The sequence below is a fragment of the Aquarana catesbeiana genome, linkage group LG03 (assembly GCF_042186555.1).
Source record: "Aquarana catesbeiana isolate 2022-GZ linkage group LG03, ASM4218655v1, whole genome shotgun sequence".
Classification (NCBI taxonomy): domain Eukaryota; kingdom Metazoa; phylum Chordata; class Amphibia; order Anura; family Ranidae; genus Aquarana; species Aquarana catesbeiana.
This window is the reverse complement of record NC_133326.1, coordinates 520,874,923-520,935,870: the sequence shown is the minus strand read 5'-3', so window position 1 is coordinate 520,935,870 and position 60,948 is coordinate 520,874,923. Positions and strand designations below refer to the sequence as shown.

Genomic DNA, 60,948 nt, shown 5'->3' with positions numbered 1-60,948 from the left:
TTTTTGGTCCCTTTCACATGGGCGCCTTCCGTTCTGATCAGCAGAGGATCTGTGAGCTGATCCCCTGCTGATCAGAGATGAGCAGGGAGGATGACAGGTCAGTGTCCACTAAGCAGACATGGACAAAACCTCTCTCATGCTCTATGGGCAGTAGGGAGTAAACAGACCCCACTGTTAGTTTACACCCGGCTGGCTCAGATTCAGTCTGTCCAAATGGAAGAGAAATGTCTTTTTTTTTTTTTTATGGATCTGATCGGACACAGACTTGTATCCATTTACACCTTCCAGTCCATAAAAAATAAATGAATAAATGGACCCAATCAATCAGGTCTGCCAGAAAACTGACAGGCAGACCTGATGAGAGCCCCCTGTGAAAAGGCCCATAATGTAGATTTTTCACATTCGGGATTGTACATTTTGGCCTTAATTTACGAAGATAGTTTCTTTTTTAAATTTGACAAATTAAGAAAAATGTGGGTTTTATTTAAAAATTTTAAGAAGAAAAAAAAAAAAAAAAGGTGGTGATTAAATACTACCAAACAAAAGCTCTTTTTGTCTCAAAAGGTGATAAAAATGTAATTTGGGTACAGTGTTGCATGACTGCATACTTGTCATAAGTTTAAGTGTGATCGTGCTGAAATCTGAAAAATGGCCTGGGCAGCAAGGGGGTCTTGAGGTGGCTAAAGTCTATGGTTGCAAAACCAAAGCAAAGACTCCTGAACCTGTTGCCAAGTCACATGGAAGCACATTTCATAGGCATGAGCTCACCCCATAGATAATGGGATTCCTATTGTTGTACATTGTCACGCAACAAATTGTACTGGCGTGAACCAAGACTTTCAAGCTGAAAATGATGCTTTGAAGCGATTGTAAATGCTTGGCCCTGCCCCTTCCTCATTGGATTTGATGGACAGCAGCAGGAGTCAATGAATTTCAGGCCCATTGCTGTATCCAGTTTGGGCTCCGGTAAGTATTTGGGGGGGGGAGAATCCAAGGTGTTTTTTTTTTTTTTAACTAAATGCAGAGAATGCACTAGACCCCTTACACACTGGGGCCACGGGTGTGTTAGCGCTGCTCATTTTAGCGGCGCTTTAATGCTGTTTAAACTGTGCTTTTCGCCCGCTAGCGGGGTGCTTTTAACCCCAAAGAAGGGGTTTAAAACGGCCATGTTGCGGCGCTTCCAAATCACTTTTCATTTCAATGGGCAGGGCGTTTTGGGAGCGCTGTATACAGCGCTCCCAAAATACCCCAAAAATGCTGCTTGCACGACTTTTCCAAATCTCCAGCAAGCGCACCGCCCCAGAGTGAAAAGACACACTGAAATTAATAGGAGGCGGTTTTCAGGTACTATTTAGAGGCTATTTCTAGTGCTAAAACGTCTCAGTGTAAAAGGGGTCTTAAGGTAACAAACCTTAAGCCTCTACAACCACTTTAAGACAAAAGTTAAAGTCCCAGTAATAGCATAGGGTCCGAGTCCATAGCCAATATCCCTCATTTACCTGTTACAGCAGTTGCACAGTGTGTCGAAATATGACGACTGTACAGTCAAAAAGGAATGAAGGTTTGACCACACTGCCCAGCAAACTATAATCTGACAGACCTGGTCAGACATGACCCATTGCTTTTCACTGTTAGGGCTATCAACAGTGCTAACATCTAAAACAGTTTCAGCAGCAAGGGTGAAAATGCTGCAGTTATTTCACTGCAGAAGGAAGTGCCTATCCAACAGTTATACTGGTAGGATCAACAGGTATTTACAAAATATTCCAGAGGTACTGCTTGTATGCACATCCTTCATCACTCATATTTTTTTTTTTAGATCCACTTGCAATGAAAGACTAAAAAATAAATAAATAAATAAATAAATAAATAGTGCTGTGCAGTAACAGACCGTTTTGATCGAGCTTCAGTAATCAGTGTATACATTTTGAAATGCTTAGAAACATCCCAATACAAATGCATATAGGCACAACGTTTATTTCTTTACCTCACCACAATTCACAGTTCAAGTGGGCGACTACTTCAGTACATATCTGAAAAGGTATATTAAAAATACAAAGGGTGGGAGTCCGAAGATAAAAGCCAGTCATTGAGTTTAGTACAACAATTTTGCACAGAGGCCCTGCATAGCATGCCCTAATAAACACAGCAAATAATTATTAATATATGAGAGAGAGAGAGAAAATAAGCATCTTGCAATGTATAAAAATATGGCCACTAACACTTTTCGGACCTTCAAAAAGGAAAAAAAACAAAAACAAAAAACAAAAAACAAAAACTTGCAAACCAATTCTGTTCAACTGCACCTAATTCAGCAGAACAGTGGGAGTGTCAGTCATTTACCAATACAAGGTCCAAAGGTAGAAGATGGAGAAGGATCAGCCCTCCAAAAACTGGTATTTCAGAATAGGGTGCATTCTGCGGATCTAAATTTTACATCTCCCAAGAGTTCTCGGAAAGAAAAACAGGGTGCCATTGTTAAATTCCTTCTAAAAGTGCTAGTTGCTGAAAACAAGCATGCAGAGCCAGAACACTTAAAAAGTATATGTCCAGCCAAAAAAGCGTTTGTTTTTTTTCCATAAGCGTTTTGTTTATTTTTTTTTTATTTGCTGTTGGATTTTCCCCCCTCACTCCCCGTATAATGAAACCTTTGTCGATGTGGTAGGAAACAAGGGGGAAGCTCTCTAATGGAGCCCCAAATTCCAGCAAGACCCAACAGAAGTTCTAACTCCACCCCTCCCCCCAAAAAAAGTTTTAGCTGGACATACACTAATACTTATTCTGGGTCAATGACCAAAAGCCATTGGATCATCATGTCAGACTAGCAACTAATATTTTTAGAAAAAGGTTGGTAAGAGAAGCCTCAAAATCTCCTCAGCATAGGTTTCCCTTGATAGTCCATTCACACTTGTGTGTTGTGGCAACATACACCATAATGAACGCAATACCATATATCACCACAACGTATGGAAACGCACCTGCTCTATGTGCAATGCATTGGCATTATGAATGGTCCCCCAATGCACTGTACAGTAGAGGTGTGTGTGTTGTGGTGTCCTGCGGTTTACTGTGTTGCCAAAAAAGTCATCAGTGTTGGCAAAAAATATTTACGATGAATGGGCTACCAAATGTTAACCCAGCGCAACAGATCACTTAATTTTAAATGGGCTCAAAATGGCCCCAATAAGGGGGTAGACCTGTTACAAAGACTCTACCTAGAGGGTTGAAGGAACTGGCTGGTTGATTGCACCTGCCGTCAATACACCAAAAAATGAAATACTGTACCTGGTTTGGCTGACTGACCCTTTAAAAATAACAGAAAAACAAAAAAACACAGCTTTATACAGCATGCTGCACTTAATGCAGACGGTAGTGTAATTAGCATTTGTGCAGTGTACCTGAGGGTTTCTATAAGGCACTAACAAGATGAAGATAAGGGAGCGGACTTGAGATCTATTTGGTTTCTATTTTTCCCACCAATAACAATAAATTAAGGTAAAACTCCAGACAAGTGGGAAAAAAAAAAACTATAAAATCTGCAACAAGGGCACAGACTAAAATACAAATGTGACAGGAGATCTAGCCTTCCCCCTACTCTACTAAAGAAAAGCATTTTTTTGTGTTTTTTTAGAATTTCACTTGATTCTCATCTGTTGAAACAGCTGTCAGCAGAAGCAGATGTGAGGGGAAAGACCTCTAGGTTTCCAGGAGTCCAGACAGCAGTAACATCTGACAGGAGGCATTGCACCGATACCGGTGCCAATGCTAAGCATTTGCACGAGTACTTGTGTAAATGCTCAGATACTAAAAATCAATACCTTCAAGTCCATAGACTGTAACCGGCGCCTAATCCTGGGTTCACATACACTATATTACCAAAAGTATTGGGACGGCTGCCTTTACATGCATATGCACCTTAATGTTTAACCTTGCTTTGTGCACTGGTCCAAATCATTTGGTGGGGTGATTATGGTGTGGGGTTGTTCTTCAGGGGTTGGGATTGGCCCCTTAGTTCTAGTGAAGGAAACTACTAAGGCGTCAGCATACAAAGACATTTTGGACAATTTCATGCTCCTAATTTTGTGGGAACAGTTTGGGGATGGCCCCTTCCTGTTCCAACATGATTGTGCACCAGGGCACAAAGCAAGGTCCATAAAGAGATAGAAGACTGAGTTTGGGGTCAAGGAACTTGACTGGCCTGCACAGAGTCCTGATTTTAACCCGATAGAACACCTTTGGAATGAATAAGAACGGAGACTGTGAGCCAGGCCTTCTCGTCCAACATCAGTGCCTGACCTCACAACTGCACTTCTGAAATAATGGTCAAACATCTCCATAGACACACTCCTAAACCTTGTGGACAGCCTTCCCAGAAGAGTTGAACAGCTCTTATAGCTGCAAAGGGTGGACCAACTCAATATTGAACCCTATGGACTAAGATTGGGATGCCATTAAAGGTTATGTGTGTGTGTGTAAAGGCAGGCGTCACAATACTTTTGACAATATAGTGTATGTGCGGGGATGGTTTGCAGTGCGATTTGTAAAAGATTCAGGTGCAGGTTCGCTCAGTGGTTCAGGTGTGATTCCAGTGCAAATTGTTATAGTGTATGACGTTGGAAATCGCACCTGAATCTGGCTGAAAAACGTAGAGGATTTTTTTTTTTTTTTAAATTTCAAATGGGAGTGGTTACACAGGCTGGTAAACTGAGGAATAGGGAAAATCAGGTGAAAAGCACTGTCACCTGGCTGACAATGCATCATGGCATTCAAGAAGGTGAAAAGGGTTTAGCTACAACCCAATTCAGGCATACATCAAAGAGCAGAGATTTGACACAAATTAAAGGCTAGATACAAATCACAAAAAAAAAAAAAAAAAGTTTAAAACATGGAGGATACACAAACTTGCTGCATGGAGATATAGAAATTTTTTTTTTTTTTTTTTGGTAGAGTAGGGAAGGGTTAATTTTCACCTCTGTTTGTGCTGATGGCCACAGAGACAGAAAGTAAGAGGAAAGACAACTTTTTTGAGTTGTCACCAGAGCAAGAGAGAGGTAAACCTTTCAATGGGGACTAATGTTCTGGTGATAAGTGTCTTAGATGGGAATTTTTCTCATTTGAACAGGTTTCCTCTCACTTGTATCTTTAGTACAGTGAAGGGAACTCTCCCCAGTTGGACAAAACAATAATTACTGGTCAAGTGTTTTTAAGAAGTAGCTTTTTTTTTTATTATTATTTTTTTAACAGTATTTAGTTCCCAGAAAATACATTGCACACTTTGCCCCATCTTGCTAGATGCCCTGTGAAGCGAGCTGTAATCGCCCAATCTTTCTTGGGACACAGCTGCCTTGTTAGCGAGTTCCTGTCTCTGGTTCCCGACACTTGTGTAAGGCAAGCATCACCATGGGGAATGTAGAGGGATGGGAAATGGACATGTTTCACCGGCCCCTGCATTCCTTGTGGTGGTGTGCCAAGGGGGGCTCCCTGTCTGGCACAGCAGCTAGTGTTACAAGGCACCAAGGAAGATGAGAAAAAGTTCTACATGTCCCACCAAGAACTGAATACTGTCAAAATAAACAAAAAGTGATACTTCTGCAACCCTTCTATATACTGCCCAAAAAAAAAAAAAAAAAGAAGAGAAGAAGAAGAAAGGGGGGAGTTTGGCAATACATACACATTAGGTAAGCAAAATTTAGCTAGTAGTGGCCCTTATAACAGTCTAACACAGGTTTTATATTTAACCTGAATTACAGATTGAAGTGAGAGCGTGTCAGGATAGAAATATGGAAGCTGCCAATGAAGATTCATTTTTGTAGGTGCAAATTCTAAAGCTGGCATTCTGATCCTTGCTTAGCGAGTCACTGATCGAGCTCCCGCATTTGTCATGACATGTCTCATTGAAAGACTTCATCCGTGGATGTGATGCAAGCCAATAATGGAGAGATACGCAAAACACTGGCACGGATCTAGCGCAAAATATTACATATATTGTGAAACAAACATATGAGGGAGAACAGCATTTTGAAATTCTCGGACATAAAACAAAGAGGGCTCCTATAAAGAGTTTCACCTCTATTGTTACCATAACAAATCTTCTATTCCACCATCTACCAATACAATTGCACTGAACTTGGTAAACCATGTAGGATATTCCCAATGGATCGATACATTACGGTATTGCTCCATCAGCCTAGCCAAACAAAAAACGAAAGAAAAAAAATAATAAAATACTAACAGCTAACTAGAATAAACACAATTATGTGCTGTGGCTTTTCATAACATAAGCAAAAAACGCACACAAAAAAAATAAGGAAAAAAAATAACTAAACGTAAAGTCCTTTAAACAAATGGCTTTGTGAATTTCAATGTTTCCAGAAAAAAAAAAAAAAATTCAAAATATTTTTGTGAACGAAACAAACATGATTTGGTGTAATATAAATGTAACATTTGAAACGCAGTGTCAGTGAACGGGGTTATAGTCTGTGTTCACTACAATATGACTGCTGCGCTCCCTTCCACTTGCTTGATTAACCGCACCGGTGCTACAATAACAAGTGTCTTATATGGAGTGGTGTTGGCTTAACTCTTCGGTAGACACCAAAATCGCGGCTGGGACAGTCCTCTAGAAATAAGATGATTGGCTCAGTCAGATTTGTCCTTCTTTTTTCCAGAGACTTTATTGGAGACTGCTGATCCCACGGCAGCCACACCACCAGTGACCACCGACACGCTGCCTTTCACAATGCCAACTCCTATACTAGGTACCGATGTGACAGCTGTTTTGGTAACCTCATAGCTTTTGCCTCCGATCCAAGCCACTCCACCGATGGTGGCGCCAACAGCTCCTTTGGTTATGCTGAAGATGCCCCCTGTTACACGAGAGATCATGCCAGGTTGTTGCTGAGGGTGGTCCTTAACGGTTTCTAGAAGAAATTTAAAAAAAATGTTATTACCATGTGTTCAATTTCTCTGCTGCTCAGCTGAAGATTTTTTAAACATATGACTAAAACCAATGCAAGTTTAAAGAGAATCTGCCATGAATATCTGATGGTGGTTGCCATTGCCAGCTTCTTTTGAGAAAGCAGATTCCCCAACTGTCATTCTGATGCTTTGACTTTAATGATATCCAAGTTGCTGACCCTAAACAAGTAGAGATAATTAGCACTGAGGGTTTGAATTTAATCAGAAATTCTGCATTTGCAGAAGGCTTGCAATCGCAGTACCCATATTCCTAACAGTCAGTTACTGTGCAAATATACAGCTTTATTGTCGTGACACCTTCAAATAATAACTGTCTCTTCTAAAGAGGAAGTGAACATTGGAAGCTGTGTGATCAGCTGTGACTTTTTCCCCATTACTGACTTTCCATACTCTTCTGCAGTAGCTGTTCCTATTGACCACCAGAGGGAGCTAAAGAGAAGACAATCTATGTGAAGGAATAAATAAGCAGTATGTGTCTTGTCTCCCTCTAGTGGTGGCTATGAAGGCTGCTGCAATAAGAGGAAATGTAATAGTTTCAGGCAAAACAGGCATCCTCTGCAAATTACTAAGCATGCAACAAGGATCAAAACCAAGTAAAGAAAACGCACGTATTCAATAATCCCTAAATCTGACCTTCATCCTGCTTTAACACTACTGCTCCTCCCCCAACCCTCTTCTCAAATTCTACACTTGTGCCATGGATTCCAGACTTTAGGGCAATCTATATCACATTAACACACACTTTTCTTGGTTTGACTCTGCGGTGTTACTGAAAGACAAAACCAGAAAAGACGTTAAGTGAACTAAAAACGTGCATGTGAACACACACACACTAAAAATTCCCTTAAAGGGGTTGTAAAGTCTCCAGGTTTTTCACCTTAATGCATTCTATACATTAAGGTGAAAATCCTTCTGTGCTGCAGCTGCCCCCAGAGTCCCCCTTTTTCTTACCTGAGCCTGTCCGTTCCAGTGATGTGCACAAGCCCAGCAACTCCAGCCGCTGTCTCCGTCCTCATTGGATAGATCGATAGCAGCAGGAATCATTGGTTTCTGCTGCTGTCATATAAAACTAGCAAGGCACGAGGGGGGGGGGGCTGAGTCCTGCTGTCTGCGTCAATAGACGCAGCGAAACTCGTGAGGGTGCCCCCATGCAAAGAGGCTCTCCATGGGGGCACCCGATGAAGAGGAGGTGACAGGAGCGCCGCCGCGGCACCCTAGAAGAAGAGGATCAGGGCTGCTCTGTGCAAAACCAATGCACAGAGCAGGTAAGTATAGGCATTTTTTTTTTATTAAAAAAAACAAAACAAAAAAACAAACCTTTACAAACACTTTGAGGGTGTGCTTTGTCCACTCCTCGAAGGGGTAGGACCTCTCTCTGATCCCCCGGGTCACAAGGCCCCTGACAGGGACAAAGGGAACGACATGGTCCATCTAGCCAGAAGGCCTGGTAGACCTCTCTCCTTGTGACCACCAAAGTACTAGGTCGAAGAGACAGGACCCCCCCAGGTTCAGGGGAGGAGGGAACCCAAGGGCCACACATCCTCCCCCTAGACGTCAGGGCAAGCCTGAGGACTCATGCCCTCCATCCTAGCACAAAAACAAACACACACATAAGTGAAAGGTGACAAAACATGGAGGAGCAAATACAAAATAAGTAGCCGTACAATGTGCACTAGCCGGGCCCTGAGGCCTGGTAACAAAAATTGCCCCAGCCCTAAAAGGTGCAGTGACCATGTGTCATTTTATACTGTGGGGTTCCACACCCAAGTGTTACTAAGGCCCCCCCCCCAGAACGACCACTCCCAGGGGGCACAGACACCGCAGACTCTCTGCCTTCCCAGCCCATGGCCACGCACTGTGCCACAACATCAGGGGGCCAGCTGCAAAAAGAAAGATGGTGGCACAGGACCAGATGTGCGGCAACAGAGTGTTGGATTCACTGGGTGCGAGTATGTTTAAGGATAACCAAGCTAAAAGAAGGATACAAAGGAAGAGCTTTTAAAAATTATATAAAAAGGAACATTATCATCATTTAAATGAATATGTAAAAAGGAAATCAAGGCCTCAAAAATTCAAAAACAGATTGCAAAAGATGGGACAAACCCCCAAAAATTCTTCAAATATATTAATAGTAAAATGGTCAGGTTTGAGCATGTAGGCCCTTTACAAAATATTCTAGAGTGAGTGACTGGGGACTAAGACAAACTTATTAAATACTTTCTTCAGCTCTGTGTATACAAAAAGGAGCTCATTTCCATAATGGGGGTTATATTGACACAGCCCTAAATGATCCACAATGGCTAAATCTGGTATAGTCCAGAAATATTTAGACTGAATAAAAGGTGGAAAAAGCACCTGGGCCTGATGCCTTACACCCACAGATCCTAAAGAATTGAGCTCTGTCATTTCAAAGCCATTGTTTCTAATCTTTAGGGACTCTAATGACTGAAACAGGAGAATTTAATTAAAGACCACACAGATGAGTTCTGAGGTTTTTTTGCTTTCCTCTGGATCAACTGTGGGTATAGGATTGTAGATCTCCCCCTCCACCCTCTTCTATTTATTGGTTGAACTAGATTAATTTGTGTCTTTTTTCAACTGCACTATGTCAGATAGCTGTGCAAAATACCAAGCCATTGACTCTGATTTAAAGCACATGTGCAAGATAAAGGAAAACCTTCAAACATGGCCTGTTGGGGGTACATGAGGATAGGGTTGAGAACCACTGCACTATGTAACTATGAAGGGAAAAAGGGGGGGGGGGGTGAAGTTCTTCTATAATTTCTCTCCCTTGAATTCTGCATTCAAGATAAACAGGGTGTATGGGCTTTCTAGCAAATACAACTGGTAAAACACTCTTGGTGGGGCAAATGGTATGGTTTGCTGAGACAATCTGGCTAAAAGCTGCACAGCTCCCATCCTGGAGGGCCACGTATAGGCCAGGATTTTGGGACAGACGTAAAACGTTTTATTATTGCGCAATCACCTGCTTTCTTGAGGACTGGACACTAAATAGATACATCTATGAGTGGAGGAACCACTAAGAAAATCACCATTGTACTACTATATTAAAAAAAAAAAAAAAATTAAACAAACAAAAAAAAAAAAAAATCTGAAAAAAGATACTAAAACCTTGTAAACAAATTAGTTAGATGGGCAGACAGTTTGTTCACTGGGCTGAATGTGTCTGCACAGTAGCACCAAATGGATCGTGTGCACATCGCTGGCTCAGGTAAGTATGGGGAGGGGGGGTGGCTGGGCATCTGAACATAAGTTTGTTTTTTTGTTTTTTACCTTAATGTAGAGAATTAAAAAAAAAAAAAAAAAAAAAAGGGGGGAAGCTATTCTGCCTCTACTACCACTTTAAAAAAAAAAAAATCCAGGTAAAAGTACAGAATAAAGCATTTAGGCATGCAATACCAAAACTGCAGCAAGCAAGGCTAGCAGACTATTAGCATGCATTAAAAAGGGTATTTACTCAAGAGATAAAACTACAACTCTACCACTTTCCAAAACTCTGCTTTGGCCACACCTCAAGTACGCCGTCCAGTTCTGGTCACCAGTTCTCAGAAAGGATGTGCTAGAACTGGAGAGTCCAGAGAAGGGAAACAAAAAGAATAAGGGGGCTGGAGAATCTCAGTTATGAGAAATGATTACCATCATTAAACGTATTCTCCCTTAAGAGGAGACGCTTAAGAGGAGATACGATAGCAATACAGTACTGTATACAAATATCTTAACGGTGATTCTAGCATAGGGAGGAAACTATTCAGTCTCGGTTCACTCAAGAAGACAGGCCACTCAAAGTTGGACAAGCTTCACCCTTAAACTGCAAAAGGGATTTTTCATTGTTTGAGCGGCAAGGATATGGAACGCCCTTCCACAATTGGTAGTTTCAGCGGCTAATGTCGCCAATTTAAAAAAATTCTTAGGAGGGCCATCTTATTGAGCACAATATACAGGGATTTAGAAGTGGTAGATACAGAGACACACACGTTGAACTGGATGGACTGGTGTCTTTATTCAATCTTCCCAATTCGAACTATGCACTTTAAAAAGCTTACTTGCTGTGTTTTCCATAAATGCTTTTTATTCACAACGTTGAACTTGCTAGAAAATGTGACTACTCTAGGAAGAGTTAGTTCTGTAGCACAGTCCCCTCTTTCCTTGCACAAAATAGCCCCCCCCCCCCCCCCTTTACCCTATAAAACCTTATATGTAGCTGACAGGGGGAGGAGTGAAAGGAAATACTATGGAGCGTCATCTGAACAACAACTCTGAGTCTGCCGATATCACATCCAAGAAGGCAGCACCTAGCAGCAGTCTCAGGGCTTCTGGATGTCCACACAAGGAAGAATTTTACAGACAAAGAAAATGAATACAATAAGGTTAAAAATAAAATTTTATTAGCAGAATTTTTGTGTAAATGAATGGTCGCTTTGAACTTTAAAAGAGATAATGCTGATCTGATTCCCCCGTTTGCATAGTTTGTCTCCTGCTGTGAGCTGTACTGTGTATGACCTACAAGTTACGGCATTAGTCCAGGGTCAGCTGTAATATACAAAAATGGGCAGGGCCAGGACTGCAAACACCACAATACATGTGTAACAGATGGAAACTGAGAAACATGAATTTCACTTTCCAATTGTGTATGAACGGAAAGTGGACTCTTTGAAAGGCATTTGCCGTGACGTCATACAACACTTGTTCCTTTTATTTAGACACCCTCATGCAAGCCTGTTCATCACAAGCTCAAACGGCAAAAAATATACGTTCATCCTCTGTGCACTTCTCACCTCTCCGCTGCCTGGCTTAACATCTGTGGCAAACCCCAGCTTCCCTCAAAGTAGGTCTTCACCTGTCACATCAATGAAGCAAACTCAGCACTGTTTACTGCACGGAGCTGTGATATGGAGAATGTGTGAAAGAAGTGTCTGCATCACCAGCTACTTCAACTTCCGGAGAATGGCTTTAAATATTGAGAGCTAGATGTATGGAAGTCACCATCTTTATAAAATAGTAATGTCACAATGTATTCATGAATATATCTATACACACTATGTATGAAAGCATCTCCTCAAAAGACAGTAGGTACATAAGTGCACTATATCTTATGCACATTATTTTATCTCTGTATGTAGCCATCTACTAATCTAGGTATATTACTTTTAAACCCTGGCAGCCTAGGGGTGCAGACCTTTTCAGTTTAATCTTTCAGTATTGGATACAGTAGGTTTCAGATAAAACGGATTCCCTTTTTTTTTCCCTTGTGGCCTATGTCTTGTTGTGGATGTATCCCTTCACTTTCAAGTAGAAAGCAGAAAGGAAGTGGGGCCCATTCACACCATATGCACCTGTCTCTCTCTGCTGGACATTCATGCTCAACGCAGTCCTAACACATAGATAAGGCAAACTGCCTTGTGTCCTATGTGTTCAGTTCATGGATGTGCAAAAACACACACAGACACACACAGCATTATGCATTATAATTAAAACATTGGCACAGTCCAATTCCAAGCGCACACCAGCAGCCATGGTAGGAGGTGGCCATTGTTGTGAATGTGCCTTTAGACAGTTGAACAGATTGGAAGGCTTCCCAACCCCCCAGATGTACAGGTGTGAATCTTAAAAGCAGAATTTCACCAAAAAGAAGTCCACCTCCCCCCCTCCTCTACCCCATTTGACACGTCATTCTTTTTTTTTTTGAAGGGGGGGGGGGGGCTCACGGGTACCTCGTTTTGACAGGTACCTGCTCTCACTTCTGCTCAGATTGCCTGGATGAACCGAGCAGAACTTCGGTCTCCTCTCTCTTCAACCACAGTTTTTACATCATAATAAAAAAGATGTAATACTCAGCCATGTGCCCCCCCACCTCACAAGTTTTTACCAAACGCAGCAGGAGCCTATAGCTTAGTCTCTTGTGAGAAGAGGAAGAGAAAGCAGTGCCGCTGCAGACAGGACATCGCTGGATCCATGAAGGACTCAGGTAAGTGTTTGCATTAAGTTAGATGCTTAGACTTTAGATCCATTTTAAATCAGAAATGAGAAAAAAAAGTTCAAATGGAGAATGACCCTATGCAACACTGAGGAAAAAAGTCTTTTGTCATTCATTTTGGACACAGCTTCCACAGTACAAGTCCTTTTTAATTGTACCAATGGTAACAGTCCTGTATAAAGTGTAAATGGCAAATCAGGGAAGCCAAAATATTAGGATCAGTATTCCATTTACCAATCTTCACCCTCTCCCCATAAATACCCACTTCCCAGTATTCATGACACCAGTTAGATCTACACTCCAACACACCCCTTTCTCCAGGATCCATGGCACCAGGGTGATCTGGCCCCAGGAAGACGTCACGTATGACAAAACATGTCGGGCAAGGCTAAGCGCTGACATCGCGTGCCCCTGGAAATGTGGGAAATTCCGTTTTCAGTTTGCCGCTGAACGCTTTTGATTCTTTTAACATTTGTAAGTAGTTTTTTGTTTTTACTAATAAATGAGTATATATATATATATATATATATATATATATATATATATATATATATATATATATATATATATATACACACACACATATATACATATATACATATATACACACACACACACATATAATACATATACACACACACATACATACATATCAAGATGTCCCGATCAGCCAAAGTGGTGTGAGTTGGACACCTTTGAAGGAATTTCCCAATCATTAGCGGGTTCTAGAGGCTTGACTGCTTATGTTACCCTGCAGAGGTTTATCTGTATGCCCATCTGACTACTCTAGAAATAGATGGTCCACACCATCCGGTAAGCATCCCCATTAATAGGGTGATTGGTGTCACAGTAGGATCTGCATTTTTTTTGGTGGTGGAACCTAGAGCTGCACGATTCTGGCTAAAATGAGAATCACGATTTTTTTGCTTAGAGGATAGATCACGATTCTCTCACGATTCTCGCGGCGTAACATCATCTTTCACATTAAAACAAAAAAAATTACGCTAACTTTACGGTTTCTTTTTTTTTATTTATTGAAGTGTATTTTTTCCCAAAAAATTGCATTTGAAAGACCACTGGGCAAATACAGTGCGACATAAAATATTGCAGCAATTGCCATTTTATTCCATATTATAAAATATTATAATATATATATATATATATATATATATATATATATATATATATTTTATCTCTAATGTTTGGGGGTTCCAAGTAATTTTTTTTAGCAAAAAATATTGATTTTAACTTAAGAAAGAAGTGTCAGAAAAAGATTTAGACTTTAAGTGGTTAAACTTCCTGCATTTACACGTTGTTTAAAGCTTGGCAGATTGCCCAGGTTATTTGTTTACACAGAGAAGTTTATCCCTTTGATCTAAGAAGGAAGTTAGATACAATGTTTCAAGTTCTAAACTTGGCAGAATGCCCGGATGTTTTCTTTTGACAGCTGAGTGAGCAGATAATCTCTCCACTTGTTTATATGAAAGAATCGTCAAACTCAGCAGGAGAGATCGTCAGGGGAGGTGAATCGAGATCACGATTTTTTAACGATTAATTGTGCAGCTCTAGTGGAACCCCCCCACCCCCCGAAGGAATTTCCCGTTTGGAGTCTTCTATATACATATCACGTGGACTAACTTCCTATATATTTTTCAGAACTGTGCATTTTTCTTTCAAATAACTTCCAATTATATATTTAAATTAGTGTGTACGTTCACAGACATTGATTTAAACTACAATATTTAAATTTTTTAATTGTTTTGTTTTCCTCATGTTTTTCACATTAATTAGTGCGACTTTGTTTGTCCACCAGTGTGATCTGGACTGCGCAAAAAAAAAAACAAAAAAAAAAAAAAACCAAAAAAAACACACACACACACGTCATCAGCGAGATCTGCACTCTTGCACCCAGAGCTCATGTCACCAGTGAGATCCACACGCACCTCTCCAAATTGCTTATGCTCCTAATTATTCAATTAATGTTTTATACAACCTCAGATATTATGTATGTATTAGATCTTATGTGAGACATATACACAACTTTATATTTCTGTACAATTCTTTGCAATTCTACCATAAACTTTGCAAGCAGATTCTAATGTGTGGAAAATTCCAATCTTCATGCCAACTACTAATCTTAAAAGTCCAAAGGAATTTAATTCCAAAATTCTAAATAACCCAGTCAGGGAATAGGGCACATTATGAGGTGAACAATGGAAGAGTGAATAAGTCAAAAGGCTCACACACACACACACACACACACACACACACACACACACACACACACAACTGTACATTCCAGCACCCAAAATAGCTTGGTCATCACACCTGATATGATATCTTCTCCTGCCACAAACTGGTTAACAGGACAATATTGTTAACACAGACTATATTCATCTTCCAGACTTGTGACACTGGGTCAGACATGCAGTCAAGATTCCCTGATGGAGAAAGCTTCATCATCACTCCATGCAGACTTAAAAGGACCTGGTCAGAAAAGAAATATGGGAACCGCCTGTTGCTAAAGCACTTGGAGACTAAAAAAATCAGTTGCAGGTCTGTCAACTGCCTGACCACATGGCCCCCCATCTTCAAAGAGTGCAGGGTGTAAGATCAGGTAATTGACAAGCAGCACTAGCCAACACTTCAGCTAAAATGGCAAGTTGGGAAAAAAGTAAATTTACTGTGCACCAAAAAAAAAAAAAAAAAAAAAAAAAAAAAAAAAAAAAAAAAACCATTTTTGCTTTTTTTAATTATTGGGGGGATGGGATAATTATATAGAGCAGGCAAGCAAACATTTCCCAAACATTCACTGCAGGTGAATTTCCAAGGTGCATGCGTTTTACATTGAATTAAAGTGATTGATCCACCACCAGGGTTGTGCATGGTAAAAGTCACATTCACTGCTAAAGGCTGGGTTCACACTGCAGACGGACGCGGCTCACAGCAGGGGTGCGGGGCGTCCCCGTTCTCCGTTTCAGGGACGAATCAGGGGGAAATTTTTGCCTGAATTCGGCCCTGAAACGGATCCAAAGACACACAGGACTCACATGCAAGCCACTCCGCAGCCGACACAGATGTCAGAACTGGCTCCATAGAGAGCCGGTCACAGTCTCATGTCATGCAAACTGGATATGGGGAAACCCACATCCAATTTGCTCTACTGTGAACCCAGTCTCACACATATGCCCCAAAGTGTCAGGTTGCTGTGTCCTGCTGGGGAAATTCACCCGCTTTCTCCTGGAGACCATTGTCACAAGCACTGCAGGTTAAAAAAAAAAAAAAAAAAAAAAAAAAAAAAAAAAGCACATTTGTTTTTTTAGGAGCCAGCAGATCATTGCACCTGTGCAATGTCAGGCTCCTGTAAACTCTCAATACAGCTGTCTGCCCATACCTCTTTCACACATGATGTCCGTTTTTCATCCATCAACTGCATCTCTATGGAAAAACGGATGTAAATGGTTGATCATCCATTTACATCAGTTTACATCCACATCCGTAAACATCTGTTTTTTTAAAACAAATCAAAGCTCTATTTTTCGGGTGAAAAACAGATGTAAACTGACAAACGCATCATTTTTCATCTGTCTTTGCATTGGTGGTGAATGTAAAACTGACGAGCAGCTGAGGAAAAGGTCATCAATTTTTTTTTTTTTTCTTTGAAAAGACGTGACTGAACTGAAATTAACAGTCCGTACATGTTAAAGGGGCCCTACTGACCGGAAAAAAACTAAAAAAAACACAAAAACAAATGAGGTCACTCATCAGAAAACTACAAGCCATCTGTAGCGGTGGAAGATGGGACTTGTAGTTCATTCATTCACAGATGAATGATGCAGCTGTGTTGTTAGAGCCCCGCTATTTTTAAATGTGACAGCAGGTGCAAAGAGGATCCCCTGCTCAAGGACAATCAGCACAGACCCCCCCCTACCCACCCCCCCGTCAGGAGAGCAGCCGATCGGCTCGCGTCTGTTAGACGCGAGTGAGGAAAAGCCACTGCACGGCTCTTCCCGTTTACATCATGATCAGCTGCGATTGGACACAGCTGATCACGTGGAAAAAAAGAGTCTGACGGAGACTCTTTACCTAAATTGGAGTTGCGGTGTGTCAGACTGACACACCACAACAGCGATCGCTACGCTGCAGCTTGTTATCCTGCTCACATCATATTGCCAACATCATATTGGTATAAGGCGGGCGGCAAGTGGTTATTATTGCTGTAGGCCTCTTGGCCGCTTTCCTGAGCAGTTTTCTTCTCATCAATTTTGGAGGGACGTCCAGTTCTGTTGTGCCATATTTTCTCCACTTCATGTCTGACACTGTGTTCCATGGTATATTTAATGGCTTGGAAATTATTTTGTACCCTTTTCCAGACTGATGCCTTTTAACAATGAGATCCCTCTGATGCTTTGGAAGCTCTCTGTGGACCATGGCTTTTGCTGTAAGATGCGGCTAAGAAAAAAAAGACCTACCAGAACAGCTACCCCCCCCTCCCCCACCAAAAAAAAAAAGAAAAATATATCAGTTTGTTTTTCAATTGAGTTGTACAGTTTATAGGTCACAGGTGGAAAAAGTTCTGAAATAATTTTTTTATCTTTTTTTTTTTTTTCCTCATCACAGAAACCTGACATTTTAACAGGGAAGTGTAGATGATAGATATATCTATACACACATATATACACACAATTAAAAAAAAATATATATATAAATATTAATTTTTATTCTGTATTCCAGGGTTTTGTTTTTGGTTTTTTTTTTTTTTAACATGTGACCAGCAGCAGAGGACTGAAAGCTCCTCTTGCTTAGGTTTCCCTGCAGACAGGCTGGGAAAGAGCTGGGTCATGTGACAGCTGTATACATATTAGGAAAAGGGCACTTAGATTTTTTTATTAAAATAATTAGTGCCATCATCCACGTACAAAAGGAGATGGGACAATGTAATCGAAGCAGTGTGTGTTTAGTATCACTTAAAGTCCCATTGTGATAACAGAGGCCAATTTAGAAAAGGCCAATCCCTAGCTTAGAGTATAAGAACTGCAATTACCCTCTGGTGCCTCCTCCCGTAGATAAGCAGGAACCTCTTCTTCTGATTGCTGCGTCTGATTCATGGTGCCTGCAACACAAATGCAGTTAAATAAATCATATGGCAGAAGTATAATATATATATAGAATTGTTTCTGTACTCCGACCATTGTAGGCCACAGAGCAACATTATGCAAAATGTTGCAAAGATGTATCTTAACATCTGCTAGCACAGAGATGACCCCAGAGACTCAGAAGACTGTTTTCTTCTGTTGCACAGTCTGGAGAAAACACCACAAAATAACCTTTTACTGCAAACTAGGTTTCAGCAAATCATATATTCTTATTAAGAGCCCATTCACACCTGAGCGTTTTGTAGCTTGAAGCCTGAAGCTACAAGCCGCTTGAGGGGAAAAAATCCATTATTCTCTATGGAGATGGTTCACATCTCCACTCCAAGTCGCCTGAAGCTCAAACAAGTTCTGGACCCTTTTTTGTCACACAAATCGGGCAGATTTGGGCGTTTTTGGAGCACAAAGCAGATGACAAAATCTAACAACATAGCAACAAATGATGAAACAGATGATCATTTTTCCTATTGGCTAATTAAAAAAAATGCCAAAGCTCAAAAACGCCGGACAACGCTGCATGGAAACGCGCAAATATGCCTGAAAAAACACGCAACAAAACGCCGGAAGAAACGCTCAAAAACGCTACGCTCAGGTGTGAATGCAGCCTGAATCTAAACCCTTGTCCAAGGCCTGGTTCACATCTACGCATTTTTTAGTGCGTTTTCAGTTTTGCCGAAACACGCGACAGTCAATTTCACATGGTTTCCTATGAGTCATGTTCACATTTGTGCATTTTATGGAAAGGGGCAGGGACTTTTCTCTGGTTCTTGGTTCCAGACTTCAATGGATCAAAAACATGTATTGAAAAACACAAAATGCACCAGGAATATGCAAATTGCAACCTGCATAGGTGTGAACCAGGCCTAAATGTAATGTTTGCCTTTCACATAGTATATGATACTGTTCTATTTTCTGATTACCGTATTTCATTTACACATGTATTATGTGATATCATTATCTTGGTCCATGTTTCACTTGGATTAAGGACCTCAGTGCTGGAAAAAACAATTTAGAGAGGAACTTCTCTCCCCATGATTTTTAAATCCACTCCTATCTTAAGCTGGCCTCCAGATGAAGCTCCACCAGATCTGCCTTCTGTATTGAAGCTGATGCCCTCCTCAGATACGTGACATTTAGGCTACTTTCACACTGAGCCAGTTTTCAGGCGTTTTAGCGCTAGAAATAGCCTAACACCTGAAAACCGCCTCCCATTCATTTCAGTGTGACTTTTCACACTGGGGCGGTGCGCGCTTGTGGGACATTAGGAAAAGTTCTGCAAGCAACATCTTTGGTGCAGTTTGGGAGTATTGTATACAGCACTTCCGGATCGCCTGAAAAACGGTTCGGAAGCGCCGCAACACAGGCGCTTTTAACCCCTTCGGCCGCTAGCAGGGGTTAAAAGTGCTAACGGCCGGGCACTGCAGTGTGTAACTGGCTTGCAGTGCATCCGGAAAGTATTGAATTTAGTATTGAAAGCACTTGACTTTTTCCACATTTTGTTATACTACTGCCTTATTCCAAAATGGATTAAATTCATTATCCTCAAAATTCTACAAACAATACCCCAGAATGAACGTGAAAAGATGTTTTATTAAAAAAAAAAAAAAAAAAAAAAATTGGAAAAATTTTAAACAAACGAAAAACAATCCCATGTACATAGCACTACTTTCACCCTGGGGTGGGAGGGCGTCAGCGGTAAAGCACCACTAATTTTAGCAGTGCTTTTCGGCCACTAGTGGGGCGTTTTAACCCCCACTAGCGGCCAAAGGGTTAAAAGCGCCGGCGCCGAAGCGTTCTGCAGGCACCTTGGCAGCGGTGCCCATTGATTTCAATGGCAGGGGTGGTGGAGGAGCGGTGTATACACCTCTCCTCCACCGCCCGAAAGATGCTGCTTGCAGGACTTTTTCTAACGTCCTGCAAGCGCACCACCCCAATCTGAAAGCACTCGGACTCTCACACTGGGGCTGCAGGGGAGGCATTTTTCTGGTGCTTTTTTTTTTTATATATATATATATATATATATATATATATATATATATATATATATATATATATATATATATATATATATATATATATATATATATATATATATATATATATATATATATATATAGACCAAAAGCGCCTGAGAAACGCCCCAGTGTGAAAGGGATCTAAGTATTCACAGCCTTTGCCATGATGCTCAAAATTGAGCTCAGGTATATCCTGTTTCCACTGATCACCCTTGAGATGTTTCTACAACTTGATTGGAGCCCACCTGTGGTAAATTCAGTTGATTGGACATGATTTGGAAAGGCACACGTCTATATAAGGACCCACAGTTACAAGTGCATGTCAGAGCACAAACCAAGCCATGAAGTCCAAGGAATTGTCTGTAGACCTCCAAGACAGGATTGTATCGAGGCACAGAAAAATATCTGCAGCATTAAAAGTTCCCAATGAGCACAGTGGCCTCCATCATCCATAAATGGAAGAAGCTTAGAACCACCAGGACTCTTCCTAGAGCAGCCTGCCTGGCCAAACTGAGCGATAAGGCTGTCTGCACTTGTGAACCTGAATGATGCATTCATGAACACACCATAGAAACGGAGTCCGGATGTTTTCCAGATGCCTTTTCTGCATGCGTGTTTTTGATGCATTCCAGTGCATTTTTCCCCCCCTCTTGTGTTCGTGGAGGAAAAATGCAGCATATTCTACTTTTTTTTTCTGGAACTGGAACGCACTTTAACTGCAAGCACTGGTGTAAACTATGCCATTGAAAACCATATAACCTACTTTCTATGCGTTTTTGATGCAGAAAAAAAACAAAAACAAAACAAAAAACACACACTGGACTGCATGTGGTGTGAACTCGTTGGCCCTCAATGTATTTTTTTTTTTTAGTTCAAAATTTTTTTTAAAAAAAGATAGGCCATCACAAATAAAATATCTAACAGAGGAGATCCCAAGACTCTCCAGGTAAGAAGAGTAACATAATAAAAGGGAAGGCAAGTAACGTGTCAAAATGCAAGTCCTCAGGCGAGGGATTAAATTCAATGTATTTAAGTGGGAGTAAACTCCCATGGACGATTTTTAACCTATAGGTAAGCCTAAAATAAGGTTTACCTATAGGCACAGTAAATATCTCCTAAACAGGAAACGTTTAGGGGATATTTACTTGTGAAGCTATCGGTGCTCGCGCTCTGAAGGAACGGCATGCCGTGTCGTTCCTTCAGAGACCTGTGCTGTGAACAACGGGAGTGATGTCATTGTGGTGCATACTAGCACAATATAACTTTGCAGGTTTAAAAACAAAAAACCCACATCAGTTTACTACCACTTTAATGCAAGCAATGCAAGTACCTGAATTTGACTTGGTATCAGCCATTTGGAGTTCCCTGTACAGCAAAGTCCAAACTGAAAGAAGTAGAAGCAGCACACAAGCCTGACATCTGTGATTCAGTGCTCAATGCCAACAATGAGCATACTGATAGAAGACGAGAGCAGAGAGACAGTGAAGACTTCCTATCCCATAGGAACAACAGGATGCAAGAGGAAACCCCTGGCAGCCACCAGAACTAGTGCCCCCCCTGGAAGATTCTCCATCTATTCTTGTTCAGATGGCCACTCAGAATTTGAGTGTTTTGTTTTCTGTGAGAGCAGTCACCAGGACAAAAAAGGGAGGGAGAAGTTGCCTGACAGGGACAGAGACAGCAAAGAAAAAAAATGGGATTTTTGACTTACCGTAAAATCCATTTCTCTGAGTTAATTGACAGACACAGCGCTCCATTATTCAGAACCATAGGGTTATATCGCCCCCTACAGGAGTAGGACACTAGGCAGAAGAAAGGACTTGGCTACACCGATGGGCAGTCCTAGGTGATATACACCCCCCCCCCCTCTCTGCTATAGGCCTTCAGTTTAGTAACAAGCAGTGTCAGAAGCATCAAAACTCCTTAGAAGGTAGGAGGGGTGCTGTGTCTGTCAATTAACTCAGAGAAAGGGATTTTATGGAAAGTTAATTCCATTTCCATCAAGTCCATTTTCTCTTTCGTTCATTGACAGAGACAGTGCTTTATTAATCAGAACCATAGGGACGTCCCAAAGCAGTGCCAAACATGAGGGGTGGGACAACGAAAAATCCCAAGGCTAACACAAGAGCCAACCAGGTAACAGGAGCTCAACACAGAAACAAACTGAAACCCAACCTGAACAAATAACCCTTTAAGAGGGACTAGACCCTCTAAACAGCAGCCTGCATCACCTTGCGGCCAAGAGGAGCATTCTCAGATGCCAGCACAGCCACGTTGTAGAATTTTGTGAAAGTGTACACCGACTACCAAGTGGCCGCCTTGCAAAACAGCGCAGCTGATGCCCGATGATGGAAGACTCAAGAAGCAGCTAAGCAGAATGCGCCGTAACAGGGAAAGGAGGAACCCTACCCCTGAAAGAATAGACATCATCTGTCAGCCATCTAGAAAGGTCACAGAAGAAACAGACAGCTCCTTTTTTGGCCTGTCCAGGATCACAAATAGCGAGTCTGATCTCCGAAAAGGCCCTGTGACTGCCAAATACACCCGAATCGTCTGAACACATCCAGGGCATGCAAGTTAAATCCCTTCGGATATTTTGACCTGGGACACAGGGAAGGCAATACAACGTCCTTAATCAAATGGCATCAGAGGAGGGAACCACGGACAAGGGCGAAGAACCACTTCATCTTTGTGGATTACCAGGTAAGAAGTATGACATGGTAACGCCTACAATTCCGACACTCTGCGAGCATAGGTGATAGCAACCAAAAAAGCCACCTTCTGGGGACAGAGCAAGCAGAAGAACCTCCCGGATATTTTCAAAGGAAGGCTCCTGTAGAACTGAACGCAGTAAGAGTAGATCCCACGGCGGTAGAAGCGACCGCATCTTCCCAGAGGAAGGCTTCCAAGCCTTCAGCAGCATCGTAACTTCAAAAAAAAAAAACAGTGACTGAAGCAGGATGGAAGATCGGCCCTTGGGACAGTAGAGCCTCCCCAAGAGGCAGTCGCCAAGGGACGTCAGCGACCAAGCGCACCTGGTTGGCGTATCAAGACCGACAAGACCATCCGAGCCCACTAGAATGACCGCAATCCCTTCGGCCTCAATCCTGTGTAAAAGCTGCGGCAAAATCTCGAGAGGAGGAGAGGTGTAGATCCGACTATACCGGCCCCACCAGAGGAGCCAATGACCTTGCCAGAAACCTCAGTACCGTTCCATTAAGCCAGGATGCCAACAGGTCTACCTCGGGAGTGCCCCATCGGAGATATATAATTGATGAAACATGTCCTGGTGAAGGGACTGCCCCATGGGCAAACACTAGCCGACTGAGGCAAACGCCTGCCATTTTTCTCCTCCTACAATGCATACGGCGGAGGGCCTGGAACAAGGCGTTCTGCCCACAGGAGGATGCTGCCTACTGTCAGGGCTGCCAACACACTCTTCGTTCTGCCCTGGTGATTGACATAGACCACCGCCGTGGCATAGTCTGACTGGATCCGTACCCTGAGCCCCTGAAGTCAACCTCCATGATCCATGCCTAGTCTGATCACTCAAAGTCCCAGGATATTGATCGGCAGTCCGGATTCCTCCAGCGTCCAACGACCCTGAGCAGAACCCAGTCTCAGGACACCTCCCCACTCAGACAGAATGGCATTGGTGGTGCCCACTGTCCAAAATAAGAGGAGAAAAAAATTGCGACCTGCCGAAATCCCGGAGAGCAAAGCCACCAGACCAGGGACCCCCGGTTTTCTGGCTCAGCTGAATCCGATAGCTTAGAGACCTCGGACACTTTACGGGAGGATCTCACTTGAAAAGGAGCTTGTATGGAACTGCGCAAATGGAACCGCCGCGAAGGTTCCATCAGGCCCAACACCCACATGCAGGACCGCAGGGAGGTCCACCTGCGAGACAACAGTAGTTGAAATGCAGCATGCAACTTCTGGAGTTTGTCCAGAGGAAGAAACACTCTGGCCAGAGATGAAACCAGAGTCAGGCCCAGATAATCCAATTTTCTGGAAGGAGCCGGAGCAGACTTCAGGTAGTATAGAAGCCAACTGAAAACTGAGGTCTGTATAGCGAGCTACGTCACCCCTCAGGGTAGCTGAGGACTCTGCTTGCAGAAGAAGATCATCCAAGCAGCCCAGGACCGCAATCTCCTGCTGACATAACCGTGCCAGAACTGGGGCCAACACTTTTGTGAGTACGCAAGGGGTCGAGGAGAGACCAAGTCAACACCGCGAGCTGCAAATGCTCTTTTCCCTTTTTGTAAAATGGAGGAAGTATTGGCGTCGGGCACATATTGGAGTGTGTAAATAAGCATCTGTGATGACAGAAGCCCGAAAGTCCCCATGATGAAGGGACGCCACCACCGTGCGGATGGACTCCATTCTGACCTTCTGTACCCACTAGAACTGGGACAAGCACACCCTGAAGCAACAGGGCTTGCACAGCCCCAAGGAGGAAAACTGCCAACAGTCTGGTAGCAGACGCCAATTGGAAGGAAAAAACAATTTTCGGGATTCAAGGCCGGAAAACTAGGACATAGGTGAGGGCGCGCCTTCATGCTGAAGGGGCCCTGTCCGTGGGTCTCGGCTTGCCAGACCAGGTCCATTGCGTGCCAAGAAGAAGGACCGCATCCGCTATGAGGCCCCCCCCCCCCCCCCCCCCCATTTCAGACTGTGGAAGACATTTACACTTCCCTCCTGTGAGACTCGGAACAATGTCATCCAGGGTAGCCTCAAACAGACAATTGCCTTGAAAAGGTGACCCAGTCAGAGCTTTATTTAGAAGCCCAGTCCGCAGACCAATGCTTAAGCCCCAATACATGTCTAAGCACCACTGCTGAACGAGAGCTTAACAACCAAGGGAACTGCGTCTAAGAGGCATTGCATACAAACTGCAGCCCCCAGACCAACTGGTCCACCAACTCAGCGAAAGCAGAGGGAATCTGCTCCCCCTCCAGGTATGTCAGCCGGATCCTTAAAAGCTGAAGACTCCTCTACCAGAATCATGGTCGCCTTGCGCAACCTAGAGACAGGGGGATCCACTACTGGTGAACAGTCCACTCTTTAAAGAGGGACCCCACAAGGGGTTCCTCAAAGTTAAGCGTATTTGGAACCACAAAGGGATGCTTTGGACACTCCCACTCTTCATGAACAAATATTCCAAAATAGGAGGGAGAAGGGAACGCTTTTGCTGTGCGAAACAGTTTATGGGTGCCAAGGGGACCGGCACCTCCGCCGCAGCTGCATCCTCCATCTTTAAAGTTTCCCAAACAGATGTAATAAGGGAGACAACCAGCACCTTCTTGTGCGCCACTGCAGTGGTGGAGGGACAATCTCACTGACAGGACAGGGAGTGTGGCCACCAACCCCGCAAGGTGGGCCACATCCACGATGGCAGAGCCAGACATAGGATCAGTAGAGACTGATGAGAGTGCGCGGGTAACGCTCCCAGACAGATCCTCCTCTCCCCCGAAGTGGGGGGGGCTGTCGGCCATGAGGAACACTGCAACACAGGCTGAGACGTTTAACTCGCAGGGCCAGCCCCTGTCCAGTGGGGCTATCGCGGCCGACCTACTGCGTAGCTGCGGTCTGCACGCACTCGCTGATCAGACTGGGGAGACCACTGGATCTTAGTGTCCAGTCCGTCGCCTGGTCTGGCAGAAAGAAAAAAAGAAAGAAAGAAAAAGAAAGACAGAGAGAGAGAGAGAGAGAGAGAGAGAGAGAGAGAGAGAGAGAGAGAGAGACACACAGAGAGAGAGAGACACACAGAGAGAGAGAGAGACACAGAGAGAGAGAGAGACACAGAGAGAGAGAGAGACACACAGAGAGAGAGAGAGACACACAGAGAGAGAGAGACAGAGAGAGAGACAGAGAGAGAGAGAGACAGAGAGAGAGAGACAGAGAGAGACAGAGAGAGACAGACAGAGAGAGACAGAGAGAGACAGACAGAGAGAGACAGAGAGAGAGAGAGACAGAGAGAGAGAGAGACACAGAGAGAGACAGAGACAGAGACAGAGAGAGAGACAGAGACAGAGACAGAGACAGAGACAGAGAGAGAGACAGAGACAGAGAGAGAGACAGAGACAGAGAGAGAGACAGAGACAGAGAGAGAGACAGAGACAGAGAGAGACAGAGACAGAGAGAGACAGAGACAGAGAGAGACAGAGACAGAGAGAGACAGAGAGAGACAGAGACAGAGAGAGACAGAGAGAGACAGAGACACAGAGACACAGAGAGAGACAGAGACACAGAGACACAGAGACACAGAGACACAGAGACACAGAGACACAGAGACACAGAGACACAGAGACACAGAGACAGAGACAGAGGGAAAAAAAAAAAAAAATTAAAAAGCAAAAACAAAAAATTGCCAGGACCAGAGATCCCAGCAGGGAACTAGGTCTACTCCTGACTAGGCAGAAAAAAAACTGAAGGCCTATAGCAGAGAGGGAGGTGTATGTCACCTAGGACTGCACATAGGGGTAGCCAAGTCTATTTTCTGCCTAGTGTCTTACTCCTGTAAGGGAGCGATATAACCCTATGGTTCTGAATAATGGAGCGCTGTGTCAAAGAACGAAAAGAGGAAAAAAAAAAAAAAACAATAGAGTGGAAAGGGATTTGAAAACCTACAAAACAAAAAAAAAAAACAAAAAACACAACACAACACACACACACAGGTCTCCTGTGAATCCCAGGACTAGATGGACAGAAATAAAAAAATGTGCTGGCAGATATAATGGCTCTCATCTATACATATGTGTATTCAATATCTTTAAAACTTAAAAAGATACATGCCAGAGGTACATATTTGTAGTCGAGCACGATGAGAAATTTTTGAAAATGAATATTATAAATGGTGACTTGAGGGGACGTTTTTACATGCTATATAGAAGTAAACAGCCATTCAGGGAGGTTCCCAGCTATGGCCCAGGTACGAGCGTCTCATGTCAGAACTTGTCTGTAAGCCTTTGGGGACAATGTGCAACTCCCATCCTACAGACTGTCTTCTAGTCGCAGACCAATAAAGCACGATGGGTATAGTAGCTACAGTAAATGCAGAGATCAAGAAACATCAAGTGCTAGCAAGCTGTAATTGTAGTTGTTAATGTTATCCTGGCTTCTTTTTGTGTGTTATCCTGACACACAATTTATTTGTATTCTACAAAAAAAAAAAAAAAAAAAAAAAACACACAACTATATATAGTTAAATAATATCTAGAACATGCCTGCAATACATGCATATTTACCCTTGTGTTATCCCTTTAAAATGCTGCAAGTACAGACAAAAAAACCTGCTGATCTGACAGAAATCTAGTGAGCTCCTAACTTCCTATAGTGAGCCAACAATACTGTCTCATTACTTGGGATTTAAGTGAAGCAGAGGCTGGGTTGTACTGAAAAAATTGATATACAGATATATCCTGCCAAGACGTACACTGTAATGGACTTCACCCTTACAGCATAATACTTTTGAGTCACTAACCCTGAACAATGCTGCAGATGACGAGTTCTGATTTCAGTGACTTTAGTGCCTGCTTGTTCCAGATCAATGGCTCAAAGCATAGCAGCCACACATCGAGTATAATTAAGAAGCAATGAAGGCCTGCATTAGTATCCAAGTACCAGGTTCCTTCAGGGCCTATCCACACCTGTGTGTAGGGTAGAGGTGTGGAGGCCCGGAAAAAAAAAAAAAAAACCACCACACACAAAAAACACACCACACAGAAAAATTTGGGAAAAAAAAAAGTTTTTTGAAAAAATTGAAAAAGATACATAAATAAATAATATATTGTGGAATATTTTATTTTAATATGATGAATAAAATATTTTAAGACAGGGTGTTCACCTTAAGTGCTAATGTAGCGTTTTTTTCAGAGCTTCAAAATTTCCGGAAATTTGACATCTCTAGTGTAAGGCACCATTCCTTTTTGATATATTGCAGCTCACTTGTGCCATGCTTCTTCTTATGGCTATGGAGGGAAGTATAGTAGTCTCTCTCTATCTTGCCCCCCTTCCCTCTTGTTGAATATGTACTGTATATGGGAATATACCAGCTCTATGGCAAAGAAAGCAAAGCAAATGGTGCACAGTTCTCTCCAATGCATTTTAGGAGTGGTGCATTTTGAGAAAATCCTGCTGGCTGTAGTTTTGCCTTCATGTCCCTGCAAGTGAACTTCTGTCAGGATGAATGGCACTCTGTGCAAAAATCACATTTAACATGCTTTTCAAAATACACACAGCTGCACATGAAAATCATGCACTGCTCAAAAAAGGAATAGAGAAAACAGAACTAAATACCCCCCCCCTGTCTGCATTGGGGTCACATTAGCCGAGTGAGGGAGAGAAACTGAGAGGTAAGAGAAAATCTGGAATATTAGTCAGTACCAGTGTGCTTTAGAAGAATAAATCACCTCCAAAGCCTCGTACACACGCTTAGATTTTTGGACGAACGAATGTCCGATTTGTGTGGCATGCCAAAAGTGAAGAGGTTACTCACAATACGAAAATTTTCGTACGACAGAATACAACATCAGAAGTGATGTGTTGAATAGTTTTGTATGTATTCTTTCGTTTCTGAGCATGCGTAGACTTGCTCTTATGATTTTTTTTCCCATACGAAAAGCATACTAAATGAAAAAAAAAAAATGGGACGTTGAGTTTACATCCGACAAAAATGTTATGGTCTGCACATCCAGCTTTTGTCTGCCGAAAAAGTGAGCTAGTATGCTATGCTATGATGGGAACAGGGCACAGAAATTATTTTATTCTAGATGCCCTTGCATTGATCTATGCAGATTCTTTTTCCCTGAAAAGGTATTCATTTCCTTTACATATTTCCAAATGCATATCACAGTATAACAGGAATATGCAATAAAAGTAAATAGCACATGGCTATAAAAGGCCAACATGTTAACAAAACTGTAAACCAATCCCAGATATCCCCTTCTAAAAAGGAGAGATATGCCATAGAACAACACAAAACAGCTTTGGGTAGGCTGCACAGAGCACAGCATATTGCTCTTCAATCATAGTACAGAGTAAACATCCAAACAACCACACCAACACACATAACACCACTCATACCCACACCTCTCCTTCCCTATCCATTAGACTGGGGAGCCAATAAGCCCACAACATGGCGTTTAGCAAACCACTAATGCAATGGTAAGAAATTATATCAACCACATTACAACTTTTGATATAGCGGGGTATCTTTCCGAAAGGAATCTGCTATATCAAGCCAGGGTTGCCCAATTTTTAAGAACTTCTTAGGGCAAGCCTTTATATATTCGATTGAAAACAGGTAAAACTTTATTCACCACACGGGAAAAGGTTTGTACATCGGGAGAAGCATTTTTCCATCGTAGCAGAATCAATTTCCTAGCATAGAACAGTACAAGAGTTTGAGCATGTGTCCGGTGTATAAAGTCATTCAGCACACCAAGCAGTCCATCCTCTGGAGTGTGGAGGTACAGGTAGATGTAGAGTGCGGTCAAAAAAAGAAAATATATCTTCCCAATACGTTAAAAGAATAGGGCAAGACCAAAACATATGCAAATGATCTGCTTCCTTGGAACCACAGCGGGAACAGGCGGAGGTAAAGCCCATACAGGCTAATTTAACAGGAGTATAATGCAGCTGGTTTATAAACGTAACCACCACTTTAGCACCGGAAGGATTTACCCCCTTAATGACCAGGCCATTTTTGCTATACGGCACTGCGTCGCTTTACCTGACAATCGCGCGGTTGTGTGACGTTGTACCCAAACAAAAACATGTCTTTTTTTACCCACAAAGAGCGCGCTTTTGGTGGTACTTGATCACCTCTGTGGTTTTTATTTTTTGCAAGATATCTCTCTCATTTTTTTTTTTTTTTTTAAACTACAATACATAGACAAAAAAATAATTTATTCAGTTTAGGCCAACATGTATTCTACATATTTTTTGGTTAAAAAAAAATCCCAATAAGCAAATATTGATTGGTTTGCGCAAAAGTTATAGCGTCTACAAAACAGGGGATAGATTTAGGGACTTTAATTTTTTTTTTTTTTTTTTTTTTTTTTTTATTGGTAATGGCGTTGATCTGCAATTTTTTTTGCGGGACTGCAACATTGCAGCAGATAAAATCTGATTCCAAGCGACACTCTTTGGGGACCAGTGACACCAATACAGTGATCAGTGCTTGAAAAAAAAAAAAAAAAAAAAAAAAAATGCACAGATCAATATATAAATGACACTGGCAGGAAAGGAGTGAACAGTATGAGTCGATCAAAAAGTTAACCGTGTTCTCTGGGTGTGTTCTGTGTGGGGGATGGGCTCACTTGGACAGATCTGCTGTTCCTAGTGATCAAGAACAACGATCTCCATGTTGTCACCTGTCAGAATAGGGATCCGCCTTGTTTACATAGGCAGGTCCCCGTTCTGACTCTGTACCGCGATCGTGGGTGTCCGGCGGACTCTATTCACGCGCTCCCCCGGTTTGCAGCAGGCCCACAGTATCTCATGCAGGAAACAATGTACAGGTACGTCGTTTTGCGCAGCCGGGCTACCCTGCCGCAGTATATGTGCGGTCCGGAAGTGGTTAAATTGTATAAATTGATCATTAGAACCAATAAGATCCTGAAAACAGACCTGCGTGGCCTCCTCCCATCCCTCCTCGGTCAGTCCAGGCATCAATACCCCCCCCCCCCCCCCCCCACCTCTGCTAAACCAGTGATTTTCAGCCAGGGTTCCTCCAGCATTGGGCAGTTTTCAGCCTCTGAGATAAGTTCCCACTGACACCATTAATCTTTTTAACCATATGTAAGGAGGTAATTCTTCCCAATAACCACAAGTGTAAGGACCATGCTTCCCACTGACCATCACACTAATATGTATCATGAGTTGTAGATTTCTCATTTTTAGCAGGGGTTCCCTGAGACCGGAGAACTATTTCAAGGGTTCCTCTGTGTTGAAAAGGTTGAGAAAGGCTGCTCTAAAAACTGTGCCCAAATTTCATGACGCAACAATAGATATTTGAAAAATAAATTTGTTAGTCACTCCATTCCGAGCCGTCAAATCCTCAAACGAAACAAAAAGGTTATTAACAAAAATGTGTGAGGAGTGGATTACACAAAGTCAAGACCTGATCTATGCAGATTACTGGGCATGGTGCAAATAAGCCCCAACCCAAAACAAATGTACTGATCCAAAAGTATAACTTCACTCTTCTGACTTCCTACTATCTGTGCTTCTTGAAAAATGCTGATATCAGAAACTGCCAGGCAATTAGCATTTTTAAAAGTTAAAAAGCAATGCATGCCTATTTCCTTTACATATAAGCCAATGACATACCAGCCCCTCCCCCCTTATTTTGTATAGGTGTACCAATTTGGATAGCAAAGGGAATCGTCAGGTTTTTTATTTTGTCTGCCACTTGAGTCCCATTCAAGAGATTACCCTTCACTTCCTGTCTTGTACACACAGCAGGAAGTAGTGAGGTAAATCACCCCGCAGACAGGTGTCACCAGAACAAGTGCCCTCATTGGAAAAGTTTCAAGCAATGCTTCTTCTGGTGGCAACTCAAAAGTTTTCCATTTTCCCTCGCTTTCAGTCCTAGTGACAAAGGGTCAGCAGAAAAAAACAAAAAACAAAAAAACAAAAAACAAATTCTCCTGGTGACAGAATCCTGTGCAGCAGGGACACAGTTAGATGTGTATTTTTTTGTAGCATCAGACAGGTGCATGTCCTGCATTAATAAACAATATCAAAAGGGATTGTGCTGATATGAACCCTAGCTAATAATCTGTCCATATGTACACTGAACGTTGCAATAAAGTCCAGAAACAGCTATGAATATAACATAGGTAACTACAGATCAATACAGCTCTCTGGATACCCCTGGGAACAGCCTGAAGGGACAGTTCACCCCCCCCCCCATCCAGGGTGCAGCATTGAGGTATGCGACAAAGCTGTGTCTTCATGTCATATGTGCTCTCTCACAAGCAGTGCAATATGGTGTTTTGCTGTGTGTCTTTATCAGAGGGATAACCCAACTATGGGCTGTGAGCTGTCTGCCTTTTCCATTTTGTTGCCCTGCGTTTTCTTGGTGCACAGAAAGGCATTTTCAAATTTAAATTGGATAGGGTTAACAGCCATTCACTAAGGCATGTTTATCTATCTATTATATTTATTTTTTTTATTTGACCTGTTCTTTTAAAAATACACTGCACTGCTGACAGGGAAACATTACATTTATTATGGGGGCCACAACACAAGGTTTAGTGCACTGGAACGCAACTGTGTAATCGAGCACTAAGGGCTCATCCACGCAGGCACAGAGCCCCCTGTATAGTGTGAAGGGCCATTTGTTTACCTTTTTCTACTAGCATGTAGCTGTGTGCAGGCAGTCTATACAAGAATAAATATGCATCGCCTTTATGGACCCACACATCCAAATTTGACATGTATGCAGGGACGGTCGCGCGGCTCCCAATGCAGAGCCTGTAAGACCCATGTGAATGAGCCCTAAAACTGCACTAAAAGTAAACTAAAGTAGAAAAAAAAAATACTGCAAAATTTAAAAAAAGCAGTATAACAAAGTCAAATTGTCTCAAGTAGTTCTAAAGATTCCCATCAACTAAAAATAACTCCCATCTGTAATATCTCATAGCAAGCTCCAATCCAGCAACAATAGGAATGCTGCCGTGTTATTGTGCAAATCATAATTCTAACAAGTGAGACGGCAGCAGACAAAGTTTACACTCAGCTTCCAGCACTACGTTCTGATAATATCATGTTTTTGAGCCATCGGCTGAACAAAAAGGTCTGTAGAAAGGGAGGCGGCCCAGCTCACCAGCACAGGGAGGCTTTTCTTCTATCCAGTGACGTGGCAGAGACTTAAACCTGATCCCTGGCTGGAAGCTCTGCCACGCTTTACAGCAACACTTCCATGTCATCCCCAGAGATGAGGAGCTATTTACCTCTACCTAAACACACACACACACTATACATGTGGCAGGAACATTCCCCTCCCTCCGAGATCCAGAAATAACTCCTCTACAAAGCTTAGCATGGTGGATGGAGTTTGGACCATGACAAATGCTCACAAGTAACTTTGAGGATGTCACTTATTAAAGGGAATCTAGCCATATACAAAAAAAAAAAAAAAAAAGTTTAGTACAGAAACCAGCCATCCCAGATGGCACTATAGACACACCTAAATAAACACAAGCAGCATATCATTAGGAGTGGAATTAAAGGGAAAAATGAAAACATTGCAAACAAGCAGACTCTTTTTCGGAGAAGAGACATACTAGTCTGTTCTGTAAGAAAACAAAAAACGTACCTGCCTGTTCCCAGTCCACTTTATAATGTACTCTGAGCTGTGCATGTACGTGTACCTCTTCAATACCTTTGGTTACAGGTTACCTGCTGTGGTGACGGGCTCCACTGTTTCTTCTTCTTTACATCACAAGGAGCTAGTGGTAATGCAACTCCAGTTACTAGATCTAGAGCTATACAGGGGTGGAAAGATCGGAGCATGTCCCTTTAGTGGAAGCTATTTTAAGCCGACCTACCAACAAAATCTAATTGAAGGCAGGGAACTCCAATCCTTAGGGACAGACGAGGGACCAAACATATCTCTTAATATCATCAACCTTTCTTCTCACGTACTAACGGATAACGATACTCGTGTACTTCAAAAAGGGTCTGGGTTTTTGTCCCAACGAAAATCTGCACAAAATTTGTAGTAGTGAAGGATTTGGAATTATTTGCGCGTAGACTTATTTTGAAAAACATATCAGAAACCTCAGGGAGCTATTGATTTAACACCTAAAGAAAATCAAGCTATAGATCAGTTGGTGTCGCTCTTGGAAGAGAGTGATACCACTGATCTGATAGACCGCATCGATCTACCTACTGAACTTTTTGTCCCGGACACCGGAAGGTTGGCACAGGATCCTATCAAAGGGTTAAAATTAAAGAAAAACTCTATACTATTTCCACCTCGGAAGTCTAATCCTAACATCTCCACTTTTTTGAGGTTGGTAAACACGGAGAACGACAAACTTAACATTCGACTCCCCAGGTTGACCAAGATAACTATTAAGGCGGCCGATAAGGGGGGCAATATTGTCCTTATGGACAATGCCCAATACACCTCCATGTGTTTAAAGATTCTGTTGAATAAAAATTGGTATCGGAAAATCAATAAGGACATTGTGGATAGATTCAATCAGGAATACTATTCGTTGGTTGATTCAGCCTATGCTAATAAGGTTATTAACAAAACCATATGGGAGTATGTCAGAACTAAATTTCCAGTTGTCCCTACCTTTTATTCTCTACCAAAAGTCCACAAGGACAAACTTAACCCGACAGATAGACCCATTATATCAGGTAGGGGTTCAATTAGCGAAAATGCAAGTAGATTCATTGATGAATATCTGAAACCTCATGTCACATGCCTACGGTCATAAGTTAAAAATACTATTCACTTTCTGAAGATTATTGAAAACCTAACTGTACTTGCCAATGCTTATCTAGTTAATATCGATGTAGAAGCCCTTTATAGCTCCATTCCCCACTCCAAGGGAATGGCAGCTATAAAACATGCAATTTATCAAAGAGGGGATGTTGATTGGGGGTATAACAAATTTATTTTGTCGTTATTAGAGTACATTTTGTATCACAATATCTTTACCTTTGATGGTTCCCACTTCCTCCAGGTGCAGGGAGTAGCGATGGGGACATGTTGTGCCCCATCCTACGCGAACCTGTACCTGGGGGAGTGGGAAAACATGCTTTTTAGTGAGAAGGCGTTAACGATATATACAGACCAATTCCTTGTATGGTTCCGATATATATCGATGATATTTTCACCATCTGGGACGGTCCTTTGTAACTTTTGCACCAATGTCTCAACAATGTGAATAGAAATCAATTTAATCTCACTTTTACAATGTCCTCCAGTCTTAGTGAGATTTCTTTCTTTATCGCAAGGCCACTGCAGGGAACACCATATTGCATGCCTCGAGCTTCCATCCACAGGGTTTGATCAAATCGATACTGTACAGTCAGTACCTTAGGGTAAGAAGGAATTGTACCAATGATGAAACTCTCAAAATTGAGACTCCTCCTCAGGGGATATTCACGTACATCCTTAAAAAAAAAAAAAAAAAAAAAAAAAAAAAGGAAGGTTTCAGTCGGGCAACATCTCATACCCGTCAATTTAAGGGGGATAGTGACATGGAACATTGCAAATACAAGGGTACCTTCATGTGTGGGTCATGTGTGTACCGCAAATTCATGTATACTAACAGAAACCCCATTTTACCGGATGGCAGTGCCTTTAGTGCGAAGCATTTTGCAAATTGCAAAACCCTGGGAGTGGTATACATGCTCTGTGATTGCAGGTGCTTCTATGTCAGAAAGACGAAACTCGAGTTCTGGCATAGGGCATACCGACACATCCGAAACATGAAAACTTGTGATCCCGACCTGCCTTTTGGGGAGACATACTGCTTTGGTACACCATGGCGTCTTCCCAAGAATCAAGTTTTTGATCTTGGATCGGGTACATCCCAACACAAGAGGGGGAGACTGGAACAAAAGTCTCCTCCAACTCGAATTACATTGGATTTATAATTTAAAAGCTACTCAATCTCCAGGGCTCAATGATGCGGTTTGTTTCAAACCATTCTTGGAGGACTTTAATTCAGGGGGCATGGAGAAGTAGGAATATTCCTTTGGGGCTTTGATATTATTATGTCTGTATTGCAATGCAGTGTAATTTCATTGGTTTATCATTTAATCATTCTTTTTGTTTTTTGATCTTTAGCTCTCTCTTCCACCCCCCTTGTGTTTTATGTATAAATCTATGCTCAATATTGTTTGGTTTGTCTTTGCCATGTCCTGTTCCTGTGTTTGTGTCCTCGCATTTGGCTCCTATGCGCATCGCTTGCCTATGGGGAGATTATATAACCCCTAATCTTATTGCTTAACCTCTTTGCTAAGACGCAGTTTTCTTTTTTTGGGGGGGGGGGGGGCAATGGTGGGTATATTACATATGTGCACTGTCAGCAACTAGATTTTTGCCATCCCTCATTACTAGTGGACATGTTGATGGAGCATCAATGTCTGTGTGCCCGGCACGGCCGGGATGTCCTTCATAGGATACTTGGTGAGGAGTTGCGTTTTTCACCCTCGGATTTTCCTCCCCACCAGCCCTGGATCAGTCACTTGTTGACTGTCTCCAGGGTATGTGCGCCATGTCGATGGGACTTGACCACAGCGCACCTCTCCACGGCGCGGCCGGGTGACAGTTTTCTGCCTGTACGTTCCAGCTTGGTTGCTGCGCATGCGTCGGCTGGCGTCGACACGGTGTGGTGGCGGGGTGCAGCCGAAGCTCAGGGGGCCCGCTGCAAACTTCCTGGCTCGAGCACTCTATCCAGCTGATTTCAATTTGAAATCAGCAAGGGCTGAATGAGCGGAGCTACAAATAGCCCTGCTCACTCATTGTCAAACATTGGGGTCTTTTTTTATCTTGGATGTGTAGTAATATACTGGTCTTGGTGCCTAGATCTCTCCCTCTTCTCTTTGCATATACTCTCCTGTGACTCCTTCACATGACCATGCGGACATCTCAGCGTCCTTGGGACAGTTTGCAGTACTTTTTACGCTCTTTATACTGATCATCTCACCTGCCGGTATATGCTGATATTTGTATACCTAGGTAGGTTTTCTTACATAGTTTTTTTGATATACCTATAGATCTATTTTTTTTTAGGTCAGCCCTGTGATTTATGTGCTTTTGCCCTTTTTTGCACTTGGACCCCAGCACGCATACAAGCGCTGTGCCTGGGTCAGGACGCAACGTCTTTCGATGCTATTGGGGATGCTTAATCCCTTTTCGATAAGTCTCTAATTCATTCATGGAGTTCTTGAATTGCCTATTGGAGTGCTGCATGTGGGGAGCCAGATGCAAGGTTGCACGTCCCTTATTTTTAACCATGTGGATGCTCATGTGTATTGTCAATGAATAAAATGTAAGTGAACCACATTTGTGAACAATCTGGGATAGAATCTGTTTGCAGTTGCACTGATTATTAACTACTTGTATTCTACAACCCCCCAGATATTAATCTCTCCATAAAGAACCCTGATGAAGGAAAAGATTTCTCCGAAACGCGTCTGGTTCAGGGATATATGTTTATTTGTCATTGACAGGTTTTTATGCTGTATCCACATTCACGTGTATTTTTCATATATATTTTCAATTTTGATATGTTTTTGTATAATAAAATCTGATTTATATATAAATCTTTTTCTCATTGTGGTAGTGCCTATATAGTCCCATATCTAGGGGTAGCCCTCCTTTTTTTTCCTTACAATCTCTTTAACTCTTTGTGGCAAGACTGGGCACAAATGAAATGACATCCTCTGCTGTAACAGATGAGTGTATTAATTTAAAAACATTTTTGGGGTTTACATCCACTTTAAGATGGAAAAAAAAAAAAAAAAAAAAAAATCTTCTGTCTTTACAACTCCTTTAAGCATGGAGACATAGTGAATAGGGGAATTTGCTTTGCTTTTAGTAAAAATTAATTTGTGTTTTTGGTGCTCAGATGCAGCGAAGATCCACTTTAACCACTTAAGGACCACCCCATGTACATATGCTGCGTCAGGGCAGCCCTTAAGCGCAAAATCACGTACCTGTACGCCAACGCTGTGTTCGGCTCAGGAATGGCTGCCGGCCACCCGCGATCATTCACAGGAGAGACAGATTGGCAGTCTGCCTATGTAAACAAGGCAGTCCGCCATTCTGTCAAAGAGGAATAGAGAGATCTTGTGTTCCTGCTAATCAGGAAAACAGATAGCTCTCTTCCTCCAGTTAAACCATCCCCCACACAGCACTCCTTAGGAACACACTTAACCCTTTGATCGCCCCTGTTAACCCTTTCCCTGCCAGTGTCATTTATACAGTGACAGTGCATTTTTTTTAGCACTGATCACTGTATTAGTGTCACTGGTCCCCAAAAACGATCACTTAGACCCCATACACTATTAGATTTTCTCCAGATTCTTGTCTTCAGATTTACCAAAACCATATAATATGAGGTCAAACCTTAAGAGTTTCAATTTATATGCAATCAGGCAGGCCCTTGCACTACATGGTTTTGGTAAATCTGAAGACAAAAATCTGCAGAAAATCTAATAGTGTGTATGGGGTCTTAGTGTCAGATATGTCCGCCGCAATTTCGCAAAGGACATAAATTTTGTTTGGGTACAGCGTCGCACGACCGCACAATTGTCAGGTTTCAGTTGAAGTAACGCAATGCCGTATGGCAAAAAATGGCCTGGTCAGGAAGGGGGCAAAGGGTTCTGCTTTGAAGCCAATCTCCAAGATACCAGTAACTAAGTTCCCAATCATTTCTCGACCCAACACCTTTTCAGCCAATATTATTTCATTCATTTCAGCCATTTTTGTTTTATCATAAAACATCACAAGGTCATTAAAAAGTTTTGAACTACCTGTGACATAAGTTGGGCATTGATGTAATGCTATGTCTTGGAGGAGTGGGAGGATACGGTGCGCCACTGCACACTGCATCAAGCATATCTGCATGTGCCCAACTACAGATCCCATTAGTCTTTGGGTTTGTAGCTGTAATACAGGGTGGTTCCGTGGGAGGTGTCTGGGGCAGTTCTCCTTTCCTGTCACCACCCCCACAGCCTTTTAAAATTAGGCATAGATGGGCGAGGCAGGAAGAAAAAAAAGTGTCATTTTATTAGACACCCCCACAGTTAGGATCATACTGAGGTGATTATGCGAGTGCAAAAAATGAGACACAGGGGAGCATTGAGTACATGAGACTACACAGGGGGGGCGCATTGAGAGTTGATTCCAGAGCAATACAGCAGATAAGCAATGATCACAAGGCACAGGATAAGAAAAGAAGGTAATTTATGGGCTACATATGGGCAAAAATTCAATTTTGCCCAGAGATCAGCTTTAAAGGAGATTGATAGAGATAGAGACAGAGATGATAGAGATAGAGATGTGTGTGTGTATATATATATATATATATATATATATATATATATATATATATATATATATATATATATATATATATATATATATATATATATATATATATATATATATATAAGTTACTGATTAAAATTTTCGTTTTCGATTAATTATAACGCACATACAGATCCAACTACTTTTGGCTGACTTCGCACAGTTGTTATGGTAACGGCCGCAGCCGGACATAGCGGGGCATGGCTAGGACGTCACACGTCATAATCTCAGCCTCGCCGTGCCCATAATCGCAGCCTCACTGTAGTCAGTGCCTGGATTACACAGTCTGCGGGTATCTCCCGCTGTGTGTCTCGGAGCTCAGTGTGAAAACTTTAGCCGCGCCGTGAGAAAAGTCCCGCCCTCCTCCTAGATCAGCTCGTGTGATAAAGCACACCAAGATTTAGACTGATTGCTTATCCTGGGGTTCAGATAGATCTATCCAGTACACTTACCAGTGATAAGTTTCATGAAGCTTGTCATCCAGACTGTACACTACTTTCTAAAACCAATTTAAAGACCAATGGACCAGATTGTAAAGACTTGCCCTATAATTCATGCTCTACATCTTGGACTACAGGAAGATCCTGATATAACTCCTTCCTAAATCATTTAATTTTCTTACATATCAACATTAGAGTCCATCACAAACTCTAGGCTTTGTAGCTACCTCTACAGAGACGAGTCACCAAGTATCCAGATAGCCATCCTTTCTGTCACTATTGGTATTTCTGTCTGAGTTGTACCATTACGAAGTGCGTGTTGATGTCCACTAGTAATAGCCAGCAACATAGCGAAGATAACTCCTTTGCATGGTCTCTATGACTAAACACACTGGCAGCATGGTGGCTTAGACGTTTGTATGCCTTGCAGTACTGGGTGAAGGGTCTGAATTGCAGAACTCTCAGGGGAAGGAGTCAAAGTTTTATAAAAGGTGAGATGGAGGCTTGAGGGAAAGTTTCAACCCCTTCACTGGGGTTCTCAGTTTGAATCCCAACCAGCACACTACCTGCATGGAATTTGCATGTTCTCCCTGTGATTATATAGGTTTCCTCTGGGTATTCAAGTTTTCCTTTCACACTCCAAAGACATGCTTAGTAAGTTAATTGATGCAAGTAGGTCTGTGTGTGTGCACAAATGAGATAAGAGACCATAGACTGTCCCTTTAAGGGAGGGATGGGCTCCCTACAGGCATACCTGCCCTTAATCTATCCATTCTTATATGTGCTCCTACTATGGAAGCTCTGGAAATGTAGAGCCCTTTCACACTGCAGTGGGCGTTGACAGTAAAACGCTGCTAGTTTTAGCGGCGCTTTACCATCATTTTAGCGGCATTATTCGGCTATTCGATAGCGGGGGCGCTTTTAACCCCTGCTAGCGGCCGAATAAAGGGTTAAATGCGCTCGTGTAGCGCCGCTGCCGAGGCGTTTTGGCAGCGGTGCCCATTCATTTCAATGGGGAGAAGCAGTGTATACATCGCTCCTTCACTGCCCCAAAGATGCTGCTTGCAGGACATTTATAATGTCCTGCCAGCGCAGAGCCCCAGTGTGAAAGCACTCTGGCTTTCACACTGGGACTGCAGGGGAGGTGTTTTTCAAGCACCTTACAGGTGCCATTTTTAGCCCAAAAGCACCTGAAAAAAAGCCCCAGTGTGACAGGGGTCTTAGAGTTAGGACCGCAGTACAGAGGTCCCTTGGCGTGGGCACTGTGGTTTATATATTATATTTGCAAGTGTGTGCAAACAAAACCCTCTGTTTTTAAACAAACTGTTAGAGAAGACCAATTTGGTTGTTTTGCAGGTTGGCTGGTTAGTGTGCTGGGAAATCTTTTGTCTGTTATGTGCATCACCCTTCCATGTGCACTTTTCTGCAAAGGCCAGGTATAGGTTGGGGTGGTTGATGTTTTTTTGTACAGTTGGCTGAATCGGATTCAGGGACACACTGGATGCCTTTGTTGGGCATCACGTGCATTCTCTTACCTTTAAGGAGGGGTGGGCTCCCTCCAGGCATACCTGTCCTTAACTACCAAGCCTCTTTTTTACACTTGTTTACAAGTTAAAATCATTTTTTTTGCTAGAAAATTAATTAGAACCCCCAAACATTATAATATATATATTATATTTTTTTAACACCTAGAGAATAAAATGGCGGTCGTTGCAATACTTTGTCACACCATATTTGCGCAGCGGTCTTACAAGCGCACTTTTTTTTGGAAAAAATACTTTTTCTAATTAAAAAAAATACGACAACAGTAAAGTTAGGCCATTTTTTTTTATATTGTGAAAGACAATGTTATGCCAAATAAATTGATACCCAACATCTTCCTGCTTCAAAATTGCGACAAACTTTTACCCTTAAAAATTTCTACAAGCTACCAGTTTTGAGTTACAGAGGAGGTCTAGTGCCGCGTACACACGTGCGGACTTTACGGCAGACTTTGCCCGGCGGACTTTGACGGACTTTACGATGGACTTTCTGAATGAATGGACTTGCCTACACACAATCAACCAAAGTCCGTCGAATTCGTACGTGATGACGTACGACCGGACTAAAACAAGGAAGTTCATAGCTAGTAGCCAATAGCTGCCCTAGCGTGGCTTTTTGTCCGTCGAACTAGCACACAGACGAGTGGACTTTTCGACCAGACTCGAGTCCGTCAGATAGATTTGAAACATGTTTCAAATCTAAGTCCGTCCAATTTTTGAGAAAACAAAGTCTGCTGGAGCCCACACACGATCGAATTGTCCGACGAAATCCCGTCCGCCGGGCAAAGTCTGCCGTAAAGTCCGCTCGTGAGTACGCGGCATTGGGCTAGAATTATTGCTCTCGCTCTTACGATCACGGCGATACCCCACAAGTGTGGTTTGAACACCATTTTCATATGCGGGTGCTACTCACGTATGTGTTCGCTTCTGCGCGCAACTCGTGGGGACGGGGCTCTTAAAAAAAAAAAAAAAAAATTTTTCTCATTTAAAATTTTAACTTCATTTTTTATTTTGACACAGTTTAAAAAAAAAACCAAAAAAAATGGTGTCACTTTTATTCCTATTACAAGAAATGTAAATATCCCTTGTAATAGAGCATGACAGGACCTCTGAAATATGAGATCTGGGGTCAAAAAGATCTCAGATCTCATATTTACACTAAAATACAATAAAAAAAAATATGCTCCTTTAAGAGTTATGGGCGGAAGTGATGTTTGATGTCCCTTCCGCCCTCCCATGCCATGGAGCCAAGCAGGGGCCATCTTCCTCTCAGTCGGCAGCCAGGCATCCACGGGAGAGGACGCAATCGTCTCCGCCGCCACCGGTGGGTCCAGTAAGCAGCAGAGACAACCGCAGCGCGGCAGGAGGGGGGTGGGCACCTCTCCTGCCACCAATAAAAGTGATCTCGCGGTGAATCCGCTGCGGAGACCGATTTTATCCCAAAGAGAAACGTGCGCCGTTCCCGAAAATGATGGGGTTATGGCAGCTAGCTGCTGCCATAACCCCGGTATTTAGCATCAAAGTACCGACATATGGGTACGGCGATTTGCGTGAAGTGGTTAATCTATCCAGTCTTATATGTGCACCTACAATGGAGGCTCTGGAAATTTGGAGTTAAGACTTTAGTATATACAGAGGTCCCTTGGTGTGGACACTGCAGCTTAAGCATATATTGGCAAAATGTGTGCAAACAAAACCCTCTATTTTTAACGTAAACTGTTAGGTCAATTTGAATGTTTTGCAGGCTGGCAAGTGTGCTGGGAAATCTTTTGTTTGTTTGTGACTTAGACTGTAAGATCCTTGAGGGCAGGGGCTAATGTAAATCTACAATGTGTAGAACAATGCAAAAATTGTTGGCATCATAAATACCTGTAATAAATAAAATACTGGAGCAAGTTCATCACAAAGTCACAATGCCGTCCACTGGAACCAGTCACTACTGTTATTATTCACATCTACCAACTATATGGGGCCCAAGGCACCACTATGGACCATTCTTCATGAAACTATCTTAAAGCGGACCTTCAGTCATTTTTTTCAACTTTCCATCTATTAAATCTTCTGCCCTTATTGTTTTAAATTTGGATAGTAAAACATTTTTTTTCTGCCAGTAAATACCTTATATATGCCACTTCCTGTTTCTTGTCTGGTCATTAGCCTAGGCTTATTACATCATGCACAGCTCTCGCTCTCTCACTCTTGAGAGAGTTTCCCAGGAAGGGAGGGGGGATGAGTCATAAGAGGGCCAATGAGAGCTGCAGAGCTTGAGGCGTGCCTCTGTGAACAGGCAGCAGCTTTAGCTGCCCACAGTTAAAATGGCTGCAGCCAGACTTCGTGGAGGAAGATTTCTGCAGCATATTTGGCAAGTACAGAATCACAGTATATTATAGCTGCACGATTCTGGCCAAAATGAGAATCACGATTTTTTTTGCTTAGAATAAAAAGATCACGATTCTCTCATGATTCTCGCAACGTAAAATCTTTCATATTATACAAAAAAAATGGGCTAACTTTACTGGTTTGTTTTATTTATTTTTTTAAATCATTAAAGTAATTTTTTCCAAAAAAATTGCATTTGAAATACCGCTGCTTAAATACAGTGTGGCATAAAATATTGCAACAACCACCATTTTATTCTCTAGGGTGTCTAATAAAAAAAAATGATATTAATATATATATATATATATATATATATATTATATATATAATATGTTTGTGGGTTCTACGTAATTTTCTAGCAAAAAAAAAATGATTTTATCTTGAAACCAACAAATGTCAGAAAAAGGTTTAGTGTTTTAAGTGGTTAAAATTTTTTCACTTACACACAAAGTCTATTCCATTGACAAATTGTTACAATGTTTATACTTAGTTCAACTGATAAAGAATGTTTTGTTTCTTGGCAGACTGCCCAGTTTTTCTCTTCCTTTCTTTTGAGGGCTGTGGCTTCAGAAGAGCAGAGAGAAATCTTTGCATAGAAAGAATTGTGAAACACTTTTGTCAAGATAATGATTCTTGGCGATTAATTGTGCATCTCTACCGTATATATAAAATAATATGCAATGTGGTTGCAGGGAAACTTCAGAATGGCAAAGATGTTTTTATTACAAAATTTGAGAGCAGACTGCAGTTCCTCTTTAATATCTTTATTCACTACTTGGAAAGGTAGAACACAATGCTAATATCCGTTAGAACTGGGTCTTCTACAGTCACCACTGTTTCTTGAACTAGGGCCAGATCATAACACAGCTAAAACATTGGGACCAGTCCATCACTCACTTCCTAACGTAGCTTCTATAGTCACCACTGTTGCCCTCACCAGGACGAAAGCATCAAATAGGCCCTTATTGTCACCACTCTGGGATCAGTCTATCACATACCTAATAAACCCCCTTCCCAAAAACACAAACAAACATTCTCTACGAAAATTTTAGTTTCTGCTGAAAAGTCAAAGGTTTAAAAAGGAACTTCTTGAGGGTTCCACTGTAACTGACTAGTGAGAATCAAACCAAAAAAAAAATGGACAGTTTCTAAATTTAGCAGCCCTCCTAGATGGGAGGAACAAGAATAGTACTGGTCCACCACGTAGTCTATAATACTGTCCCTTCCCACAGTAACCCCTGTTAGAGTTCCTGATACTGCCTCCACACCAACCTCTCTTATCCTTTTCAACAGAGGAACCCTAGAATTAACGTTCAGGACAGCTAATATTTATAGCTACCTCTATATCTATAAAATAAATAACAGAACAGGCAACATATTATTAAGGCCTCATGCACACTTGACATTTTTAATGTGGTTGTTTGGGTATCTGGTGTTTTTTTTTTTTTCTCTCCTGCCTCTAAACGCCCCTGCCTCTAAACCCATGTATCCATGCACACATAGGCGTTTAGAGACAGGGGGAGAAAAAAAAAAAAAAACTATAGCCAGGGCATCCAGGAGCAGCAGAGTTTTGGCAGACAAAAATGCTTGATGTATGTAAACGTGTCTAAATGTACATTTAGCGACTGAGCATGAATTCATTTCAATGGCCAAAATAAATTATCATTCTGGCCGATTAAATAAATTAAAGCCCAAGTACTTATGTGCCTAAACATGCATTAACGCCAAGTGTGTTTAGTGTTTGAGCATTAATTCATTTCAGTGGCCACAATAAAGTATTCTGGCCACTGAAATGAATCAATGCCCAAGCACATTACACGCGTTTTCAAGCATCAAGCATTTATTTCTGCCAAAATGCTGCTGCTAGAAGGAAAGGAGTTCCTAATACTGGCCAGGAAAGTAACACAGATAGTGAAAATTGTAGTATTCCCTCACATTGGGAATAAATGTAAGGAACATGGAATATAGCCCACTTACAGTGGTCAATGGAAAAGTGTCCCCTTACACTAGTGACCAGTAGAAAAGTGCCCATCAGATTAGTGTTCAGCTTGAGAAGGACCTGAGAAGGTGAGGAGGTCCTTCTCACTCGGAGCCCTTTACACTGGCAGTCAATGTGGGAAGGACCTCCTTACGTTGGTGATCAGTGGGAGGGCTCCTTATACTACTGATAAGCGAGAAGGACTTCCTTACATTGGCAGGTCAATATTTGGGGGGGGGGGGAGCTCCTTAAACTAGTGGTCAAGAAGAACAATGCTCCTTACATTGTTGATCAGAAGAAGGACCTCCCTACAATCGACGGTCAATGGGAGACAGACCTTCCTACTTCTATTAATGGTCAGTGAGATGAATGATCCCTACGTTTGCAGTCAATAGAAAGAGCTGCTTCCGTTTGTGGTCAATGTGGGGGTGGGAGGTAGCTCCTTACACTAGTGGTCAGTGAGAATGGAAGAAGGACCTCCTTACAGATAGCTAAAAAGTTAGATGGTGTCAGTGGTTAATTATCAGAGAGGGGAAATTGCTCAAGCAATCCCTAGTAACCTCTAGAAGAACACTGGCTGAGGAAGGTTGCTCCACACTACTCCAGCAGCTACCAACCCTGGGACTGTCCTCACAGTCCCTACAGATATCACAGCGCAGCTCATACAGATGTGGTCTGAAGGTTTGATGGACCCTTATCTAGCTTTCATTTTGCCTAAACAAAATATGCTCCTCAAAGCCCCATCACATAGGTATAATGCCTAACAATCTGCGGACCTAAAACAGGTTTCCTAGGACCCCCATTCCAGTCCTCACAGGTAGAGAAAGGACTGTCCATCACACACACATTGGTGAATCTGCTTGCAGTGGCCATCATACCGTACACAGGTTTACCGCGGTCATGTGACTTCATACACCGCCCTCCATCCTATAGAACACATATCATCAGTCCAGCGCACAGTCCCTATCTACTATGGGACGGTTGAGCACACATTCCCTACTGTTCCCTATACTAGCACACCAGTGCCTGTTAGCACTCACTGCTCTGTGCTGGGAATGGTCATTGTCACAGACCCTACTTCACACACTTCATCCCAAGGACCCCCAAGGCTCATCTAAAGTCCTTAGCAAGTGCATCTGCTTGCAGCAGTCCATGACACAGTCCCATATTTCTTATCCATTTAGAACAGCTCATCACAAAGTCCCAATACTGATCCCTACAGTCCATCAGCTGGCAGTTCCAACATACAGTCCCTATCAGAGAATCAGCAAGCCTCAGTCTGTCACCAAGTCGCTGACAGAACAGCTCATAGTCCCTACGGAGCATCTTTTGGCACCAGTCCATGGCACAGTCCCTGTGCGTCCACCATCCAGTCCTTGCTGCTACCTGTGCGCCTCCATCACCCCTCCCAGGCCGTGCCCCTCGGTGCCCCCTCAGCCCGAACTCACCGGCTCCGCTCCCGCCTCTCTCCCGAATAACTGGCCGTATCACAGCCCCGGTGACGGATCTCCCTCCGCCGCTCTGCTGGCTCACACTTCAATCTGCGGCTGCTGCAGACGTGGCGCTTGACGCATCCTTCCGCTCAGCCAATGGCGACTGCCCTACAGATCGGCCAATCAGCGCAGAGCTCAGGGCAGTGACGTGGAATGTCCCAGATGTTTCTAAATTCTCCTCCGTGATGGTGGAGGGGGCAGCTGAGACACTGACAACATGTACAGTCAGTTCCTTAGAAGTGCCCATACTCCGTGTACCTACACTGCCAGTCCCTGAGAAGTGCCCATACTCCGTGTACCTACACTGCCAGTCCCTGAGAAGTGCCCATACCCCCTGTACCTACACTGCCAGTCCCTGAAAAGTGCCCATACTCTCTATACCTACACTGCCAGTCTCTGAGAAGTACCCATACCCCCTGTAAATACACTGTCAGTCCCTGAGAAGTGCCCATACTCTCTATACCTACACTGCCAGTCTCTGAGAAGTACCCATACCCCCTGTAAATACACTGTCAGTCCCTGAGAAGTGCCCATACTCTCTATACCTACACTGCCAGTCTCTGAGAAGTACCCATACCCCCTGTAAATACACTGTCAGTCCCTGAGAAGTGCCCATACCACCTGTACCTACACTGCCAGTCCCTGAGAAGTGCCCATACTCCATGTACCTACGCTGCCAGTCCCTGAGAAGTGCCCATACCCCCTGTATCTACACTGCCAGTCCCTGAGCAGTGCCCATACCCCCTGTACCTACACTGCTAGTCCCTGAGAAGTGCCCATACTCCCTGTACCTACACTGCCAGTCTCTGAGAAGTGCCCATACCCCCCGTACCTACACTGCCAGTCCCCGAGAAGTGCCCATACCCCCTGTACCTACACTGCCAGTCTCTGAGAAGTACCCATACCCCCCGTACCTACACTGCCAGTCCCCGAGAAGTGCCCATACCCCCTGTACCTACACTGCCAGTCCCCGAGAAGTGCCCATACCCCCTGTATCTACACTGCCAGTCCCTGAGAAGTGCCCATACTCCGTGTACCTACACTGCCAGTCCCTGAGAAGTGCCCATACTCCCTGTACCTACACTGCCAGTCTCTGAGAAGTACCCATACCCCCTGTACCTACGCTGCCAGTCCCTGAGAAGTGCCCATACCCCCTGTACCTATACTGCCAGTCTCTGAGAAGTACCCATACCCCCTGTACCTACACTGCCAGTCCCTGAGAAGTGCCCATACTCCGTGTACCTACACTGCCAGTCCCTGAGAAGTGCCCATACCCCCTGTATCTACACTGCCAGTCCCTGAGAAGTACCCATACCCTCTGTACCTACACTGCTAGTCCCTGGGAAGTGCCCATTCTCCGTGTACCTACACTGCCAGACCCTGAGAAGTGCCCATACCCAGGGCCGTTTTTAAGGCAGGGCAAAAGGGGCAGCTGCCCTGGGCCCTGTCATTGTTGTGGGGCCCAAAGCAGCAGCCTCATACTTGCCAACTATCCTGGTTTAAATTCCCTCCTCCCTTGAGGTTTTAGTCCTGTGCTGTGTCCCAATATCTAAGTGTGAAGTGCTGCTACTAATGTTGCCCAGCTCTGCCCTATTGTTGTGTAAAGATGACTCACCTGCAGACCCTGTGTTTACATTCGTATGTAAATAGTGTTGGGCTCCATATGTAAATAGGGGCGGCCGGCTGCATTGATATGTATATCATGCCCCCCTGAGGTCATATCCACAGTAATCTCTAGCAACCAATCAACAAGCAGAAATCATGTGCTGTAACCTCTAGCAACTAATCAGTGAGCCATAATGTGTGCTGTAACCTCTAGCAACCAGTCAGTGAGTGGTAATGATACTCTGTAACCTCTGGCAACCAATCGCAATAGCTGCCTGATCTGATTCAGTAAACTGATTTTGAGTCTAGCTGCTATTTATTGTACGTCTCAGAGCAGGTGGAGAGCAAAACTGCATGGGGGGGCCCCAAGAAAAGTTTTGCCCAGGGTCCAATCAATAATAAAGACGGCCCTGCCCATACCCACTGTATCTACACTGCCAGTCCCTAAGAAGTACCCATACCCCGGTACCTACACTGCCAGTCCCCGAGAAGTGCCCATACCCCCTGTACCTACACTGCCAGTCTCTGAGAAGTACCCATACCCCCGTACCTACACTGCCAGTCCCCGAGAAGTGCCCATACCCCCTGTACCTACACTGCCAGTCCCTGAGAAGTGCCCATACTCTGTGTACCTACACTGCCAGTCCCTGAGAAGTGCCCATACTCCCTGTACCTACACTGCCAGTCTCTGAGAAGTGCCCATACCCCCTGTACCTACACTGCCAGTCCCTGAGAAGTGCCCATACCCCCTGTACCTACACTGCCAGTCTCTGAGAAGTACCCATACCCCCTGTACCTACGCTGCCAGTCCCTGAGAAGTGCCCATACACCCTGTACCTACACTGCCAGTCCCTGAGAAGTGCCCATACTCCGTGTACCTACACTGCCAGTCCCTGAGAAGTGCCCATACTCCGTGTACCTACACTGCCAGTCCCTGAGAAGTGCCCATACCCCCTGTACCTACACTGCCAGTCTCTGAGAAGTACCCATACCCCCTGTACCTACGCTGCCAGTCCCTGAGAAGTGCCCATACACCCTGTACCTACACTGCCAGTCCTTGAGAAGTGCCCATACTCCGTGTACCTACACTGCCAGTCCCTGAGAAGTGCCCATTCTCCGTGTACCTACACTGCCAGACCCTGAGAAGTGCCCATACCCACTGTATCTACACTGCCAGTCCCTAAGAAGTACCCATACCCCGGCACCTACACTGCCAGTCCCTGAGAAGTGCCCATACCCCCCCGTACCTACACTGCCAGTCCCTGAGAAGTGCCCATACCCCCTGTATCTACACTGCCAGTCCCTGAGAAGTGCCCATACTCCGTGTACCTACACTGCCAGTCCCTGAGAAGTGCCCATACTCCCTGTACCTACACTGCCAGTCCCTGAGAAGTGCCCATACCCCCTGCATCTACACTGCCAGTCCCTGAGAAGTAACCATACCCCCTGTACCTACACTGCTAGTCCCTGGGAAGTGCCTATTCTCTGTGTACCTACACTGCCAGTCCCTGAGAAGTGCTCATACTCCCTGTACCTACACTGCCAGTCTCTGAGAAGTACCCATACCCCTGTACCTACACTGCCAGTCCCTGAGAAGTGCCCATACCCCCTGTACCTACACTGTCAGTCCCTGAGAAGTGCCCATACTCTGTGTACCTACACTGCCAGTCCCTGAGAAGTGCCCATACCCCCCTGTATCTACACTGCCAGTCCCTGAGAAGTACCCATACCCCCTGTACCTACACTGCTAGTCCCTGGGAAGTGCCCATTCTCCGTGTACCTACACTGCCAGTCCCTGAGAAGTGCCCATACCCCCTGTATCTACACTGCCAGTCCCTGAGAAGTGCCCATACCCCCTGTACCTACACTGCCAGTCTCTGAGAAGTACCCATACCCCATGTACCTACACTGCCAGTCCCTGAGAAGTGCCCATACCCCCTGTACCTACACTGCCAGTCCCTGAGAAGTGCCCATACTCCGTGTACCTACACTGCCAGTCCCTGAGAAGTGCCCATACTCCCTGTACCTACACTGCCAGTCTCTGAGAAGTGTCCATACCCCCTGTGCCTACCCACTGTATCTACACTGCCAGTCCCTAAGAAGTACCCATACCCCGGTACCAACACTGCCAGTCCCTGAGAAGTGCCCATACCCCCTGTACCTACACTGCCAGTCCCCAAGAAGTGCCCATACCCCCTGTATCTACACTGCCAGTCCCTGAGAAGTGCCCATACTCCATGTACCTACACTGCCAGTCCCTGAGAAGTGCCCATACTCCGTGTACCTACACTGCCAGTCCCTGAGAAGTGCCCATACCCCCTGTACCTACATTGCCAGTCCCTGAGAAGTGCCCATACCCCCTGCATCTACACTGCCAGTCCCTGAGAAGTACCCATACCCCCTGTACCTACACTGCTAGTCCATGGGAAGTTCCTATTCTCCGTGTACCTACACTGCCAGTCCCTGAGAAGTGCTCATACTCCCTGTACCTACACTGCCAGTCTCTGAGAAGTACCCATACCCCCTGTACCTACACTGCCAGTCAATGAGAAGTGCCCATACTCCATGTACCTACACTGCCAGTCCCTGAGAAGTGCCCATACTCTGTGTACCTACACTGCCAGTCCCTGAGAAGTGCCCATAAGCCCTGTACCTACACTGCCAGTCCTTGAGAAGTACCCATACGCCCTGTATCTACACTGCCAGTTCCTGAGAAGTACCCATACCCCCTGTACCTACACTGCTAGTCCCTGGGAAGTGCCCATTCTCCGTGTACCTACACTGCCAGTCCCTGAGAAGTGCCCATACCCCCTGTATCTACACTGCCAGTCCCTGAGAAGTACCCATACCCCCGTACCTACACTGCCAGTCCCTGTGAAGTGCCCATACCCCCTGTATCTACACTGCCAGTCCCTGAGAAGTGCCCATACTCCGTGTACCTACACTGCCAGTCCCTGAGAAGTGCCCATACTCCCTGTACCTACACTGCCAGTCTCTGAGAAGTGCCCATACCCCCTGTACCTACACTGCCAGTCTCTGAGAAGTACCCATACCCCCTGTACCTACACTGCCAGTCCCTGAGAAGTGCCCATACCCCCTGTACCTACACTGCCAGTCCCTGAGAAGTGCCCATACCCCCTGTACCTACACTGCCAGTCCCTGAGAAGTGCCCATACTCCGTGTACCTACACTGCCAGTCCCTGAGAAGTGCCCATACTCCCTGTACCTACACTGCCAGTCTCTGAGAAGTGTCCATACCCCCTGTGCCTACACTGCCAGTCTCTGAGAAGTACCCATACCCCCTGTACCTACACTGCCAGTCCCTGAGAAGTGCCCATACTCCCTGTACCTACACTGCCAGTCCCTGAGAAGTGCCCATACCTCCTTTACCTATACTTCCAGTCCCTGAGAAGTGCCCATACCTCCTGTATCTGCACTGCCAGTCCCTGAGAAGTGCCACGTCACGTGGACACGTCAGGGCACATGGCACATCATGGGGCACATCAGGGCACATTATGGGGCACATAGCACATCAGGGCATGGGGCACGTCAGGGAACAGAGCACATCAGGGCACATTATGGCACATGGCACATTATGGGGCTCATCGGGGCACATGGCACATTAGGGCATGGGGCACCTCAGGGGGCACATTATAGGGCACATCACCAACTAGCCAGTATGCAGAGTAGCGCAGGAAGCATGTCTTTAGTAAGTTCTCTCTCTGTCACAGTGACTCACAAGCGGCTGCTCCACGGCGGCCCCCCCTCTCTTCTCGTCATAGATGAGACACTGTCACACACGGGGCAGAGCGGAGGGAGGATTTCCTTGTGTTCAGTGGAGAGGGGAGAGGGGTCGCCAATCCCTGTAGCCAATGGGCTTCAGTGTACAATAGAATTTTCTATTTGTACACTGAAGAGAGAAGCCGATTGGCTGCCCCTCTCCCCTGCACTGAACACAAGGGGAAACAACTCATTGACTCACTCGTGGGGCAACGGCGGCCATTTTTGTGGAGCCGTTGCCGTATTTTTACAAAAACACTCGCGATTTTCTCGGGACAAACCCAAAAATTCGGGAAAACACTCGGGACAAGATTAAATCGGGACGAGGGTCCCAAAATCGGCATTGTCCCGGGAAAATCGGGACTGTTGGCAACTATGCCATACATGACACTGGCTGCACTGCACCTTGGAGGTGCAGGTGCTCTTAGGCCTGCTGCATACTATGCCGGGCACGTTGGAATCAGTATTGTACCGATTTTAGATTCAGCTTTGTTTTTTTGTTTGCTTATTTAACCCAAATTATAACCACATGACATAAAAGGTTAGCCAATTATCATACACTAAAACAATATAAAAAAGTCAGTGTCTTAACCTCCTCAATACAGGAAACTTTTACCCCCTCAAATTAAAGGGGGTAAAAGTACTCAAATTAAATTTTTATCATTTTTTGAGACAGATAGAGCTTTTTTTTTGTTGCTATATACATAAAAAAATACCAAAAAATTTTGAAAAAAAAACATGTTTTTCTTTGTTTCTCTCATACAATTTTGCAAATAATCTTTTTAAATTTAGGCCAAAATATATTCTGCTACATGCTGAAAGTTTTAGTGTCTACAATCTATTCTGTGGTATATATATATATATATATATATATATATATATATATATATATATTTGAAAATTGATCAACCCTGATGTACTGACGGCCTATCTGATTTATTAAGGCCCTAAAATACCAGGACAGTACAAATATCCCCCAAATGACCCCTTTTTGGAAAGTAGACAGTCTGACGTATTTAGTAAGAGGCATGGTGAGTCTTTTTAAGTTGTCATTTTTTTGTCACAATTTTTTTAAAAATTAAGAAATTAAATATATATTTTTTTTACATACTGTCACCAGAGCAGTACAATGTCATTATATAACTGGTGTGGTAGTGATTTGGGACACTGATTGTTAAATTGTTTTAACATGTTTTTCTTTTTTTTTACTATTTTTTATCTGCTTTTTTGTACATTGTTTTTACATACTGTGGCTGGAGCAGTGAGGCGGTTAACCCAAGAGGATCTGTCACCACCTGGCTAATGTTATTGAGGACATAAACAGAATACAATAGGCCAATAGATTTTTTTAAAAATAACAAACATGTCATATTTACCTGCTCTGTGCAATGGTTTTGCACAAAGCAGCCCAGATCCTCTTCTTCGGTCCCCACCCGACGCTCCTGGCCCCTCTCCCTCCTGAGCGCTCCCATAGCACTCATGCGTGCTCGCTCCCAAGCCGCCTCTGTGTGTCTAATGCTGGCCATACACTATACAAAAAATCGTTTGAAATTCGGTCATTTCGCCAATTCGTTCGTTTTTCGGACAGTTAATGGACAGAAAATCGAAAATCGTTGGGCTGTTTTTGAGCCGAAAAAACTAAGGAAAATTTGGGAAATTTTCTGCCGAACGAACGATAAATTGAAAGATTAATGTGCTTCCTGTCTGAACTGTTTGCACTAGGTATATGTAAAAAAACAAACAAAAAATCGATCCATTTATGTCCACTGAAGGATTTATCAGTCATTACATGATGGCACTATAGTTTGTTCTCACGGCCGAATGTTCGTTTTTTGAAAATCGGTTTGGCCAATTTTTCGTATAGCGTATGGCCAGCATAAGAGACACACAAAGTGTCGCTTGGCCCTGCCCCTTGCTCACTGCCTGTGATTGACAGCAGTGGGAGCCAATGGCTCCCGCTGCTGTCTCTGAGCCGATGAGGAGGGAGAGAGGCAGGAGAGCAGGTGCTCTCATGCACATTGCTGGATTGAGCTCAAAGGAGTATAAGGGGGGCTGCTGAGGGGAGCTACACACTAAAGGTTTTTTACCTTCATGCATATAATGCATGTTTTTTACCTTCATTCATAGAGAGCATGAAAGTTAAAAACCTTCAGCCGTTACAACCACTTTAACTCTTTTCTTAAAATTATGGAATCTGTAGAACATAGATCAGTGGTTGTCAGCTTACGAGGTATAGGAGGCTCAACTGTGGCCCCTAACATACCCAGAGGGCCACACATAATGTTCAGTACATGTACAGACAAACTTGAGGAAATCAGTAGACATGTGCAGAATGAAAAAATTAATTTAGTTTCGTTTCAATTCACTATTTACATAAATTTGTTTAGTTATATTCGTTTGACCTGTTTAATTTGTTTTCGGAATTCGTTTCGTTTATTCGTATTCGAATCGATTAGAATTTTCGGAAATTCGAATTGATTTGAATAGTTTACTAATCAATTTCGAATAGTTTTTGAATTCTAAAAGTTTTCAAATTCAAATAGTTTTCAAATTTGAATAGTTTTCCAATTTCCAAAGAGAATAAAATAGCAGAGAAAAAAATATAATAGAGAAAAAAAAATAATAGAAAATAAAATAATAGAAGATAATAGAGTAAAATGGAACAAAATAGAATAGAAAATAATAGAATAGAATTGAATAGAATAGAAACGAATAGAATATAATAAAAAAAAATAGAATAAAATAGAAAGAATATAACCATCTTCTGAAATTCAAATAGAATAGAAAAGAATATAATTCAAAAAACAAAAGAATAGAATAGAAATTCAAATTTGAATAGAATAGAAAATAATAGATTAGAATAGAATAGAAAATAACAGAATAGTATAGAAAAAAAAACATCAGAATAGAATAAAAAGAATATAACTATCTTCCTATTATCTATTCTTTTCTATTCTATTCAACTTCAAATTGATTCTATTTGAATTTTGGGAAATGGTTATATTCTTTCTACTCTATTTTATTGTTTTTTGTTTTTTTTTAATGTTATTCTTTTTCTATTTGTTTATTCTATTCTATTATTTTCTATTCTATTCTATTATTTTCTATTCAAATGTATTCTATTCAAAATTCAAATTACGGAAGGTTATGTTTTTTCTATGCTATTCTGTTGTTTTTTTCAAAGCTATTCTGTTATTTTCTATTCTATTCTAATTTATTCTTTTCTATTCAAATTCAAATTGATTCTATTTGGATTTTGGGAAATGGTATATTCTTTCTATTGTATTCTATTCTATTGTGTTTTTATTTTTTTCTATTCTATTCTATTTTATTCTATTCTTTTATTTTCTATTTTGTTCTGTTTTACACTATTATATTTTATTCTTTTAATTTCTGTTTTATCTATCTATTTTTTTTTATTATATTCCTTCATTTTCTATTCTATTTTATCCTCTTTGGAAATTGGAAATCTAATCGAATTCGAAAACGCTTTGAATTCCAAAACTATTCGAAATTGATTCGAAAACTATTCTAATCAATTTGAATTCGAATTCTGTCCGAATTTTATTTCGATATTTTGGATTCGTTTAAATTCTGTAATATTGTAATTTGGAAATTCGAATACATCTGAATTTTCGAAAAATCGAAAATTTGTCCGGATTTCAATTCGGGACCAAACTGCATATATTAGCTTGAAACTTTTGAAATGCTACAGGTTAGGTTGGAGACTGGAGACATGCTGCAGAAGACATTAAGTGACTGGGGACAGTCTGCTGTTACTCCTTTACAAATCACAGTCCCAACACAGAAAGGGTCGATCACCAAAAGGGGCCGCTCAACAAACCGCACGTGGCAATCAGGCTGCAGGTTGGGCACCCGGGACTTAGATACACCAGTAATTTAAGGGATGAACTAGAATCTCTAATTGCAATGGCCACATCAACTGGGTGGAGCAGCAGACCCAATGCAAGGATGTGACTTCCTGGAAATGTAGGCAGCACACGGGTGATTCAACCTGCTAGCAGCTTGGCAAAACATATGAGTGCACACAATGGTATGAACACATGGCAGAGCTGGTAAATCATCACTTTAGCATGCAAGTTACATTATAATTTGCACTGGAGTTACACCTACTTTATGGCTGATTAAAAAATGATATGAGACACTTATCTACTGTACATCACTAAGTAAAGTAAACCTATACCCTTAAAGTGTGTAAATACAAACTTTTAGATTTAGATTTAGAGGATTAGAACCTTAGTTTTGGGGTCTGGAGAGATACAGTTGTGCTCATAAGTTTACATACCCTGGCAGAATTTATGATTTCTTGGCCATTTTTCAGAGAATATGAATAATAAACTTACCATCTGGGAGAGCCTAATGAGTGGAGGGAGACCTCTTGTACAGCCCCGGCTCAAGGACCACTGAAGTTGCAATAGTGGCAGCGAGAACATGATGAGGTAAGAGCGCCTGCAAAGTCCTCCGTTGGTAGCGGTAGTGGCAGCTGATGAGTAGCAGGACCAGACTGGATTGCTGAGCAGCAGAAGGTAGAAGGAACAACGGGTAAGTTGTAGATGCAGGACGGTAGTACTGGAACTACACAGACTGGAAACAGAAGACTGGAGCAGAGTCAGACAAGCCAGGTCATACACGGAGGATCAGTCTATCATAAACAGCAGGCAGAGAATGGTCAGAGTTCAAGCTGGGTTTGGCAACAGGAAATCAGGCAGGAATAATCAGGGTCAAGACAAGCCAAAGTTCAGGACTGGAGACAGCAGCGTGGTCAGAAAGCCGGGTCAAATACTGGATCAGATACAGGCACATGATCAGAGCAAAGGGTAAAGCTGCACTAGTGTAGCTGCTGTCTTTATATAGGCCATTTGGCACCAGCATTAATGGCTAACGTATGCGAGTAATTTCACGCATGTGCGTTCGCCTGTTAGCGCTAATGTGCGTTCGCCTGTTAGCGCTAATGTTCCTGCCCCTGCACATAGACTTTAGCCTATGCCCGGCAAGACAGGTACCTGCTAATGCATGTCTGCACATGCCATGTCCCTGACAGTTTCTGGACTCCTGACAGACCCTTGTATCTTTCATCCAGTGCTGCACTGAGGTTTCTGGTTTCTGAGTCATGGGGAAAGTAAAAGAATTGTCAAAGGGTCTACAGGAAAAGGAAGTTGAATTGTAAAAAACAGGAAAGGGATATAAAAAGATATCCAAGGAATTGAGAATGCCAATTAGCAGTGTTCAAACTCTAATCAAGTAGGGGAAAATGAGGGGTTCTGTTGAAACCAAACCACGGTCAGGTAGACCAACTAAAATTTTAGCCACAGCTGCCAGGAAAATTGTTCAAGATGCAAAGAAAAACCCATAAATAACTTCAGGTGAAATACAGGACCTTTTGAAAATGTGGTGTGGCTGTTTCAAGATGCACAATAAGAAGATACTTGAAGAAAGATGGGCTGCATGGTCGAGTCGCCAGAAGAAAGCCATTACTACGCAAATGCCACAAAGTATCCCGCTTACAAAACGCCAAACAGCACAGAGGCAAGCCTCAACCCTTCTTGCACAAAGTCATTTGGAGTGATGAGACCAAAATTGATCTTTTTGGCCACAACCATAAACACTACATTTGGAGAGGAGTCAATAAGGCCTATGATGAAAGGTACACCATTCCTACTGTGAAACGCGGAGGTGGATCGCTGATGTTTTGATGATGTGTGAGCTACAAAGGCACAGAAAATTTGGTCAAAATCGATGGCAAGATAAATGGAGTATGTTATCAAAAAATACTGGAGGAACATTTGCATTCATCAGCCAGGAAGCTGCGTATGGGACGTAATTGGACATTCATAGCAATGATCCAAAACACAAGGTCAAGTCAACCTGTCATTGGCTACACCAGAATAAATTGAAGGATCTGGAATGGCTGTCTCAGTCTCCTGACCTCAATATCATTGAGCCACTCTGGGGAGATCTCAAACGTGCAGTTCTTGCAAGACAGCCCAAGAATTTACAGGAACTGGAAGATTTTTGCCAAGAGGACTGGGTATCTTTACCATCTGAGAAGATAAAGAGCCTCATCCACAAAAACCACAAAAGACTTCAAGCTGTCATTGATGTCAAAGGGGGCAATACACGGTATTAAGAACTGGGGTATGTAAACTTTTGATCAGGGTCTTTCTGATGTAGTTTCTGTTGTGATTATGATTTAAAAAGAGTAAACACACTTGATTGATAATAAATGGCTTCAGCCAAACACTAACCATGAGTGAAAGAAAAGTTTTTGTGTTATCATTCAAATTCTGTGAAAAATGGCCAAGAAATCATAAATTCTGCCAGGGTATGTAAACTTGTGAGCACAACTGTACAACGTACAACGTTTATTTTTTGTTGGTGGTGACCATTAGTAACCATTGTCTGAAAGTAATGAAAAGACCAAAATTTTGAGTTGTCACCAAAACAAAAAAAAAGAGGAAATCCTCAAGTAGTATGTTTTGATAACTACTCCAATGCCCCATACACACGATCAGAAATTCTGCCAGCAAAAGTTGGATGTGAGCTTTTGGTCAGAAATTCCGACCATGTGTATGCTCCATCGGACTTTTGCTGGCAGAATTCCAGCCAGCAAAAGATTGAAAGCAGGTTCTCTATTTTTCGGTCGGAAAAAGTTCCTATCTGAAAATGCGTTCATCTGTATGCAATTCGGACACGCAAAAAATCACGCATGCTCGCAAACAATTTGACACATGCTCGGAAGCATTGAACTTCATTTTCTCGGCCCGTCGTAGTGTTGTACGTTACCGCGTTCTTGACGGTCGAAAGTTCAGAGAACTTTTGTGTGACCGTGTGTATGCAAGGCAAGCTTGAGCGGAATTCCGTCTGAAAAAGTTTTTTCTGACGGAATTTCTGATCGTGTTTACGGGGCATTAGAGGAAATTATCCACACTTTGAAGATTTTCTCTCATTCTCTTTTGTGTGTACAGGACAGGTACTCTTCATTTAACGACCAGGTTCTGTTCAGATGACCAGGTTTATTAAACGAATTGGTTGTTAAATGAGGAGTCACAAGTAATCAATATTTTAGGCATTTTTAACTACTGTACTCTACTGTAATGTGAAAAAAAAGGTCTAAACACAAAACTCCAGCTCAATAACGTTGTTTTAATTTGCATAAGTACAGAACACAAATGAAAACTCTGTACTGTACTGTACAATACAATGATGTATAGCGCGTCGTTGAGTTGAGGAGACCTAGTCGCGAGTCTGAGTGGTCGTTAAACAGGTAAGTTGTTAAACGAGAAGTATCTGTAAACAGAAGTCTCTCCAATGGGACTCAGAAAAAAATCTGATAAGGATTTATAACTGGAGTTTATTCTGCTTTATTTAGAGCAACTGGAAACTAGGGGAGGGTAAAAGAGACAACATACAGACCCATAACATGTAAACACTAGATGGAAGTTGGATCTAAAGTAAAGCAAATTATAAGACAAGTGGCAGTAAAACACAAGGTTAGACCCCCTCCCTGTTTACAAACCACTAGTTGTTAGTGGGTGTAAAATCTTTCAGGGCTTGTTCACACTTGTGGTAGCCCTCTGAAGAGTGATCCATTGTGGATCCTTTTTGAGAGGGTGTTTGACAGACAGTGAGAAGACACTATGCCCAGAGTACCTTTCCACAACCATGTGCATTGCACGCTGATTCAGCCAGGGAAGCTTGTAACCAAACAGATCTTTGCTCAATTAGTTGCTTTGGAGAGCAGGGGAGACACTGGGGTCTAACAGACCCCCAATGTCTCCATAAAGAGTACCTGCTACCTGCCCAATTCTATCCCATGGGGGTTTATTAACTGCTTGCGATAGCGATAAAGTTAAAAAAATAAAAAACGTTTCAAAAATAAAATTACAATAAAATGTATTTTAAAATAATGAACCGTAACCCTTGTTACCCTAAACACACCCGCAAATGCAAATGTGCGCACAGGGTACACCCATGTATGTAAACCACAATCACACCACACAAACTGAGTGAGAGCAATAATTCTAGTACCAGAGCTCACAGTTAACTCTAAACGATGAGCAGTAAAGGCTTTTAAAAGTCACCTATTTAAAGTTTGGGGTACTATCATTTTTCACGATATTATGGGCGTACACAGTTTTAGGACTCAACATGTTTAGTATCTGTTTACTCAATGCAACTCTGTTTTTCTATTTTCCCAAAAAATGGGTATTATATTGTGTGTGTCCGCACTAAAATCCATATTGCATTTGTTCCTGAAAATATGCGTTTGATAAACAGTTGCGCAACATAAAAAATTGCAACTGTTATCTTTTTATTCTACAGGGCTTCTGCTTACAGAAAATATATAATGTTCTAGGGGTTTAAAGTAATTTTATACCCAAAAATAAAGATTTTTACATGTGTGCAAATAACAAAAAAAAATGTTCCAGAACAGAAGTGGTTAAAGTGGTCAAGATATTTTTTGCCTTAAAGTGGTTCTAAAGGCTTATATGCAT

The 60,948-nt window shown here is 42.8% G+C and overlaps 1 protein-coding gene across 2 annotated transcripts; it reads right to left on the bottom strand.

Annotated features, from left to right (window-relative positions):
• Nucleotides 1–1,961: 1,961 nt before the first annotated feature.
• Nucleotides 1,962–47,167, bottom strand: TMEM263 (transmembrane protein 263). Of its 2 annotated transcripts, none has more exons than XM_073621213.1 (3): nucleotides 47,003–47,167; nucleotides 18,018–18,086; nucleotides 1,962–6,920 (listed from the first exon to the last, which is right to left on the bottom strand). In XM_073621213.1, the coding sequence occupies exons 2-3, from the start codon at nucleotides 18,079–18,081 to the stop codon at nucleotides 6,640–6,642; spliced, it is 345 nt and encodes a 114-aa protein (XP_073477314.1). In that variant the 5' UTR covers nucleotides 18,082–18,086; nucleotides 47,003–47,167; the 3' UTR covers nucleotides 1,962–6,639. The 2 variants fall into 2 exon arrangements, with proteins under 2 accessions (XP_073477314.1, XP_073477315.1); XM_073621214.1 differs by lacking the exon at nucleotides 47,003–47,167 and adding an exon at nucleotides 35,082–35,222.
• Between the last annotated feature and the right edge of the window lie 13,781 nt (nucleotides 47,168–60,948).

Coding starts and splice junctions, on each gene's coding strand:
- TMEM263 (XM_073621213.1), bottom strand. CDS start 18,081: ATGAATCAGACGCAGCAATCAGAAGAAGAGGTTCCTGCTTATCTACGG. Junction 6,921..18,017: donor ACGGGAGGAGGCACCAGAGG/GTAATTGCAGTT, acceptor AATTTCTTCTAG/AAACCGTTAAGGACCACCCT.